Consider the following 72,089-nt stretch of genomic DNA (forward strand, 5'->3'; position numbering starts at 1 on the left):
ATTTAGGTGCTGTGCTGAAATGTGGCAACCCCTTGCAACTCTCTGTTATCACTTTTTTAATCGCATTATAGATAGCTGGACATTTTAGATTGTGTTACAGCTGTTGCAACTGATGTTAAACACTCACAATTAACACTACCGCTCACTTTTAACAACATAAAAACTAAATATGCAAATCCTAATAGACCTGTTTACTGAATACCTTTTCATGAGGTCATAAAAACTGATTTCTTTAGTAACCTGTCACTTTTACCTGTGGTACAAGGAAGTTTTTACATTTAATTTAAATAACAGTGACAATAAAACTACAGTTTTATTCAATTAAAGATTTCATGACCTTTGTTTGGATACATTTAATTTTGCTTCTTCGGGGACAGATCATTCCCATCTAAAACATCCAAACTAGCATGTGCTTCAGTCTTGTAACCACACTGTTCTAATTAAAATAATCATAGACTTTCTTTGAACTAATGGGCTGCATAACCATAAAATATTCATGTCTGTCTGGAATTCATTTGTTTGTCGTTTATAAAGCAGAAAGCTTGCAATATGAGTTAAATATTTGCCTTTTGAATGCATATCTAATGTTTCATTTAACAGCCGGTATATTTCTTTCATGATTAATTAAAATGTTTGGGTTTTTTTTTTGCTCTGTTATTTGATGCTAGGGACTCCTTGGGGCAGAGCTTCTATGCTGAAGATATCATTTTAAAGTAAATGCTATTTATCATATTCTGATTTTAATTGTTTTCCCCTAAAAATACAACAAACTTGTCTCCATGTTTTCAACCCTCCATCTTTCGCTGCTGCTTCTTTGGCATTGTAAGCTACAATAACGTCACAGCAGTGCAAGACCTGACTTTATTACATATTAAAAGTATAGTCCGTACTTTAATAAATAAGAAATGTGCATCTTGCATGGTCGTAAAAGACATTCCCCCCACACTGAGGAACCCCTATGCAGAGCCCCCAGATGTGAAATAGATCACACTCCCTTCACTTCCTCTCCTTCTGCCAGCCCCTCTTTCCACTGCAAAGAAAGAAATCATTCAGTTTTGGCCTTTTTTGAAAACATACCCCCCCCAGCCCCCCTACCCCTCTTCCCTTCCCCTACCAACCCCTCCCAACAGCAAGCAGGGGCACACAGACGACCACACTCTCTAGCCAAACCCTAATTGTGTGTGCGTGTGTCTGCATTTTTTCCCCTTGACATGAAGAAGGGGAGCAGAGCAAGTATTTATGCGCTCCACTTGGAAATCGTAGTCCTGGAGCTTTTGAGTTGATTTGCGTAACTGAAAGAGTGGAAGTGGCAGAATCTAGCATTTTTCTATCCGAATAAATTCCCGGACGCAGGTAAGTTTGGTGATTGGATTTATGAAAATCTGAGTTTAGTGTACAGTATTAATGGGAAAGCGCTGCTTTCTCACTGTGTACTCCCCCTGGCAGAAGTAGATAAATTTGAATTCATGGCACTTGTATAAAGTTTTGTGTGAAAGAGCTGCTGTTGGTGTGGACGGCTGCTTTTGAGTTGAACGGAAATTTAAAGAGATGTTTTTTGTTTGTTTTTTTCACTGTCAGGAAAAAAAGCATATGCATATAAAAAGGTCACATCATAGTATTCATATATTGCGTAGTTGTGTGCATGCAAAAATGTCTCCACTTTTTATGACTATACTAACAAAAACGTCTCTAACTTCCAGGCTTTAACACTACAGTCTCTGCTCTGCTACCTCACTGTTACGACTCCTTGTCCCACTAACACTGTAGCAAGTCTGTGTGTTGTGACATTTGTGAAGCCCACCTGTTCAGGCTTTAAGAAGAGGGGCGGGGGGGCAACAAGACTGAATTATAGGGACACCAAAAACACAGGTTTGCTTTAACCCACAGACATGGAAGAGAGCACGGCCACATTTAGAGATTTGATTGGAAATGCATTTCTGCAAGTTACATCATTTTCACTTTGATTCCAGCAATTCAAATTTCAATAATCTGTTTGTCCTTTTTTCCCTGCTATTTCATGTAGATTTGCTACATTTTATTCTATAAAAAGACAATTTAAAGATGCCGACATGCACTTCAGAAAAGAGTGATGACCAGTTGATTATGAGGGTAACTGAAAGGGTTTACTGAATTAAAATCAGTTTTTAAATCAGCAGAACAGCATAACAAAAACTCTGCTTAATGCATAGAACAAACAGCTAAAGTGTCCTAATGCTGGTGTTTGAGCTTATGGCTGCTTTCCCTCTGCAGACAAGCTTCTTCTATTTTAAGCCAAAAGAAAAGTCAGCCTATAAAAACAGAGCCTTCCACTGAAGCCAAAAAAAGGTCACTATGGGCCACAGAGAGTCGAACACAAACCCTGTTTCAAAACCGTAAGACGCCAGCGTGGAAACTGTTCAGACATTTTCCAAAGACAAAGGTAACTGCTGCCGCCACTCTGTGATGTAGACGGGAGCACATGTGCCTCTGGTCAGCGGGGTTTTTAATAGAATGAAATAATGCCTCTAAACGTCATTTCAGCACGTCCGTGACTGCTGCGGCGGGAACTGAACGCAGAGACAATAACATTTTTCAAGATTAATTGCATTTCCATTTGGCTGTATTATGTCATTAGGCTGAAAGTTGTCACTCTTGGCTATAAGGTTTGGATTTATTAACATCCAAACGAGTGCAGTGGAAGTTCACGGTGATAAAAAGTTTTGGATATGCTGCATCTCCACACTTGCAGGGCATTAAATGTCTTTGAACGAGTGCTCTCCGCTTATCACAGGTTTCACATTGAATTCACCCACTAGTTTCTCTGGCTTGTTAATCTAATCTGCTGGAGTGAGTCCGCTTACACAGAAGTTAAACACAAAGTGTAGACTTATGCAGGGCTTTTTCTAATATACAACCAATTAGTTTGAGGACAACATTGGAGGATATCTACATTATCGCACAGCTGTTTGCAAGGACTCAAATAGTCAAAATAATAAACCCCATTTGTACAGCATGAGATTTTTCCTGATCAAAATTCTGTTACAATGCGCTTGTCAGTCAAAAGAAAGCTTTCTCCTTACTCTAACATAATGACGTCAGGCTCTGTGTCTGTGCCTCAAGGTTTCTGTTGGCTACTTGTCTTACAGCAGCCACAGCAAGCAGTGTGTGAGGTCACCATTTAAACTAATCACAAACAGAAGGAGACAACAGTTGGTCGTTTGATGGGCTTTTGCCCTGCAACAGCTCATCTTTTAAAAAAAGAGAGAGAAAAAAAAGGAGACAGTGTTTACAGTGTGCAGCTGGCAGGAGTGGACATTTGTAACAGAGTAATAGGTGGAAGTCAAGCAACTCTGATTTCTAGTTCAGCTGTTGGGAGCTAAAATACTTTCAAGGCTGCTGTGAAAGTAAACCAAATGTGCTCTGACAGCAGAAAAAGGTCTGCAATGCCTCAACCTCAGACCAGACTCGGTTTGAAAAAAACAACAACCATATATATATATTTCCAGATGGAGAAGACAGAACCTTAAATGGGACATGATAAAGTGACAATGCAGCTGTTTCACTGAAAACTGCAACACATGGGAAGGAAGAGCTTCTCATGTGTTGAGCTTGGGATAACAAGCCTTTACTCTTGTGTTTACAAGGTGAATAGATGTCATGAAAGATCCCAAGACAACCGCTGGTTACCAGAAACCACACACACCCTGCTGCAAGGGTACTATTGTCAGCTCTTACAACCCTAGCGTGACAAAACTCCATGCCGTGGCTCAACCACAGAATGTAAAGCACGCTCTAGTAAATAACCACAACCCAAGCCACATAAAATGTTCCCCTATTTATACTTTTTTACAGCATTTACAGAGCATGGAAAGGGTTTGTTTGGTTTAACCCATCACATTTGAATTGAACATTTTCCCTTTAAAGGCACAGGCAAAGCTGAAATAATCAAAAAACATTTGAGGGACTAAAAGTATTTATTATTTATTTATTCATTACAAAAAAGTACACAAACAACAAAAAAATGTTGTGCAATCTGAGCATTAAAATTAAAAACTTGAACATCTGAGAGGATGCATCTAGTTTCCACCACTGAATTTGACAGACTTTGTCAGACTGAGCGTGACAGAAGGAATCACAACAAATGTCGGCCGCACATAACAACACGATGAATGAGGGCACACACGCCTTTGCTCAAAAAAAATGGACGTACAGTTAAAGGAGCATCCAAAGAAGCAGAGTCTTCCAGATGGAATGATGAGGATGGCTTTCCCATTCTGTGAAAAATCGTGTGGGCAAATAGATGATCAGTATCAGAAATGGTGGGATCATCTACAGCTAATCTCTGTATGTAAGAGACGAGGCTGTAAGCCAATAGCTGGAGACACTGCTGGAGTAGAATCACTGCATGAGCTCGGGAACACTTCCCCAAACCATCGTCATCACTGCATCCACAAGTCAAAACTATGCCATGCAAAGCACACTCATACATGGCCAAGATCCACAAACTCTCTGCTTGTTTAAGGACTGAGGTAACATGAAAAACTGTTCAAACTGTTTTTGGGGTCTGAAAGAAAAATTTTCAATTCTGTTTGGAAATCATCCTCTGGGCTACAGATAAAAGGGATTATCCAGTTTGATCAGCATCAGTAATCGGGGGACATGAGTGCACATGGCATGACGCAGCAAACATTTCGAACATTTTGAATAACATTTTGAATAACCACCTGGCTTTTCTTGCTGTTAACTCTTAGTTAGAAAAACAGTTCCAACTTGTTAAACTCGTTATCTGCTGGAGATAATTTTTCAGCATCACCTGGATGTCCTTGTTTGGCCTTCTCGCAAAGGAAGACATCATTTTTTATCGACTAGAACAAAATGAAAGAAAACATTCTCACTTCAGACGAGGGTGAGAACGCAGCGAACCTGAGCTGTTGACCTGTAGCTTAACTGAGTTAGCTGTTAACACGTCAAGTGTAAAACATTGTGGGGCAGAGGCGTTGCATCTGAGACCGCCCAGGCACGTTAAGTTCAACAGCAACAACAAATGAGACCAAATTTACATTTATAAAAAATACTTAGAAGTGCTGATTTATTTATTTCAAAAAAACAAAAAAACAGCCTCCAGTTATACTAGTCCACGTATGTGGCGTGTCTGCCTGTTCACAACGGTTGATTGACCAAATTAGTGCAGTCTTTCACACAATGAAAACATCTGGCACACTGTGAAATTAAAAATTCAACAGAGCAGGCGCAGCACGTTTAAAATGAAGTCTTCAGTTTCCAGATTCCTGCAGAGTGTTGCTTTAAACTCATTTTTGCTTATCGCAGCTGCATATTTAGAAATGTTTCCGCCAAACGTGAGACCATAAAAATATCTTAAATGTAAATAGGATGTAAATAAGCTCAACTTCAGCACTGAATACATGGTGTTTGTGCCATTTATACAAATTACATGCATGCATTGTATGTTATGAATTCTAATTTACAACATGAAGAGTACCCCAGCTTTTTTATTAATTAAGTATGTAAGTGAAGTAAACCAGCCCACTTGCATATTTATCTCACTCAGTTTTATTATCTTCACCAGCTGGCCAAGTTCACAGTCACACACTTCTACCTCTTTTCAGGTTACCATGCGATGTTGTTGGACAAACGTCATCTTGGCTTTGGTATCCATGGCAACCCTAGCACTGTGCCAAAGTGGAGATGGGGACTGGGGTTCAGGCTTTGACATCTACTCTGTGATAATGGCCACCAATAACACATTGCAGGCTGTTGGTGATGAGCCTGCGAAGGTCAAAAACAGCCACGACTGGACCACATCGGCAGCATCCTCACCGTCACCTACACATGTGCTCCACCACGAGCCCCAGCCGGACAGGTGCTCGGTCCACTTCAGCACCAACACTGCTTCAGCTCGAAGGCTGAAGGCCCAGAGAGAGGAGCTGGCCTACCTGCAGGCCATACAGCATGGGAACAAGGCAGTGATGGAAAACTTGGTGCAATTTGTAGGGAATGAGCTGGGAGATCAGCGCTATGAAGATGTGATCAAGGAAAATGTCATTGGCATTCAAGAGGACCAAAAGAGCTGGCACGAGGTGGTAGAAAAAGCAGAAGAGGATCTAAAAAAGCAGCTGGAGGGAGATGTACCGGACTCCTTCTCTGGGATCCACAAGTGAGTGCAGTAAATCAAATGTGTTTGTGCCAAACGTCATAAAGTTAACAGCTGAAATGTAAAGACGACAGTTAAAAAGAAAAAGAAAAAGAACCTGCTGTTTGTTTCTGTTGTTAAGCTTAATTAACTGTGGTAGCACATATACTGAAGATATTGTGGGGAAAGACGATGTAAAAAAGAAAAGATGTAGGTTGACTTAAGTCTATCACCAGGCAGTTGCTGGTTATTGAAATGTGAAATTCTGAATATTTTTCCTCTCTTAGATTTATGATTTATGTTAAATGGGCTTTGTTTGAGGTTTGGAATTTTTAATTGATAAATACAAGCGTTGGAAAAATTTGATAACCATTTTTCATCATTTCCATCAATCATAAATTAAAACACTACCCATGTAAACAAAAAGCAAAACTAGATTAAACTACATTAATCATTAATAATAAAATAGTAATTGTTTACCAAACTGAGACTCATTTTAGGTATCTGAAGCTGACGCACTGTGTAAAAAAACTATTTCTAATATAAAAGAGAAACAGAGTAACAGGTGGGTTTTTTTGGAAGTACTTAAACACCCCGCAATTAGAAGAAATACATCTCTGGATAATCAGCAGGTGACACAGGGAAAAATGCACTGAAATGAAAAAGATTGAGGACTAAATACACACAAGGGAACTATGGTAACAAGGCGAAGATGAACTCAATCAGACAATAACAAGGGCAGGAGAAGAACAAAGAACAAAAAGTATCACATAGAGACCCGATGGCATATAAGTGATAGTTTCTTGAGCACATGTGACCCCCCGTTATATTTTCATGCCCTCGCATTTTCTTTTTCTTACCCTCTGCTGTTGTTTCTTCTTGTGTCCGGTGCTTTCTCCTTGTCATCACTCACTCGGCCGGCCACCTGGACTGTTGGTCCTTCGGAGCAGAATCAGAGAGGAGTCCTTGGCCTTTGAAGACATGCTTCGTGCTGCAGCGGACATCGCCAGCAGGCTGGAGAGCTCAGCACAGGCCCTGCACGCTTCATTCACCAAGCAAATGAAAGACATTGTGAAAATCCATCGCTGAGAAAGCATTGAAAAGTGTTTTGAAAAGTGTTTGCGCATCATCCTTGAACTTGTGAATGATGTTTGGCATTCCGTGAGGTCCCAAATTCAAGAAATATACCCTCTCGCCATTTTATAATTGTATTTTTATGTACATGTGCTGAGCAGTTCTGGGATGCAACAGTGTGTTAAGGTTAAACTTCACATCAACTGAAGCAGTCAACGAAGATGGATTGTTGACACCTCCCTTTCACTGAATATCTCCACGACGGATGACATACGATTTTCCATCCACGCATTATTCGTGGAATTTTTGTGAGGTCAAATATGGGAACAGCATGCAGTGCAGCTTTGAGCTAAGCTCCGTGTTTATGGATCAAAATAGATGGGCCTTCGGAGAACAAAACATAATGACTCTGTTACTCTTCTCCAGGGGAAGCTATGGGTTGGCCATCTGGTTCCAGGGTAAGGGTGGAGTCTGGGATATACTTATAATGACTATGTGGTAACAGAGATTTTGTTTCTGCAACAATAAGTGAGGGAGGGGACTGGAACAACTAATAAAGGGTTTGTTTTCTTAAGAGAAATATCCAGGGGGATAAGTTTCTATATAAATATTAAGACAGATCCTATGATTAGAGGGGGGGGGGGGGGGGGGGGGGATAAACTGTCTATGCATGATATGTTTGCACAGTTTCCTGGCTTAAGCAACTTATTTAAACAAGGTTTCTCTTTAATCCCGGTAGGACTTCCTGGAGGGGGATGCCTTTTCATTTTTTAAAATAAAATATGTAGCATTATATTATTACGAGTTTAGAAAATAGATTTATGTTCAATCCTATAAACGGCAAAATTTTACATAAATAAAGCACCTTGTTGTTTGATGTTTTTTACACTTACATTTTTTTTTAACAAAAATATTCATTATGGTGTTTTCACAGCTCCTAGTTAGTTTGGGGTACAAACTTCACTCACCCGGTCTGCCCTCTAGCTGTTTTCCAAATATATTGTTGTGCCGTGTTCAGCTTCACGTCACTCGTCACTCATTCTTTGGATCTTTCAAAGAATAATTACTGTATTAAAGTCGAGGCTCATAACTTTTTTAAATGCATTTTTAACTTGGTTTCTTGAATAGCTGGTCAGCATTTAAACACACGGGTTCTGTGTATGTGTGTCTCTTAAACACACACACACACACACGGAGAGAGGGAGAGAGAGCGAGTCGCTTTAGGTGCCAAATAAAGAGGCAAATGCTCAGACGTGCCCTGCATCTCCTCCTGTTATTTCGGCAACCTTACATATTACACTTATTACACTGTCCAGCTGCCAGTCATGGAAAACTACTACTTTGAATTTTAAAACAGAACACACTCACAGGATTGGACGCATTGGACGCCAAATTCTTGGCACCCTGCGTAACAGGCGCATTTGTTTGGATTCTCTCTACGCAGAAGAAAATCCGACTACTTTCCGTGAATTGATTTCCTGAAAACAGATTTATAGAGCTACTTTTATGAGCTGGTATGAGCAATTACAGCAAAGCTGGGACACACAGTGTTATAGTGCCGCTCCCTGATTCAGCACCCAGTGATGGATAGCGCTCATTGCGCGGAAACTGATGGCACGGTACTCGCTCTCCTCCGGTCCAAACAGCGCTGACAGTGAGCAGAGACGGAGACTTATCTATGCTGAGATCTAAAGTAAGTCAGTCAGAGCGCTGTCACTGTCATTCCCCGCCTACAGACTTGAAAGCGGTTATCGTGACAGTAGCTGTGATGTGGTCCTGACGTGCTTCTCAGCTGCGAAGATGACAGATGTTGCTCACACTTTTCCACATAGCGTTTCGACAGTGGACGGAAGCTGCTCCGTGCTTTCTTGTGAAGTTTTCTTTGCTGTCAAGAGGACGAAATGGGATCCAACCACCTGTTCTCCGCCGGGACGGCTTTTATTTGGGCGCTACTCTTGAGTCCGGCCGGTAAGTACTTTTACAACTATGTTTTCTAGTGGGCTAATGTTAATGACAGCAATAATAGCAGGTGTGTTTGAACCATGGAGGTTCTGAGAGATGAGCAACTGAGCAAGTGCAAAGAAGTAAGTCACAGACTGGAAAAATATATTCTAACCTTACTGTTCAGTTATGCTCGGCACTTTTCAAAATTAAAGGTGATCGATGCATCCAAACAGGGATAGTATTGATGTCATTGCTAGTATCGGTATTGGATCGATACTAGCGCGATACGTTCGATAGTTTGTTTCCTTCCTTTAAGTTTAGTGTGTAGCCCACTGAATTGTGTTAAATAAATTATTTATCTGTTTTTTATGGAAAAATATACCTCAAACATGCATTATAAAAAAGGAGAAAAAAGGCAGTTTATAAATAAATACCTTTCTATGTTAAAAGTATTTGTATCAGTATCTGCAATATTAACCCAGTATTTGCTTGGTATCAGAAATTTGCAGTCTCACACATGACTACTTAAAAGGCTCACGGTCCTATTTTCACATTTAGCTGGATGTCTGTTTCATGCATTGGGAACTACCTCTTCATTTAACACATTCACCTCCAGAGAAGCAGCTATTTAGCTTATGAGAAAATAAGTTGTTGTTAGAAAGATAAATAGAAGAAATGTAAGAGATGAATGAAGGCATTTGCTTCTTTCTGTACAAAAGCAGTACAGCGGACAACATAACAGTGTGAAAAATGAGCCACACAAATTGGTGCAACAACTGATAGTCATGCTGCTACATTTTCAGAGGAAGTTAATCTTGTTTCAAAAAAGCTACAAAGGGACCAGAGAAGGAAACATCTTTAAAGGAAGAAACTGAGAGACGACTGGAGCAGTCGATGCCAGATCGTGCCTCAATTTGTTGCTTTTGTTGTGAAATGATTTAAGCTACAATTTCTTACGGTCTAGTGCATACTTCTGTGGAAACAGGGTTTGATTCATTCAAGATTGACACTGAAGCCCAGTTAGCTACTCTGGAAGTCCAGTTTTGACATGGATGTCAGAATTTGCAATCACAAATTATCAGTTGCAGTCACAACTTATGTGCAGACAAAAAGCATTCCCATACAGAGATCGAGGATAAAATGAGTTCTTGTTGAAAAGGGTTTCAAAGCACCAAATATACTCTGTCTCTGTATGCTTCAGTTATCAAATGTGTAGGTAGACTACATAATCATATGCTTATTGGTATGACATAGATAGATTTCAGCTTTCTGACTTAAACCCTGCAGTTTTTCATACACACACAAAGAAAAGATCTGCAGCATTCTTTTAGTAAAATTTTTACTGTAATTATTTGACAGCCCAATTTCATGAAAAGCACCTCTGGCCAGAGAAGCTGCTGACTCGATGATCCAAACTGGTCAGTGTTTTAAACACCTTGCCAAGTGACTTGGCTAAGGTCCAAATATACTGGGCCCACTGTGCCGGATGTTGAAGGTGTCGCCTCATTTCAACTCTCCCCTGGCACGAGGTTTGATATGTGGTACCCAAGAGGCTTTTTTCCAGCGCCACATCTGGTCTTTCCCAGATGCACGGACAGATGAATACGCACTGCCCCGACTGTCAAGATAGCAGATAGGAATTCTCTAGTGCCTGCTTGTTTGCCAGATTGAAATTAGTTCATGATAACAAGACATGAGCCCAGGTGTACCTTAGGCAAATTGAAAGTGAATTCACATATTGATTACCACCTCTAATGTATATTTTCTACAAACTACTGCATCAACGAGAAGAAGGACCTTGCCAAATTTTGCATCCTTTGCAGCCTTTTGTTGGTAAAGCCAAACCAAACCAAGCCATTCAGTTAGCACAGGCAATAAATCTCACTGAAGCAGTTTTGCATGCTTTGCTTGGATTAGCTCTGTGCAACATGTAAGTCCATCAAGTGGTCATCGTCTAGTGGCCTGTCCTACAGTTACAGGTTGTAAATACATGGTAATTCTGTCAACAGAGCCACAACTCACCCATAGACAGATAGTGATGTGTCCTTGGCTAAGCAATCATGACTGCTGCCAGATGAAGGTGGTCCAAGGTTTCATTTGAAGGTCCCTTGATGGTAGCACACTTGAGTGCACCCTATTATAACCTATGCTAACAAACAGAGCTCCAGAAACATTGGTGTATTAGTGACATGTAGATGTAATCACATCTTAATTGAGTTTTTTATTTTATTTTATTTTGATACAATTAATTTTTTTCTGCTTTGATTAATTGATCAATAAGGCAATATATCAGTAAACAAAAATGCCACATCATTAAATATTTTGACATTATTGAACACACACGCATTTTCTTTGTTACTGAATTCTAAATGAGAACCATACAAAAACCATCTAAAAGTTATAATCTGCCATTCTGTAAAGACTTTATAGTGGGTAGTTTAGCATGAACAAAACAATATATTTTTAAGCCGTTAGTTGGCATTATTGGACCGAATGAGTGCAGCTACATCGCAAACATTAAAGTGACAGTTTAAGAGGTGCATTGTGCCAGTACCTAGGCAGGTAGATGTACAGTAATAGCAAATATAAAACACACTCAATACAAGTTAGATGCAAGATGCATCAGAAAGCCAGTATTATTGACAAATATTAGCTATTTGCAGATTTTGCAGATTTATTAGTATTGACATTTACACAGGCTGATAAGTTTAATTTTAATAAGTAGAGGTGAGAGAAGCAACTTCGAACTATATTGTGAGTGTTGATGTTGAATACTTTGTCCACCAGAGGGCGCTCTACAACTTCCCTGTTAGCAACACGTTTGGCATGCCATAAACACAACAACCAGCTGATCCGAGCGCAGTCACACGAATCGTAAATGACTAAATAAACAACCACACATAATAAATATAAGGGAACTTTAACTGCACGGTGGTGCGGTGGTTAGCAAGGTTGCCTCAAAGCAGAAAGGGTCTGAGTTCAAATCAACCAACTGGCCCTGATTAAAGGGGTTGTGTCTGTGTGGGTTCTCTCCAGTTTTGTCGCACAGTCCAAAGACATGCAATTAGTGTAGATTGATGATTCTAAATTACCCATAGGTGTGAATGTAAGTGAGACTGGTTGTCTGTCTGTCTCTCTGTATTAGCCCTGCATTAGACTGGTGACCTGTCCAGGATGTACCGTGCCTCTCACACTATGACAGCTGGGATGGGCTCCAGCCACTGCTACCTTTCTAAAAGAAAGAAATTTGTGTTTTTCAAAAATAACCAAATATTGGTGTCGATATGAGTCTTAGGCTACGTTCACACTGCAGGCAAAAGCACATAAAATCCGACTTTTTTGACCCTATGCGACCCATATCCGATCATGGTATGACAGTGTGAAAAGCACAAATCCGATATTTTCAAATCCGACCTGGGTCACTTTCGCATGTGGTACTGAATCCGATACATATCTGATGTTTTAGAAAGCGACTGCTGTTTGAATGGTCATGTCGCATTAAATCCGCCTTTTACGTCACTGACACAAGACAGACGCCAATTATCAGCGCCGGAGAAGACAAACGAGAAAGCATGGCGGCCATCGTTAAAGCACGGGCTCTCTTTTTTCTCAGTGTCATTTTTTCTCTAATTAATTTATCAAAATTCTGTTGGTTACGACTGTGCAGAAATTGATAGACTGCTGCAACAACACCTACTAGCTCTGTAGCCGCTGTTTTTACTTCCGTAAACAGAGCACGTTGTGTGTGATGTCTTCTTTTGCGCATGCGGGCCGCTTTGAGGGCCGTGAACTGTTCACACTAACGCGTTTGCTGTCACATGTTATTTGTAGAGTGAACAACCAGACAAAAAAAAATCGGATTTGATGCCTAATCTATATATATGCCTAATCTCCCAGCATCAGTATGTGAAAAAAAAATTAGACAAATATACCCAACCGTTAGCCTCCACTCCAAATCAGAAGCATCAGTTAATTGTTTCATGCATCAGACGTAACACAGAGTGACAGACAGCTCAACAATAAACACCCTTCACTGGTGAGAAATTAGCTCACCTCCACTTAACAGTAGCGAGTAATGATGTGTGTAATTGACTCTGACTACACTGATGAAGGTGGAAGCAGTAATCCCCAAGGGACGGGATTCCTGTCTATTTCCATGCTTTTCATTCTGCAGAAACAATACGGTGACTCAGTCCCAGCTTGTACACAAATCTGACTAGAGTGCATATTCAGAATCAATTTAATCAAGCCGCCTCTCACTGCGAGGCCTTACATACATAATAATAAGACTTTAGAGATTGTATAGCTGAAATGGTATTACTGTCGAGGGGAGGAGAGACGCTTCCTTTGTCTCCACCTTCTCAGCTTGAGAGATTCTAGCAGGCAGCCCTCAAGGGGAGCCGAGATCAAGAGATCAAAAGATTTGCTAAGATGTGAAAAGTCGATAAGACTTTACAAAGAAAAGTCTTAGATGTTTAGAGTAGGCTTCTGTGATGAAGCACGACATGTTCGCAGTTCTCTCTTGCTCCCAAAAGCAACCCAGATGCCAGCCAGATTTACTAGTATTTGTTAAGTGAAGATTAGGAGAGACACAGATGACAGAACATGGATGTGATCCCAACATATACCATTCAGCTTCCGCTTCTTTCATCCCGTTTCAGTCTTAGAATGCCATACCATTAAATATTCACCAATAATATTAATGCATTAAAAAAGTGCAAATGCATTTAGTGTCAAGATACAGGCGAGTTCTTTATCACATACACCTGTAGTTTTAACAGCCCCATGTTAGCTTATTTAAATATTAACAAACTCTATGATGCAGATCCAAGAGAGATGAATAAATTTATTAACGAACAAGAGAATAGAAATATTACAAATTCCTAAATTACCCACTTCACTTATTGCATTTGTCTTTTATAAATGGCTAACTACACCAGTAATGTATCCACAGCCCTCTGTGACGAGAAGACCCACTCACATGCTGAAGATGACCTTTTCAAGACCCTGTTCGCTGGGTACAACAAGTGGTCGAGACCTGTGCCAAACATCTCCGACGTCGTCATTGTCAAGTTTGGACTCTCCATAGCCCAGCTTATTGATGTGGTGAGTGTTTGCCTTGCGTTTGCCACAAAGAGCTGGTGATGTGACATATGATGATGATCCAGGGCTCAAGTGCCAGTGTCCTGCAGGTTTTGGATCTCACCCTGATTAAACACATCTGAATCAAATGATTAGTTCATTACCAGGCCTCTGGAGAACTTCAAGACATGTTGAGGAGGTGGCCCTTTAAATCAGCTGTGTTGGATCAAGGACACATCTAAAACCAGCAGGACACCGGCACTCGAGGCCTGGAGTTGCCTACCCCTGCTCTAGTGTCATTCAGAAAAAATAAATGATTGTTCGATTCCATTCCATTCAATTAGATTTATACAGCACCAAATCGCAACAACAGTTGCCTCAAGGCGCTTTATATTGTAAGGTAGACCCTACAATAATACATACAGAGAAAAACCCAACAATCATGTGACCCCTATGAGCAAGCACTTTGGCGACAGTGGGAAGGAAAAACTCCCTTTTAACAGGAAGAAACCTCCAGCAGAACCAGGCTCAGGGAGGGGCGGCCAAAGACATGCTGTGGAAGAGAGAGTTAGAGATTAATAACAAGTATGCAGAGGGGTCCAGTGATTGAGAAAGGTGACTGAAGAAGTAACACTCAATGCATCATGGGAATCCCCCAGCAGCCTACGCCTATTGCAGCATAACTAAGGGAGGATTCAGGCTCAACTGATTCAGCCCCAAATATGCTTTAGCAAAAAGGAAAGTTTGAAGCCTTATCTTAAAAGTAGAGATAGTGTCTGTCTCTCAAATCCAAACTGGAAGCTGGTTCCACAGAAGAGGGGCCTGAAAACTGAAGGCTCTCCCTCCCATCCTACTTTTAAATACTCAAGGAACAACAACAACAATGTTCAGATGTCTTCATCACCAAAACCCTCATGATCGGTGATGATAGGGTTATGATATTTCTGTGCATTGACTAAATACAGTGATGCCTGTACAGCATATACTCAAACTTTGGTTTCAAGGTCAGTATAGGCCTGTTCATGGGTACACTACATCCCACAGCTATGAAGGAAGCTGTGTATATGATTTCCATAAAGTCATTAAAGTAGCAGAAAGTTATATTTGAGTTTTCCTTTGACAAAACACCAAGAAACACAGACATATTTCTCTGGTCTGAACCCCCGGTTGACAACTTTAACAATATTTCCATCATTCTCGCTCTCTATCTGTCTGTCTTTCAGGATGAAAAGAACCAAATGATGACAACCAACGTGTGGCTTAAACAGGTTAGGAAATCTAGTGTCAGTGTTGATTTATTATTTAGATTTTATTTTATTTTTTTTATATTCAGGAGGGGATATGCTGACATGAAATGTTAGGAATGCAAAAAAGCATTTGCATTGTTGAAGTGAACGACTCATATGATGAATACAAATGGGGCCACGGCCCTCCAGACTGATTCGTGTTGTTTGTGTCTCGCAGGAGTGGAATGACTACAAGCTTCGCTGGAGACCGTCTGACTATGACAACGTGACATCCATAAGAGTGCCGTCAGAGCTCATATGGGTACCAGATATCGTCCTCTATAACAAGTGAGTCTGAGATAAAATGTAATGGTTACTGCATTTCTTTTCTTGATTATCTAATTAACTCTTTATTAAACACTCAGGCCTACAGTAAAGCTCAGTTGTGCAAATGAGCGTATGAGAGTAAAATAACTATAATTGTTCAAGAAACGAATATCTGACATTCAGTTAAACAGCTTTACTCTGATATTTGTTGCATTTTTTTTTAGCAAACTCACTAAACGCATTAATCTTTTATTCGGATTAATATACTGTCAAACAATTGATTCTGAGTCTATTCAGTTCTGAACTACATAACCAATCACAGTTATTTCTCTCTACCGTACTGAGACGCTGCTGAACACTTCAAGGTTTGCCAAAATGCTTCAGAGGATTGTAATGGCAGATTTAGGGCTGTCTAACAGCTATGCTCTTATTGTAGCATGACAAAGGAGTCCAAACTCACGCCTCTTGCCTTAACAGTATGTGTAAGAAGATGGCACCATCTAGTGGTCTGTGAAAACAATGGTTTGCTCCGCTTTCTCATGTTTCTTCCAGTCCTGATTGGGTGGCTGGTTTTATTTGTACCTTCTGAGATATGTGCGGTATAGTTTACACGCTGATGTAAACACAGCTCTTTATTATCTGTTTCATTTAGCAAAATGAAAAAGATACTCCATTTTAAATTTTGCACGTCTGTTAGTAAAAATTGGTGGAGTGCATTTCGTTTCATCGAACTGAAGGCAGCCTTTACATGTCTATCGCTCCAGTGGGAAACTGATTGCAAAAACCACTTTTGAGAAACCTCTCCCGTCACCTAAATTCACCTCCTGGAGATTAAACCGAGCACGCTGATGATAGGTTTCTGCTCCAGCGCGCTCGTGTAATCACAGTCCGTATGTGAAATTAAAAGAGGTGAGACTGATTAAATGATAAGGACGTATGATTACGTCTTCTGCTGAAGCTAGTGTTGCCATTAAAGTGGTGAATGGAGGGGAGATAGCAGACAGTTTTTCACTACATAGTTTCCAAAATGAAAAAAAAAAAAAGGAAATAAAATCTCAGGAAAGAAGAAGGGGAATAGAACTGATCACAGTGAAGGTTATGATTTCTTATCTGATGTAGCCTTCACTCTAAGATGAGGTCTTTTGTGTGTTTCCATGACTTATATGACAAACTTCTCCTTCTGCAGTGCTGATGGCGAATTTGCTGTGACCCACATGACAAAAGCTCACCTATTCTACACGGGCAAAATTCGCTGGGTGCCTCCTGCTATTTACAAGAGCTCTTGCAGCATTGATGTCACCTTCTTCCCCTTCGATCAACAAAACTGTAAAATGAAATTTGGCTCCTGGACTTACGACAAAGCCAAAATTGACTTGGAGCAGATTGAAAATACTGTGGATCTCAGCAACTACTGGGAGAGCGGCGAATGGGCCATCATCAATGCCGTGGGAACGTATAATACAAAGAAATATGACTGCTGCCATGAGATTTACCCAGACATCACCTACTTCTTCATCATCCGACGTCTTCCCTTATTTTACACAATCAACCTCATCATCCCCTGTCTGCTTATCTCATGCCTCACGGTTTTGGTTTTCTATCTACCGTCAGACTGCGGTGAGAAGATCACCCTGTGTATCTCCGTGTTGTTATCCCTCACTGTCTTCCTGCTACTCATCACAGAGATCATACCGTCCACATCCCTCGTTATCCCTCTCATCGGCGAGTATCTCCTCTTCACCATGATTTTTGTCACCCTGTCCATCGTTATCACTGTCTTTGTCCTCAACGTCCACCACCGCTCTCCCAGCACTCACAAGATGCCCCACTGGGTTCACTCTGTGTTCCTGGACTTGATTCCACGTTGGTTGTTCATGAGACGGCCCGCACCGGATGGCCGCCGTCGCAGGCTGCTGCTCCTTCAACAGGAAGCGGTGGCAGAGCGGCGCCAGCTCCGAATAGCCGGGTATAAATCGGGCAACTGTATTAGCACCTCAGCTAACTGGTTAAGAGATGGGACCACATTGGAAGACCCCGAGAGAAGCTGTTATGAGGACTTGGAGCTGGGAACACTGACATCCTATTTCTCCTTCCGTCCTCCTTCTCCCAGACCTCCAGGGTCAACTCCTCCACCACAACAAAAAACCCCACAGAACAGCCAGAGCCGACAAGAGGTGGTGGCAGGGGGGAACAGGCACTTAACTGGAACCAGAGGTAATTCCACTCCTCGGCCGGCTAAAGTTGACAATAAAGTGTCACAGTCAGCTTTCCTGCTTTCACCAAGTGTCATGCGTGCATTAGAAGGGGTGCACTACATTGCAGACCACCTGAGGGCTGAGGATGCTGACTTCAGTGTGAGTATCAAGGAAATAATGCATCTAATATAAAAGCAGAATGGCATTTTGTTCATTTGTATTACTGATGGTATTCCAATTTACATTTATCTCAGTTTTGATACAAAATCATACTCTGGGCATGTTGATTAGATAATACCTGTGCAAGGCGCAATCACAATTCCTACTATTCTATATAAATTAAAAATCATACGTGAGTTAAATTTGGCTGCCATACACTTGTTTGAAATGCACCCTGGAAATTTTGTCCTGACCGCCTGCTGTTCAGTGAGTGCTGAATATTGTTCGTGTGTAAAAAATAGGCTCCATCTTGAATTTCATTTTAGGAAAGAGAAAGAAGTTGCATGGAACTGAGTTTAGTAAGCAGGGTGGTTAGTGAGCAGTGTTAGGGCATGGCCTGTCGATGGTACATGCAACAATTCACAATCCTGTGAATGTTGAAAAATGGCAAACCAGGATTTAGAGTGCACCCGTGACCTTATGGACTTTATGGCCATCCTTCAGGATTCTTTCACTGAACAATGCTGCTTAGTTTCCGGGCCATAGCTGGAGACCCAGCTCTTAATATCAGCGATAGTCCTTTGCATGTTTGTTAAATTGGTTTGATACAGATGTTTCCATTTGCTCTGTACAGAAGTTCACTTTTTACATAAATAAATGCATTTATATAAATACGTAACTGTACATAGTTCTATTTCAAACGCAATTTCTTTTAATACTAAGGCCTGCAATACCTTCACAGCCCACAGGGGGACCCATCCTACACTTTTGGAGTCACTGCAGTAGAGCCTGTAGCTGAAGATAAAACTGAATGACTCACAAACAAGCAGCTACTGAAGGTGGCTGCAGTATTTATTTTATTTATTAACCTTTATTTAACCAGGAAGATCCCATTGAGATTAAAAACCTCTCTTTCAAGGGAGACCTGGCCAAGATAGGCAGCAGCAGATGTCTCACAGTTACAGAAATTACTCAAACACAGGCAGCAACAACACACATGCAACAATAAGTGAAAGAATACAAATAAAAGAAAATAAAATTCAATAAAATTCAAATAAAAATAAAAAAGTCAGTTAAAATGACAATCAGTCTAATTGAAACAGTTGCATGTTATGGACTTGGCCTCAAGGATTCGTAGTTTAGATTTAAAAGCACTTAATGAAATGAATTCAGTCATTTTCCATTCCTTCTGCAGTTTGTTCCAAGCCGAGGGTGCTAAATGGACAAAAGCTCTTTTACAAAGTTCAGTTCGGGCAAATGGAACAGAAAGCAACAAGTAGCCATGCGGACGAAGAGAATACCGACCAGCATGTTTCATTAGAAGCAGGGAACATATATAAGAAGGCAGCAACCCAAGTATCGCCTTATATATAAAACTGTATAAATGAGAGTTCCTCCGACTTACCAAAGCAGGCCATCCTACCTGAGAGTTTAACTCACAGTGGTGAGTCAGAAATTTACGGTTAGTGATGAACCTCAGAGAAGCATGATACACAGAATCAACCATTCGAAGACATTGAGCAGAAGCATTCATATATAGAATATCACCATAATCCAGCACAGGCAAGAATATTGCAGCAACGAGCCGCTTCTTTGTATTAAAAGAGAAACACAACTTATTTTGAAAATAAAATCTCAGTTTTAACTTCAGGTTTTTCACAAGATTCAGTAGAGGCCTAACAGAGAGTCTCCAGATGAGAATCATCCAAGAATGAAAATAATCTTTATATTTTTAATTATGAGTTTGTCCATTTATTTTTGAGCCACTGCAACTGGGGTACTGTGAATAAAAATGTAGATAATTCCTAAAAGGTTAGGGCAATACTTTTGTAAAACCCCATAAGTTAAAGTGTGCACCTTGATCTCATCTTGATTCTTTGATTTAAAATCCACTGAGATGGTTTGCAAAAGCAAAGCTGCATTTGTGTCGTCCGACCTAACTGTATACTGATACCCAGAACATGTAAAAAAAAAAAAAATTCTTAAGCTCTCAGTTTACCATGACACCTGACAATAAGAACCAAAATAAGCAGTATATACTGAAGTTTGATAACTCAGTCTTTTAGTGTCTCAGTCCATAGTCTCTCAGTAAGACTTTGTCCTGCCAAAACAACTTGAACATCTTCCCTTTGGTTGTTAAAAAATATTATTCAGATTTTTATCAATATTGCGCCTCTTACTGCATTTGAAAAACCAGACAGGAGGGCAGAAAGCCTGCAGAGTATTCATGGACAAAATAGCAAGCATAAGAAATTTAGCATACTCTTTCTTATCCTTCAAACCTATCCCAGCTAGTATAGTGCAAGAGGCGGGGCACACCTTGGATATGTCACCATCTGACACAGGGATAAGATCGCACTTCTGGGCAAATTTGAATAATAGAGTGAACATAATCCCACTTACTGCATATCTTTGGACTGTGGGAGGCAACTGGAGTACCCGGAGAGAACCCACACAAACACAGCAGAGCATGCAAACTCCACACAGAAGGCCCTCAGCCTCAATCAGAATCAGAATACTTTATTGATCCCTAGGGGAAATTATTATTTCAAACTCAGGATCTTCTTGCTGTGAGGCACCATTCTGCCCTAGAAAAGTAACTTTTAAATAAAAAAAAATACAACTTTTCTTTTTATTGTCATATATAGGAAGTTACTGAAGAGGTATAAAAACTGGCTTTGGCAGCTGAGTGACTGAAGAGAGCTTTTCTGGAGACAGATATTAAACTTCAAGGGCAGATACATGGAGCAGTAATGCATGGAGCTAAATCCCATTATATGCCTAACATCACACTGAAATTACTGTTGGGAGCAGCTAAGAAAGAACTGTTTAAAAGTTTGATTGGTTACAGACAGGTTGTAGCAAATCGCATTGACTGAAGAAAATAGAAGGAACAGGTCAGCAAAAGTGTGCAGAAATGTGCATGAATATATGACATAGCTTGTGTGATGAGTAGTTTTTCTTATGAACCATATTTTTCATAGCAAACAATACCACCCATGATGTGAATTATTATTTAAATTCATGATATTATTTCTGTTCTTGTTCTCCCCACCTTCTCTGTTACTTCTTTCTGCACAGGTGAAAGAGGACTGGAAGTATGTTGCTATGGTGATTGACCGTATCTTCCTGTGGATGTTCATTATTGTCTGCCTGCTTGGGACAATTGGTCTGTTCTTGCCACCATGGCTAGCCGGCATGATTTAAGGCTTCCGGGAAAGGGTTGAATTCACAGTCACCTCCTCTTGAAAGATACTTTAAAGTGTAGCTGAACTCTTCTTCAAGTCGGGTAATCTGACTCAACTTTGTGTAACTCGGTGCAACCCAGGTGTCCTCAAAAGGCCGTTGTGCTCTTTACATGTCACCAAATATAACTTATGAATAGTGGAGACAACTCTGCTATTTTCAGATTCTTATTCCCAGTTGGATAAAAATCAACTACAATCTACATTTTTAAGGGAAGATCAGACTCAGTAACCTACTGTTAGCTATAAAGTCTTGGCTCAAGTTTCATCTCAGATGCACTTTGTCAGCCTCAGGTTTACTCCTTCAGCATCATCTGTAACATTTCTCAGGTTGTTTTTGACCTGAATGCAAACATTTGCATGTTAACATTCACTAAAGTTAACATGGCTGTTGAAAACTGTGCTAATGTTGGTATTTTAATGTGCAAATGTTAATCACTTTTTAGCATGTTAGCATAACATGCTAGTTAAATATATAGTGCCAAAGGCTGTCTTAGTAGGGTGTCACAGTGATCATATTTTTCTTTCCTATAGTTTCAGGGATTGCAGCTTAAAACTCAACAACTTAATAACATTGCATTCACTGATAGCAGGGGGATCAGTGAAAGCTGTTTGTCATCTTACTGTCTTAGCAGAAGTCAAACTCTGAATCAAACTCAGTTTATCATCCCAATGTTAGCTTGTTGTAAAAGGCTCAAGGATGGAGATTAAAACATTAAGAAAACAAGCTTGTTTTAAATTCGTCTTATTTTCATGCTCTTTACTTCATGGTTATCTGTCTGTCTTTTTGTCTGACCATTGATATGTCCAGAAAATGCATCAGCAAACATTAGCAATACAAGAGTGTGGACTGCTAAACCACATGTACAAATTCACCTTCCTGACCTTAACGCCACTGAAGGCTGTCACCTGTAAACTAAGTACTAGAGCCTATTCTACATTTGAGTTGTATTTTAACAATATTTGTCATGAATCTGTTCTCTTTGATTCTAAGCAAAGTTTTCTTTCACCACATATTCTGGATGGTGGTGAATAATCCTTCAAGAAATGGGCATTCAAATGTGATATACTCCTCAGTGCATCCCTAGTCTGATTTTAGCAGGGGTAACTGGACTGGCTGCTCCAAAGGGGATCTTGGACAAATGACTAAATATAATCATTTTCCATTTAATTTGCCACCATTGGTCAGTAGTGATGCTCAAAACTGCTTCATGAAGTTTTGAATTCATTTGCTACTTTTTAAGGTTTCCAGTCATGAACTGAAAAATGAAGAACTTAGTCTGCGTTGCAAGATTTATTATCATCCACTGGAGCCAACAAATGCATGTAAATTTATCACAATCCGTTCAAGGTGCCATGATACTGGTAAACCAGTGAACGTTTAAAAAAATAGGGAGAATTAAATATGTAAACAATGCCATCTGGGTTGCTTTTTATCAGATTAGAAGTTGTTGATGACACTGTTCTCTTTGTGTATGGTGGGATGAACACCCATTATTATAGACTATGTTGGATACACGTTGGGGTGATTTGGTTTAGACAAAAAATGCATCAGCACAGGTTTTTTCCTTCTGGCGATGCTGCAACAATTGTAGTATTTTTGATTGAGCGTACTATACAATAAAAACCCATGAAACAAATTTGAAAATTTGTCTGCATGCTGTTTACTGACCTTTGAAAAAAAAAACAATTTCTTATACAGTATTTTTTGTATTCTTTTATAAAAGAACTGACTCTGAAACTACACTTAATGATCATCAGTAAACACTTGAAATATATGTAAATGTTCCTATCTCCTTGTGCTTTAAGATGACCTCATTATGTAGATAATTATACAGTGGTATTTAGAAGTTTACATACAGTCATCATGGGCATGAATTTCAAGGTAATGCTGGCTTCTAATGATTTTTTTTTTTTTAATTGTTCTTCTTCCGGGATGGGTGGGGGGGTTATACAGCATACATCTTTCATGACTTTAAAAAACAAGAATTGGGTGCAGATCTTTGAATTTATTTCATGTTTTCTCTAATCCACAGTCAAAAATATACATACAGGTTTAAATATATATGCACTTCCACTAATAATTGGTGAAATGTCCCTTAGAGAGTTGCACCTCAGACACTTTTGATAGCCATCAACAAGTTTCTGGCGTAATTGTGACTGAATACTTGAACACTCTTCCTTGCAGAACCGACAGAAGCCATTTGAATTGGTTGGTTTCCTTGCATAGACGTGGCTTCTAAGCATAATCCACAAATTTTCAGTTGATGAGGTTGGGGCTTTGGGAAAGCTATTCCAGAAGCTCAGTGTTAGCCTGCATTACCTATTCCACAACCAGTCTTGCTGAAACACTCAACTGTGTCCAAGTTTAACCGTCTAGCGCAGTGGTTCTTAACCTTGTTGGAGGTACCGAACCCCACCAGTTTCATATGCGCATTCACTGAACCCCTCTTTAGTGAAAAATAAAATATGATATTTTTTTTGAAATTCAAGACATAGATATGTTTTTTACTGGTGCACAAAATGAGCCATGCATGTCACGGCGGAGGCTCTGCCGAACCCCTGAGACTGACTCACCGAACCCCTAGGGTTCAATCGAACCCAGGTTAAGAACCACTGGTCTAGCGGATTAATGAATTTTGAGGTAATCCCCCTTCATTTGGCTATCCATTTTGTGCAACACACCAGTACCACTGGCAACAAAACAGCTACAGAGCATGATACTACCACCACCATGCTTGACAGTTGATGCAGTGTCGTTAGGTTTGAAAAGCCTCACCTTGATGCCTCCAAAAATACCTCTTGCTTTTGTGGCCAAATAGTTTAATCTTTGTCTTGAAATATATCTGTTGATTCTTCTTTGGTTGGCAACCTCAGTCTGTGGCGATGTAAAACTGGACAGTGACGCTTCTCGAATGCTGGTAGGTGCTTTGAACTTTCACCTTTCTGCTTTAATACCTGGCCCTCCTACACTTCATCCCCAGACAGCTATGCGCCTGAGACCCTGTCTACAATTCTGGGTAAAATTCTCTTCGTCTCACTTATAAATGGAAGTTGGTAAGTCCTACTGTCCACTACAAAGGACTGGGAATGAAAGTTCTGTTTTGAAAGTGTTAAAATTATGAAATCCAACTAAATCAAAGAATTATATGTGTGTGTATATATCGTATCATTTAATCTCCCTTAAATAAATCTGGAGCTGCAATGCCCATCATTTTGAAAAGAAAGTCCATGCGCTCTGTTAACCCAACCCCGACTTATGTGCCACCAATAGAAATCCCAGTATGTCCTCTTGACACTACAGTATGACTCAGATGCATAAATTGTGGTTGATGCAGAGGTCTCAGACTCATGTCCCTAACAGAGGACAACAATGAATTGCTGGGTCTTTGTGAGGATAATACTGTGCTCTTTAGTTCATTGGTTTAGTGTGAGTCATGCCACTTAAATGGCCAACTAACCTTTTAATATGGTCATTTTTATCTCATCCAGCCAAGGCACACATCCACTCCTCCCTCTACAGTTCACTAGAATCACTCATCCTTCTAGAGTATGGCTCAGAATTTGCAGTAATTTGATCACCTAATGACTCTTCAGCCAAACTGTGCTTAAGCTCCACGTCGTGTTTGTCATTTTAAAGGCAGTTTTCAGCGTTCACAAAATTCGCTACTTATCCTACAATCTTGGTTGGATTTAAGTGAAACCAGGTCGATCTGTCGTGGATATGATTTTTGGGAGCTTCCTTCACTGGTCGGTGGATTTTAATTCCCATGACTTTGTGCGATACAGCCAACCAAAGACGACAACAAAACGCCATTGATGCTATATTTACATTTCACTACTGACAAAAGTAAACTGTTCACATGTGTTTTCTTTTTTGCATGAAACATTTCCCATGCAACACATTTTATATTTACAAATACAACTTTCAAAGCAAATATCTGAGTCAACACTTCACCAATCACACACAGGTACAGTTATCATTTAAAATTTAGCATAACTGACATCCTAAACATGATGCAAGGGGACCGCAAAAGGAAAATGACACATTTCTGTATTATTGCATTACCTAAAAATACACATGCATCCATATGTAGCATCACATTTAAACTAAACTCTCATTAACGTGACAGTGGCTATCCAAAGTACCGGTGATGCTGCAGGATTCATTTCACTGATTGATCGATGTGATCCAACTAAAAATGCATGCTTTACAATGCACAAATGTTATTTTTGACTTTCACATATTAAGAAAAAAAAAAGAAGTCCCTATTTAGTTTGATGTGAAACTGAAAAAAAAAAATCTAATGTCTTTTAGGGGGGAGCCGGCTTTGCTAAATTGGCCCTGACTCTTGCTTGATCCACAGCATCCAACATGTTCTTGCTGTCCATAGCCAGAGTGTGTGCGGCAGCCAGCATCTGTTTCTTACACTCCTCCTTTAGAGAGGTTATGGCATTCTGCTGAGCCAACCGCATTTTGCTGATCAGCTCCCCCATGTCATGGTTCAGCAGCTTCTGGGTGCCTTCGATCTGCGATATTACAGAAGACCAATGGATCAGTCGTTTAGATTGGCGCTTTGATGACTGAGTTTTACGTTTTGCCAGCTCTTCGGCTGAGGAAATCTGGCGTTGCGTCAGTACTTTTGTGATGCAAAAATATGGATTCTGGGTGTCCCCTTCCAAAAATGTAAACTTTAAAGGCAAGTGTATCATATTTGATGAGTTTTTGTGACTTCTACATCAGTGCGATTTTTTTAAAGTAAAAAGTTTCAAGAAATAAACTGAAAAAAATGTTTTGTAGCAAATATTATATAAATCAAAATGCATATATTTAAAATCATATTTAATGTTCTTTGTTATGTCAGGAGGTTCACCGAACACTATTTTTAAAAAGAAAATTTAATTTTCTGGCAATTTTTTCATGGTTCGGGATTTAAAGGGATAGTTGTATAGTTTTTGCTTTGTTTGTGTTTAAAGGGATAAAAATGCACAGAAAGGAAATGAAATAATAAAATAATGCTGTCATACTGTACCTCAGTCCTCACAGACCCGTGTAACGTGGGCAGTATCTCATCCACACTGCTAATTAAATCTCTTAATGCCATCCCAACAGACTGTGGGCAGAAATCAATACAGAAATGACTCAGGAGCTTTGTCTTTGCATTTCAAAATGTGGCATTAAAGCAGCAACAAACTGTAACACTGAAGTGCAAAGCAGTTCATTTGTCTCAGTGTACCTTGATATGGGTAATGCATTGCTCTGGCTGCAGCCCAGCGATGTCATTCTTGAGCTGGACGACTACTTTGACCAAGTCCATTACGCAGTGATATACTTTGTCATCTGTGCGGTCAAGCTCAGCTGTGGGCGCAGGCTGAAAAAGGAGTAAATAGGTTTTAAGAACTGAAATACTAAATAACATCACAAGACACTTACTTAGATAAAACAGTGGCATCGATGCCCGTTCAAAAAAAAGGACAAATTATGAATAATTTTTCATCCAAAAATCAAAGCTATTAAATTAAATGATGTTTTTCTATGGCCTAAAAATAATTTTAAGAAAACTAAATCTGCTTACCTTTGCTGTGAGTCGTGGCGGCTTCTCAGGCACTGCTGTATGGCAGAAAGATGAAAAAGATGACAGATGAGGAGAAATAGCAGATCAAATACATAAGGAGCGAAGGAACATCTTTAGATCATTTTAGATGTGAATCTGTGAATTGCTTTGAGTGCTTACCAATCTCGATGTTAGCCGGCTAAAAGAACAAAAGAAGGATCTCATGAGGACGAGATGAGGAATTTTTACAATTCTACACTTTCTAATCAACAGCTCGCATTATGTATTGACAACAACGCACAAAAGTAATCATAATAATTGATGCTGCTGATAGTTATATGAGACCAATCAGCTGGTTAGTTTAAGCAGAGAAAAGCGCTTAAAAACCCAGTATTAGGTTTATGCCCCTGCTGCCCTAAATTAACGGTATTGGTAATTACCAAAATCATTTTTTGTGTTTCTGTATTGATTATTACACCAGTGTGAACAAGGTGTTTAATCAAATTGATATTTTTAATGCTAAAATTAAATGATTCTCGTTATCCATTAATTTTTAAATGTACTGTTTCATAAAAAGCAGGGAGGTGCTCGTTTCTAAAGGGACATTATTATTCTTTGATTAAGATGTCAGTTATTCATGAACAGGAAAATTCATTTTAGTGGTTGAATGTTATGCCTGATTAATTTGACTCCTCAGGGAAGTCCAGTATGCTGCCTCAAACTTGCACATAGAATGTCACTTTCAGCTTTAACAATTTTTTGACAGATTTCTAAAATATTTGCATGTTTTCTTTATGACAGGTCATCTAATTAATTTGTTAAACACTGCACATCATCTAGACTTGATAAATTAGCCTTTTAATACTGTTAAACTTTAAATGCTTAATTAAAGTGACAATACTCTTAAATAACACACTTCCTGTCATAAATGTATATTTCAAATTAAGAAAAAGGGGAAAGGCTTTGCAGGATATATCATGTGGATGCCTCATCAAAGAAAATAACAGTCAAATGACACAAACATACATTATTTTCTAGGGTTATAATAACACTTTATATATAAATATTTTATTAATATTAAATATATAATAATTAAAAATGTAATAACGTATATCATGTGTTTATTTTATGCGGCTCTGGACCTTTATAGTAGTTTTGGTGATACAAATATGTAGTAAAGCTTTAGTTGTAGTATAGTAGTTTAGTACAGTGGCCCTGTGAGGCCAAATGTGTTATCCGTCTCATCTCCTCGGTGTTTATCTCCTGGCACATTTTTATCCATCACTGTATATAGCCCCTTCCCTTGTAAATATTCCCCCCACTCGTGTATATAAAGCTTGCATCACAAACTTTTTTGCGTCCGTGTATGTTTCTGCCACGTAATCCATCTGTGTAATCCAGCATACCTAACAAAATGGACTGCAAAACACCAGCAATAAGAAAAACGCTGCAAAAGCACACAAAACACAACGGAAATAGAAAAAGCAGAAATAGGAAAAAGAAAACAGAAATAGAAAACACGAAAACATAAATAGGCAAAAACTGATTTCCAAACGCACAAGGGAAGGTTTTCTGGGGAGACAATAACCCGACCGACCAGTTGCAGGAACCAAACTATGCTAAGATTTGTGCTGGGAGACTCTTAAAAGAAGTGGAGGATCTATCGCAAAGAAAAGGTGAGTGGTAAGTGTGTTAGCCTAATTATTAGCCTAAAAATCCATACATTAATCATGAGATTAAAACACACTAGCATATTTTGGTTTCTGCAACTGGTCTGTCGGGTTATTGTCTCCCCAGAAAACCTTCCCTTGTGCTTTTGGAAATCTGTTTTTTCGTTTCCGTTTTTCCTATTTCCGTGGGTGTTTTGTGTGGTTTTGCAGCACTTTTCTTATTGCTGGTGTTTTCTTACAGTCCGTTTGGCCTCACAGGGCCACCGTACATCAGACAATGGCATGATAGATAGAAACTTATGCACCTGAAGTCTATTTAATAAAATATCTAATAAAAGATTTAAACTAAGTTGACTAATAGTGGTTTATACTGATCCCTGCAGGAAGTGTGACCTATGACGAAGCTCATTTTTCAGTGATCACAAACAGTCACAACTGGACTGACAACAATGTAAAAAAAAAACCCCAAACATTTACTTTACTTTACATTTAATTTACTTTGTTTGTATTTTAGGTATCTGAAAAAAATTATGTCTCCATTGTAACTAAATTGATTCACTAAACTGCCTGTAATTAAAATTACACTCTGTACAGGAGCACACCTACCTCTGGATTGGCAGTATCTTCTAGTCCCATGGGGTCCTGAAAAGAAACAGGCAGGTTCATTTCATACAACAGAGATATAGACCCTCTCTTTGGAACTGTTATCAAGGGCACATTCAATTTAAGACTAGTGGGGCTTTTTGGATGGACAAGTAGGTTGGTATTATTTAATGGTGCCTCATTCCATGTAGCCTTCACAGCTACACTGCATTCGGACCCAGAGGAGGACAGAGACACAGAGAGGGGTTTGACAAAAGTAAAGGATGCTCTGTTCCCCACCAGCAGTCTCTCCTCCTTTTTCAGCCACTTTTTATCCTCCATCATCTGCTCTTTCTGCTTGCGGAGCGTTTCATGTATCTGGTGTTTCTCCCTCTGCCACAGGAGCTGGGCGTCTTCCTCGGTGTTGCGTTCCACTCTGAAAAACTCGTTCTCCTACAAGTACAACGATGGAGAAGTGTAATTACAATGTTACTAAAACAATCGCATGAGTATCCTCGTTCGACACAGTATAATACAGTGCTTTAGTAGGTTGTGCAGCTAAACCTTTAAAGGAAGTGCTTAGTGTCTCTTACCCCCATGCTGCGGCGCCGGGGCGACTTGGCAGGTAGTGCGAGAGTGTTGCTGGAGTCGACAGGAGACTGATAGTCACATGGGCTGGCTAGGTCAGGTGAGCTGGCACACAGAGCCTCATTGAGCTGCACAGATACAAACAGACACACACTTATATATGGAAAAAAATTAAAGCTACCTCAAAGGATGTGTCTAGAGGTTGCTTAAAAGTACCTGAATGTGCAGACCAATACTGAGTGTGTTCCCAAACCGGGCTGGTTTCATTCTTGAAGGCTTCAGGAAATGTAAAAGATTATAAAAATGTCATTTGTTACAACCAAATTTTAAGACTGAGCAGTAGGTAAACTTAAAAATAATTTATACCTTAGGCGGGGGGTCAATGTTGAACTTGGACTCGAAAAATTTGGTGGAACGCACTCTGTCTCTCTCTCTCTCCGCTTCCTGCTCCTTCTCCATCTTGTGGACATCACTGTTAAATTTGAGACACATTTTACATCATGCCTTTGTAATGCGTTTACAAAAACTTAACGTGTAGTTTCAGTTAGTCACTAAATAATGTAGCAACTTTATTTGTGTCAAGCCAGCTCTGAAAACCCAGTGAATTATTAGAACTAAGTCCATAATTTGCGAGACAAAGATACATTTTTTGTCATTTTCCTTTTATGCACCACCCCAGTTATTGTTTTACATCAAACCATCAAGTTGGCATTTAAGTCTAGACTTTCAGCTTTTAACTCAAAGAGTTTTACACAGATTTTACATGACCCTTTTGAGAATTACGGCCAATTTCATCCGGTGTCCTCTATTTTCAGAGACTCAAAAATAATCGGACTGTTTTATCTAAGTTAAAGATAATGTTTTTAAGGGCTGTGTAAAAATCCTTTGCAGTCAGTGCCTGAAGTTTAGAACCCATGGACATCAAAAAATGCTATTTAACCTACTTTGAGATGCTATGTATTCACTTTTATCTCCAGTAACTGAAAATATGCTCTTTTGACTGACTTGGCCACAGACAAAATATATCCAATCTTTTTGTTTTGAGAAATACTTGGGTTGTTTTTGTAGTATGCTGTTAAGTCAAATTGTTGAATGTTGTCACTGTGTTTCTTAAATTTGTAAAGTCTTAGTTCAAGCAGTAGGATCAAAGAGATTCCTCTGATCCTGACCACCTCTCCAGCCACTCTGAGGTTTTATTGTAGATACATTCTATCTGGAAGATCTGTTTCTTGTGTTGTAAGCTTCCTGCTTTTATGATCCTTCTGGTGAGCAGGAGGTCACACACACACACACACACACACACACACACACACACACACACACACACACACAGTGCCTTATCTTAGAACCATTGGGGGGTTTTACGGTGGGAGGTGCTTGTGTTGTGTTGTATTGTGTAAACTGTAACTATCATGGGAATAAATAGCTGCGAGGGAAGCTACTCTTTGAAGGACTTGGGCTAGAGATAGGTGAGGAGCATTAAGCTCCATAGCCTGGTTCTGACCAAAGCCTTTCCTCGTTAGCGAGTTAAAGACTGGTTGAAGATGTTCTGTTTTGTCTTGTGTTCTTCATGAGGAATAAGTCTCTAAACTAGTGGGGCCTGTGGAAACACAGACCCAACATATGCTTTCCTAGTTAAATTTACCCTTTTTAATTTTTCATATTTATTTCCTTTCTTATTCATAGCCTTTTCCTTTTTTGTTTTCTTTAGGTCACGAGCAGTTGTCCAAGCATTTCACTACATATCGTACTGTGTATGACTGTGTACGTGACAAATAAATTTGAATTTGAATTTGAATTTGCTTTGGGTCATAATCCATTTGCCTACTGATTAGTTTTGCAGAATTTGGCTGAATCTGAGGTCTGTACACTTCACAGTTCATCCTGCTTCTTCTATCAACAGTCATATCATTAATAAACACTAGTGACTGAGCTCCACTGGCCACCACAGATGCCCATGCCAGAACATTGTCTCCACCATGTTTGACAGCTGTTGTGAGGCTTTGGATTATGATGTGGTTCTAGTCATGGAAACAGATGTGTGTAACCAGTGGTTTGCACCTTGTCTATTTCCACTGAGGTCTACGTCTCTTGACTGGGACAGTGATACACCCACGTCCCTAACAGTGTTCTTGACTTGGTTAGATGATGTAAAGTTGTTTTTTTACCCATGGAAATAATTATGTCTGATTTAAAATCCAACAACTTTGGATTTTAACAGTTTTACTGTTGTTGAAAATTCAGAAGTATGATGGTGTCTTTGTCTAACAGATTATGAACCTAACTACACAGTAAAGGGTTGATGGTTTTCCTTATTTTCCATCACATGTATATAGACAGGATATATTCTCATATTAATCATGATGTCATCATCATGTAATCCCTATGAGCCAATTGCTCAAGATTCAGACTACTACAAACTTGTAGCCAATCAGAAGCCAATGATTGCTTCAGTTAATGGCTAAAGTGATGGGCTACAAGAATATAAAATTTAAAAAAAAAAAAAACTTCTCTAGTGGAGTCAAGAATAGAAATATGAAACTAGAAATGAGTAAAATAAACCTTTTTTTAACATAGCACTATGAGGCCAATATCTGCTTATGCAGATAATCACAAACTTCAACTGAGAAAGATTGGGCCCACTGACCAAGCCTTAATTAAAGGATCTCAATCCATTTGTATTCTTCATAATCACTTCTTTTAATAATGCATAAAGAATTACCTGATCTTCATAACCAACTCAGTGAAACTGGGTCTTTCACTGGGGTCGTAGGACCAGCAGCGGGTCATGAGTGAGTAGAGGGCAGGAGGGCAGTTATCTGGTTTGGGCAGTCTGATGCCTTGCTCCAGCTGGTTGATCACAGCTCTGTTCTCAAGCCAGAAAAACGGCTGCTGTCCACCACTCATTATCTCCCACATACACACAGCTAGAAAACAACACAGAAACAAAAATAAGCTTGGGAATGTTCACCCTCCAGTTCATTATTCATTTTCAGATTGTGTAATAGACTACAAATAGAAAATATCAGGCAATAAGGATGAAATTAAACGCATTGACAATAGCAAACAAAGACAAACAAATGCCACCTGAAGCAGTCATTGTGGTGCTTGGTAATGGAGTTAGTAATAATTATAACTATTCATTATTCATGTTTTTGATTATTTTCATTAATTGCAGTTTTCAAAAAAGTTATTTTTCCACCAGATGAAGCTCAAAAAGCTTTATTTTGCTTTATTTTACAATAAGCCGTGTAAAATAGAATATTTCATTCTTGTACTTAAAAACAATCCATGGCTCTCCGACAGGAAGCAGCTGTTGGGTCAGAATCTACCTAATATAGTGCTATAATAAAGTGATATATAAATAAATTATGGTATGGTAATATATCTCATGTTTTTAATGCATATCCTATAGCTTTATTTTAGCTATATCAGCCTTCAGTCCACTTTATGTCCACAGTTGTATCAGTCACTGTTGCAAAAAGAAATACATGAACTAAATAAGATGTATTTTGTGAGAAAATATTACAGATCTGGGTCAATAATAGTGTTTAGTTCATGCTTAAAAATTCATAATGGAAATCATAAGTATGGTTGAATTCAGTGCATGAAAACACACAGTGCAGAACAAATTCATTTTACATTGTTGGCCACATACAGCCCAGTTTGATCTTAAGTGGGCCGGATGAGAGAAACTCCCTTTTCTGTCATTGTAAAGATATTTAACTACACATTTAATCTCTAATATATTTAATCATGAAAAAGAAGTGCAATTTCAACAGCACCTATCAGTTTTTAGTCATTATATGGCTGCTTTGGGCTTAAATTGTAAGAGATAAATGTGAAAATTACAGAAAACTGCACAGACTGACCTGGAATTGGAAAACGTAACTTTTTTAAAATCAATTAACAGGATATATCTTTTTTTTTCCGGGGACGAGCTGTAAAAATCATAAATTTTATAGCATATAATGAAAAAGCAGGAACTCTATTACTTATTTGCATTGGTTTAGTGTGAATGGCCATGGTCTTTATCAGTAGGAAGGAAAAGGCTAAAATTTATGCCCTGCTTCACATTTTCCAAAGTCGTCCAGTGGGCCAGATTGGAGTCTTTGTCAAGCTTATTCAGGGTCACAAGGCCTGGGCCTTGTGTTTGTTTATGTTTTAGAAAAACTGATTTACCTTAGGGGAGGATATCAAATAGTCAGGCATCATAAAGGTAATTCCTCACTCTCTTAGGCCTCAAAGGTCAGAGGATGCCAGTGTTTCAGTACTTTTGTAAAAGCACTAGGAGTAAATACACATGAAAGGCTGTTAGGTTGGGATATTGAGCCTTCTGAGGCTTAAAATTCCCCCATGTAAACCATCAGTGTTTGAGCTAAAAAAGCAAAACAAAGAAAGGAAGAATAACAGTCCACTGTTATGTGTGTTTGTGTGCACGTTATCTGTAATGTAGAGCCATATCATCTTAAATAATCCCTGCCTCGTCATAAAACTGTGTAGCCCTTGTTTCGGTTGATTATTAACCAGTAACCTGACCTTTTTCTATGTGTGAGTGTTTCTTAGTCTCTTGTGCACCAAACCCTCAAAATGTCACCGTGCTGTTGAAGGTAAATGCGTAACAAGCTCACCAAACATCCACACATCACTAGCTGAGGTAAAACGCCTGAAATTAATGGATTCTGGGGCCATCCACTTGATTGGTAATCGGGTCACAGATGCTGCAAAGAAATTAGCACACTGCATTATAGTCAAGATAGTCAAAGCCATGGTTTTTAAAGATTTTTCCAAATAAGTTGATTAATTTGTGTATTTGTTTTAAATATTCTTTTATTTTTCTATTGACAAGGAGACATAACAGACTGTGGTTTAACTGTGTAGATCCTTTAATCTAAAATTGTGGTCAAAATTATTACGTACATGACTTAAAACAATAATGTGAACAAGATCAAAATGTAGGAAAAACATAACAGAAGCGTTTACAGTTAAAGTATTTTATAAATCTAGCTGATATTTTATGTTTATTGCATGAAACATTTGTGTTAGTTCATGAGTGTCTCTTTTACCTTTGTAGTATTCTTCATCCTCTATGTACCTCGATAGACCAAAGTCTCCAAGCTTCACACAGTCCGGACTGGCGACTAATATATTCCGAACTGCTATGTCTCTGTGAGCGGACAGGATTGGAGGAAAGGTTGATATTTATGTTGGTACAGGTGGATAATGTAGGCAAGATTCAGGGGAAATGTAAATAATGCATGTTAAAACCTGAAATTGTGCACTTAAACAGTCTGCAGACACAACTCAATGGAACATGGTGTTCTGCTGTTTCAGTACAACTTTCCTCATTTCAATGTTTTAAGATTAAATAAAAAGTTTTTCCAAAATGTGACGACTTCATCACTCAGTCACACTAGAGTTAAAATACGACGGTAGGCTCCTCTCCTTGCAACTAGGAAAAAAGGCTGCATTCAATTTTTTAGCTGGTGGACCGATTGCAAATAGTTGCAGACCAACTGTGTTGCCTGCGTGGCACCCACTTTCAATCAAAAGGCGACTGAGTAGGATGCCTTGAGGGAGAAAACCCAACAATACAAATCCAACTCTTTGAATCAACTTGAGATATTATGTCCGCTTTGTTTGCCATGAATTAACAAAGAAGCATGCCTCACCTGGCCATCAAACTGCTTGTCACTACTTGAACCTCTGGAAATGGAGGACTATGTGTAAAAATGGCTGTAATTCTTAAGCTGAAAGTGTGGATTACATTTTAGAAGCAGACCCTCAAGTAGACCCAGAAGCCACAGGAGGGATTATATATCTCGACTGTCGAGAGTCGAGATATATAATCCCTCCTGGACTGGAAACTCCTCGGGATTCCCCAGGAGGAACTGGAAAGTGATGCTGGGGACAAGGATATCTGAAATACCCGCCTAAGCTGGTGCTACTTTTATGTCAGACCATGATCATTTATGCTCAAAGGAGGCAGAGCTTATAACACTGTAACCTTTCTGTTGAATAAAAGCATTCATTTTTTAATTAAGAAGAGAAAAAAATGTACCTGTGTACCATGTTAACCCCTCCGAGGTAGACGAGAGCTTTGCAGATCTGCAGGCTGAACAGCACTAAGGTTGTATTTGTCAGCTTTTCTTTGTTTTGAACCAGGTAGTGTCCCAGCTGCAAGAAAGTCAATAATGCGTTTAATCAGTCAGGAATTCACATGTGCGACATCTGCTGTGGCATCCAGAAGCTACACTAGTTTAAAAAGAAAAAAGAACATATATTAAATGCATATTTTCTATAACCAATCAGGAAATGAGGACTAACCTCCCCATACTGATAAAGCTCCATGACAATCCACACGGGATTCTCCTCTATGATTCCAATCAGTCTGACGATGTGGGGATGGTCGAGGTTCTTCATGATTACTGACAAACACAAACATCACAACTTATCAGGACAACTCTGTCAGTTACTGCTGGCACAGTTGTGGTGAACGTAGCAGCTGTTTTAGAAATCTTTTTCTCTGCGTACCTGCTTCACTCATGAATTTTTCCATCACGTCAGGTGAACAGTCTTTGCAGGTTTTCACTGCCACATTAACTCTTTCACCATTCTGTCCAATTAAACACATGTTACTGCACATTCACTTTGCGTGCTGCCATTTATTTCTAATGCAATCATGTATTTTATAGATGCTCTGTAACACACCGCGCTTAAACCCTTTAAACTTACAGCTTTTTTGTATACTCCGTCGTAGACTTCCCCAAAAAAACCCTCGCCGAGGATTCGGCCGAGAACAATGTCATTTCGGTCGATGCCGTATTTCACAACTGCAGAGCAACAGTAACAGTGAACATTAAAAAGTGAGTTTTCACAGGTATGATCCTGTAACAGAATTGAATATAGACTTTTCCGAACCTGATTTTGGCCTTTCATCAATCTCACAGTAGATATCTGAACCTAAAAATGCAAAAGATCTCATTTTTATTGTCTTCATAATAACGTCACTATTAAAAGGAATTTGGTTTTTAACTATTAAAAAGTGTACAGCATAGGTTGTTAAAATTCTGAGCTCACCCATACTGTGTCTGAGCGAGCTCGTCTCTCTGCTGCTCCAAGGAAAAGACAAAATGGGGGAAAGCCAAAGTCAGAAATGTTCAAATTAGAGCACTGACTGCATAAGTCAGTAAAACAGCCACTTACCCAGTAGGAATTTCAGGTAGGGAGGTTCTTGCATTGGCATCTAGGATAGGAAGTAGTAATGAGAATCCAGATTGACTTTTAAGAATATATTTCAAACAGCTTTTAAGACAATGGTCAATCTTTAAAAACAATATGTTGCCCTTTATTTAATAGATAAATCTTACACACCTCTATTTGGTCGGTGGATAACACTTTCATCTGTGTTGTTTTCCAAGCGGCAGTACCCGTCAATAAGATCAATCATGTTCTCAGCCGTAGCGACCGTGGCCACATTGATGGTCAGACGCTATCAATGAGGACACAATGGCATGTCACAAAAATACATAGACTGAATGGCCAGTTTAGAAAATACCAATAACTCATCAGCCAACCAACATGGCTGTTGGTGCTCAGCGTGCTGGTCTGAGTATTTTACACACTGAACTTTACAGAGAGTGGTCCAAACAGAGAAAATATCCAATGAGCAGCAGTTCTCTGGACGAAAATGCCTGGTTGACGCTAGAAGTCAGAAGGAAATCACCAGAGTTCGAGTTGATAGAACGGCACAAGTAGGTGTTGAATGCACAAGACATCGAACCTTAAAGCAGATGGGCTACAACAGCAGGAGACCACACTATGTGCTGAGGCTACAATTCACACAAGCTCACCAAAACTGGACAACATAAGATAGGAAAAAATACTTGTTTAATGAATCTTTAATGTTGCTGCAACATTTGCTTAGTGGGGGTCAGAATTCGGTCTAAAACACATAAAAGCATAAATGTATCCTGCCTTGTTCATGCTGCTGGTGATGCTGTAATTGTGTGGGGGAAACTTTTCTTGGTACATGTTGATCTAGCACCAGCTGAACATAGTTTCAACACCCAACACATTTGCTAACCATGCCCATGCCTTTCTGACCACAGTGTACCCATCTTCTGATGAAACACAACATGTCACAAAGCTCACTGCTTTCTTAAACATAGCAATGAGTTCACTGTACTAAATGGCCTCAGATCTTAATCCACTAGAGCAGTGAAATGCGAGATTCACATCATGAATGTGCACCCGACAAATCTGCATTAACTTTGTGATGTTAATATGGATCAAAATCTCTGAGCAATGTTTCCAGCACCTTCCCAAATCTGTGCCACAAAGACTCGAGGGAGTGCTGAAGAGAAAAGACAGTCCAATCAAATACCAACGAGGTGTACCTAACAAAGGAAGCTATTGAGTGACATTCCCTAATATTTCAAACTATAGGGAGGAATATTACACTTACTTGCTTCGCGCCCTCTATGTCAAGATTTAGGAGAGCCTTGCCATCGTTCTGCGATATGCATTGTACTTTCTTAATTTGTTTGAAGTCAGCTAAAAACACAGCCTGCCACACAAAAGGAATGAATGCAATGATTAAATTATGAAGTTAAACCTGTGTGCAAGATTAACAAAATCTTAATCACGCTTACAGCTGAATCCTTCTGTGTGCGTTGGCGAATTCCTCTCCCACCGACGACCAGCTCCACAGACAGACTCCAGCCTTGCTATTCACAAATAAAAACATTTGAAACATTAATACCTCAAACAGTAAATCTACAGATCTTGGAGTTCTGGACAAGCTTAACGAGGTCTATTTTGTTATTTATGAATAAGACACGATTCATTGCTCCAGATGAACATCATGTTCCTGCTCACCACTAGTTCACAAGGGAAGGCCTCTTCATCGTAGCTGACGAAATCTTTAAGCGTCTCAAAAAACTTGATCATGCAGTCATCCTCCTTGAGTGTTGCAAATTGCTGAAATGTTTGCTGAATCATCTTCCGCAGGGGCCTAGGCTGGATCACAGCCACAGAGATTTGAAAATGGTAAAACTTGCACTTTTGCACAATAGTGACTCAATATTAATTTGCAAAGGAAGTCTCATAAATTGTGGGTGCCTGTTTAGGTAGGACACACTAAGTCACGTTTAGAGAAATTTACCTTCATGCTGTTAATCAGTTGCTGTGGAAAGAAAAGGTCCAGGCCAACTTCTTTTCTAAATTGGTAAAACAAACAAAAAACCTTAGAAGAATATTCAGAATTAAAAACATACTCTAGAGCTTGAAAGGCAATCTATTGCTGATGTTAGCTGTTTGTCAAACTGTTGGTACTGGCATTTATAATGGCCAATAAATATAAATAAAAATTTCGGTTAAAGCTTTTTGGTAAGGAACAATAAATAGCTACACATATTTAGGGTGTCTCAAAGAAATAAATAAATGTAATATATAATAATGTATCGGCTTTTTAAATCATCATCATGTCATTTAAATTTTATATTGAGCTTGCATCAACCGGTATGCAGCCTGTTTGAATTGGTCCTGATTTTCCTTCATGCTGTGACGTTTTTTCTTTGTCTTTTGCTTAGTATTACATAATTTCCCTAGGGATTAATGAGGTATTCTGATTCTGATTTAATATTTAAAAAATGGTCTTTTAGTTTAATTCAAGGCATTTTTAATCATATTTTGAAGCTGAGGGTTCACAACCCATGAAGGGTCACTTTTAGGGTAACGTAATTAAACAACACCAGTTAAACTGGATCTAAAAGCCCTTAATGTAATATTAGAGCGATAACTCTTTGTAGTGTACAGAAAGTAAAAACTTACTCTAGCAGCTCAAAGTTAGATTTCTTTTCAAGACCTTTTGCATTCATGTCTTTGTAGAACCGCCTGTGAAAACAGAGTGAGAATAAAGATACAAAATGATTAATAAAAATAGCAGTTTAAGTATTCTATAGCTTTTGATCATTCTATTAAATACAAAGCACAGCAACACGGGTTAAGTTATGAAAGAGCCTGCAAGAGGGAGACAATTGGAAAGTGTACAGTAAATACACCCAGTTCAGTCACCTCACACTCACAGCGAGGTAAGGAATGCAGTGACTCACCTGATCTCCAAACAACCAAGCTGCAATGCCATCCCGTCACTGACTTTACTGGCATGATACTGCATGTAATCACTACGCACCTATAATAACATGTCAAAAATTTGAGTTTTATGCGAATACCAACAATAAAATTCTAAATAGAACTTCAAACAAAGTCAGTCAGGACTCTTTAAATCAAAAGAAAACCATTTCCACCTAGAGTGATTTTTACTTGACTTTGCAGCACCAACCCAATCTGTCATCAATGACAACAGGCTTCTTTAGTAGAGTTAGGTTGCAAAGTGACTTGCAAAGGCAGCAGCAAATTTGGCTAGGCTTAAGCAACTAAAGTAACACACTCTACACAAGATTTGCTAAAATGATGCACAGGATATCAGTTAAACAACAACAAGTACAATAGAGGCAGGAAGCTTTTATGACAGGATAACAAATACAGTTACCTGTTGGTAAAAATACACAAAGGTCGATCTGTCATCTTTGAATTTTTCCACAAAATTCACAGGAATGTATCTGATACGAAGGTCATATCTGTGCTCGAAAGGAAAATATAGATATCAGCTTACAAATAAAACTCAATACAATAAAGCTTACAAAAAGTACATATGTTAATTACAAGATTAATATCCTAATAGTCCATCAGTACCTCCACTCGGCTTCCAGATGATTGCTCTCATAGCGCTTCTCCACCTCTCCGACAGTCAGGTCTGGATGGAGCCAGTGAAGTTCTTCTGACTTCAGGTGCTTTAGCATGAGGCCATAGCATCCTGCGTGTTGAACGTTTGGCCCTAAACGCCCGCTGACCAGAATTGAACGAATGATAGCCTGAAGGAGAAAAAAAGAAGTTTAAAAAATACTTTTTGAAAAGATTTTTGGTCATCCTTCAGTTTATTGAAATTTCTGGTTTAAACTCGTTTAAATATGTAATAGCGATAAAATTATAACATTAAGTGGCGGAAACACGATTTGGCACTTCCCTTTTCGTCTTTTTTGACAATGAAATTCTCTTCCCCATATTTTCTGGGCTACATTCTCACCCTAATTTGCCAGGAGTTGTCACATTTCACCAGCTTGAAATTCTTGCCCAGGTTGTTGTTGGTGCTGAAGCACACTTTAAGGATTTTGACAGGTCCACCATCCCCAGAGAATTGTTCTTCAGGGCCAGCCTCCGTTTCATTTTGTCGTGGACTGGGCACCTTCCAGGACAGGGTGTCACCGGACATCACCTCATACATTGTCAAAGCTGGGTTGGCATCATCACATCAAAATCATCCTTTAAACAGAGAAAAGAAAAACGATACTTTATATGCATGGTGCTTTTTTATTTTAGATGGGACATCTGGGTAAACAAAAGGTTTAACTGGAAGAACTGAGTGATAATAATTTCTTCAAAAGAAAAGGACACACTGTTCTGTGAGTTGCTTCATTATACTACTACAGTCGTGCGATGCTTCACTTTGAAGCTGTGATCTTTTGCCATGTGGCTGCTATGATTCATATCATTTTTTCTGAGATATCCAGATTACATTCTTTCTCAACCAGATTTCAAGTGAGGACCTGCAAGGTTTTGGAGTAAAACTAATCGCTGCTCTCAAACCGTTTTGAGAGCAGCCATTCACAAACATGCAACAAAAATGTACAATGAAATATTGAATTCTTTGCATTTTCATCTCCATAATATTTTGCTACTAAACGCTGTTTCTCTATTAACAGCATTCCTTTTGCCACCTGTTAACTACCAGTTCATCCAAGTGACTGGATTTCTTCGACTTTGTGGAGACATTTGACCTTTCATCCAAGAGGCTGCCTCAGTTCAATTCAATTGAATTCAATTCCATTTATACAGCACCAAATCACAACAACAGTCGCCTCAATGCGCTTTATATTCTAAAGTAGACACATACAGAGAAAAATCCAACAATCATATGACCCCCTATGAGCAAGCACTTTGGCGACAGTGGGAAGGAAAAACTCCCTTTTAACAGGAAGAAACCTCCAGAAGAACCAGGCTCAGGGAGGAGTGGCCATCTGGCGCGACCGGTTGGGGTGAGAGAAGGAAGACAGGATAAAAGACATGCTGTGGAAGTTCTAAAACCAAAATAGTGGAGAGTCCCTTAAGAGGACATTTTTAGAAGTATAAAGTTAGTTAGCAGTATAAACTCAACCACCTACAACATTTCCAAGCTCCTTGCCAACATCCTAGCTCCCCTTGTGGGGAACACACCACAACCCACCATGAACGACCATGACTGAAAAGAGGAGGTTGCTTACAACACCTCTCAGCCACCTACAATGCAGTTTTAAAATGACTTCCCAGAAGCTTAAAACCCCAACTCACATCTTGTGTCAGGTGACCTCAATAGGTCGCGTGATAGAGTAAGGCGAGGTCTCAGAGCGATTTCATGTGAAACCTCTGGTGGTAATAACCCACATGTTTTTTCATACATTGCCTCATGTGATGACGCACATGATTCATAGTGGGTCAACAACCCTCTTATGGAGCTTGGACCCTCTTAAGGGTTTAAATACCTGGAGCTCCTGACCATTTGGTTTCAGAGCTGAATGAGCCGTCTTTTGGATAAGAGTTCAAAGAGTATATCAAAGTAAGACAGGTGAAACACTGTCACGAAAGTTAGAGGTCCAGTTGCTTTCTTTCCAAGGTCCTTAGGCTAACCATGACCTGGATCACTGAGAACCTACACAGAAAATCTGTCAGGCAAAAGAATAACATAATTCATGTTGCTTTGTTCAAACATACATTTTTAATCTCGTGTTTATGGTCATTATAAACTTTGTAGTTAAACTTTCTATTAATTTGGTGTTAAATGCCATTTGCGGTCCAACTGCAGAGACTACTAGCTCACCGGGGGAATGTAGCAATGTTTTTAACACAACTGTTGGTATGAATACCAAGGTTATGCATAAGCTTGGTATGCATACATTGGTATACTCTTTAGACAAAAAAATAATATATGTAGCTGCTGTGTGATGCTATTCTGTCAACATGGACCAAAATCTCTGAAGAACATTTCCAGAATTTTGCTGAATCTATACCATGAAGAATTAAGGCAATTCTGAAGGCAAAAGGAGGTCTGACATAGTACTTCAGTAATGGAGCGACTGTTGAGTCGTTTTTAAGTATAAGAAACTGGCTTCTTTGAGTTTTATTAAAGGATAACTTAGTCATTTGAAATTCTAGGAATTCTGTTTCTTCTCATTTATGTCCAGTATGCTATAGCTAGCAGGCAGTTAGCTTACCTTTAGAGCTATATATTGGCCTGTCACAAAACTATCAGTTTTGCCGTATAAGTTGTCTTTTGATTTCAGATGTAAAAACCTTTTACATCACAAATACTTGTAGTAATTTGGAAATATTGCAGTTGTCTGACACAGCAGGCCAGACTCTATAATGTGCATTTTCTGCAGCACATTTAGCATAGCACACATCTCAGCTGAATAGATGGTGGCACAGACTCAAAGGTGTCAGATTCAGACCCAAAAACCCAGCACCAGTGATGCTCTGTTTGGTACAATGACTCAAAATCTGCCTACCACCAAAACTGATAAGATATGCTAACTGCCTCCTGGTTCAGCATTACGTTGAGCATGCAGACCTGTCATTCTAAATCCAAAATACTAAAAATCAATAAAGACCCCTCCTTCATAATAATTGTTAATGTTTTAAATATGTTTGTTTAAATCTAGTAAGGGCTTTAAGTCTCATACTATGATTTGCTCACGAGATTGGCATAGACTATATACATAACATTTAACTAAATCTTAATTCATTTTTTAGTGTTTTTTTCTTAAACCAATTTTAATGGTTTTGAAGCCACTGCAGCTTTTTTCAGCTGTCACATGACTAACACACCAAGACAGACAACCAGTCATGCTCATATTCCCCCCTAATCTAGGATCGCCAATTGACCTAACAAGCATTTTGGGACTGGAAGAAATCCACAGTGTACCTTGAGAGAGCAAGAGGAACAGGTAAACTGCACACAGAAAAGTACCAGCCGGTCGGCGGATTCAAATCTGAGACCTTTTTGGTGTGAAGCATCAGTCCCAAACACTGCACCGCTGTGCTGTCCTGAATTAAAATTATGGTTTGTTAAAACCACATGCAATGATAAAAATAAAATAAAATCCTTTCTTTTTCATGTAGGAATATTTATCTATCCTCCAAGAGCAGATAGGAATATTTTTAAATGCATTCGAGCAACAGGAGATTCTGCACTGACCATTTGGGGATCTGAGATTTTAACAGTTCTTATGGCTGTGATAAAATAACAGCTATAAAAACACTTTTGGAATTAGACGATAATTTGCTCACTGTTCTGAAAAGCAAGGGTGCTGTACACCCTGTGACCAAACAGGTTACGTGACACAGATAAAGGCAGGAATTACCGTGTGAACAAAAACTAAATAAATAAATGCACAGAAGCTCTTACCGTCTTATTCTGCCTGACCAATCAGAAACTGAAGGCTCAGCAAACAGAGCAAAAGAAACTAGCTGCAACATGCGTACCTCACAATACTGTCGATCGGAAAAGTGTCTTCTGTCTGTCATGAGGTGTTTCCGTACAAATGAAACTCCACGCTGTTAGTCCGTGAGGGAGCCGAGCAGCGTTAATTCTTTCAGGGCTTTCTGCTGCTTTTCGACTGTGTTTGTTAGCCTGAGGCCATGAATTCCCCAGCAGGGCTGAGTGGGTGTGTTTGTGTGTAAGAGTGTATGTGTGTGTGTGCGTGTGTATGTGTAGAAAAGAAAAAGAGAAGAGGAGTGTGAAGCAAAGGCAGCATGTTACACCATCACCTGGGTGTGGGCAGCCTGAAAGAGGGGTTCCAGGAGACAGAGTGAAGTTTAAAATTACTTCCAAGAAAAAGCATCCATGGACTGAACATGTGGATTCCACTGATTGCTGTCAGTAAACCTAAACCTTACATACTGCTACAAATGGCCAAACACCATTGCAAAATCCTTTGTGACAAAATATTTGCATAAGGCTTATTACACAGTATACCATGAAGGGTTTGACGTCATAGGGTCAACAACAACCACAACAACAGCAACAACAAGACAGAAAAAAAAATCATCGAAACAAGACCACTGGTTGTCGTAAGGTCTTAAACACGCTGTTGGGCAAGCGTGTGAGACTAGATTTAGTTTTTAACACTTCAACACACAAATCAGGAACAACGAGGCACAGACATGGACAGGTCCCTGTTTAAACTGGGCTTCTTACCAAGTATAAAGACTGGCTTTAAAAGCCAAGCAAACTATTTCTGGAAAGAGGCGAGCGTTAACAAAAACCTTTTGTTTGTTGGCGGTGAGTCACAATTAATAAAAAGAAACAAAAACCTGACAACACACAAATATAGTCAACTGAGCACTTGTGTCACTCAGATAGACCAATTTATCGCTTTTTAATGATTTCAGTTCCTCTTACGTAACTGCAGATTACTTCCTTCTGACTTTCAGACTGATGGTAAAAAAACTATGCTTTTTTTAGGTTTTTGAATTATTGTGATGAAAGTAATGAAGAAAACAAGTCTCAATTCAATCATTAACAAAAATAATTTCCCACAAAATGGCAGGTTAGATTTGTTGCCTTTCTTTGCTCATTTTACAATCAGATAGATTAGATTAATATATCAGTGATGAATTAATACATTTAGAAATAACGTTCAGATACCTCAAAGTAAGGTCCTGTGTTTTAATGGCAGTGAGCTCTCTTGATTATAGGAAAAGAGCCATCCAATTCTAGAGAAGGACAGTAATGTCAGGCAGAATGAGCTCTCAAAAAAAGTCAACACACACACACACAAACACACACTTTTTAAAAATCCCCAAGTAAAATCACAAAATCACAGACAACCATGAAGTCTTTTCTTCTGATTGTCTGTAAAAACACTGGTTTTTTTTAGTTTTTTGGTTCATAAGTGAACAAAAGTGACACTTGCCAGGCACACGCGTTGTTGCCACTCACACACTGTCATGCTGGCACTTGAGTTGTTATGGTAACGACTGTTCTCTCCAGGGAGTTTTTTTTTTTTAACACAAACTGAGAGCGAGCTGGAGTGAACTAACTCTTTCAACACTCATCCACAACAGAGGCCTCAGCGGGACAATAAGTGGAAATATTCATTACCGCAGACAATTATCTAGAGGAGTTACTGCTGTATGTCTCCGCTATTATTCTGCTGGGATCTAATGAAAACAGCATCAACTGAGGAGGGCGTATGGACGCTGATAAATGAGAAGGAAATTCCACAAGAAAATGAGTGGCAAGGCAGAAACTTTAAACAAGGCTGCACTTAGAGGACAGGGGAGGGTGTACAGAAACGCTAAACTGATTCTGCAATGCAGTAGGTCTCAGAGAAATAATGGCCACCAACACGCAGCTGGGGAATGTCTAACACACTGTAAGGTTCTTTTGATTATTTTTTATCCTTTATTTATTATGTGAAAACTTACTTTTTTCCATGACCTGGCTTTTTGCTAAGTTTAAGCTTGCATATAAAACTTTACTCTATTTGGAAAGCTCCCATCAGAGTGAGACCAGTTACACTTAAGCTGCAACTCCAAGTTCATTAATCAGTTAGTTGCTTGAAATAAAAACAGTCTCTCTTCATTGTTTTAAGGATTAAACATCTTTGTTCAAGCTTGTGAAGTGATCTGTTTTATATAATTGTGAAAAAATAATGGTAGGTTTTTAGTCCTTAATTAATTGTTCATTAGTAAGTATTATATCAGTAGTTGCTGTTCGGTTCAGTGTTATTTATTTTGCACCAATCACAGGGACAGTTAACTCAAGGCACGTTATACTGCAAAGTAAAGACCCTGAAAAAAACAGGGGGGGGAAACAGCAATCAAAAAAGCCTGTCTGAGCGAGCAGTTAGTGACAGTGGGGAGGAAAAACTCCCTTTTAACAGGAAGAACCGTTCAGCAGAACCAGGCTCAGGGAGCAGCACCCAGATACCAATCCTCATGTGAAATATTTGATGCTTTTATTTCACGATCTTGAGTTTAGTCACTGCCTTTCTTGAACAAAGTTCAAGTTTTCAAGTGTATAATTTGCAGTAATTTAAAGTTTGTTCACTACATTCAACCTCTCCTTTTAGCTGTAAACTTTCCTATTCAGCATCCATCTAAATGACTCCTGCATTAAAGCAAACATGTATTTAAAGATATGACCATATGTTTTAAATTACTGCTGAGAGATGCTTGTCATCTTTTCTTTTAATAAATGAAAAGCATGCTCGGTTGACTGACTTGCCCGTTGCAGAATATCCCATTTCACTGCCTTGAATAACTTGTCGGTTTGCACCTTGTTGCAAACTCTCTATATTTACATTCATGCAGACGCCTCCATGGTAGATACTGACAATGATACACCTATCTCCCTGAGTGTGTTCTTGTCTTCTTTAGATGTTGTGAAGTTGTTTGTCTTAACCATGGAAATAATCCTGTCATCACACACATTAGTCATCTTCTGTGGACTTGCAGGCCTTTTGGTGTTGCTGAGGTGGCCAGTGCATTCATTGTTTTTTAAGAATGTACCAGGCTGTTGATTTGCCCGCTCCTGAAATTTCTGCAACTTTTTGATAGGGTTATTTTGTTTTTCAGTCAAATGACTGAATCCTTCACTTTTACTGACATTTATTTGGGCCTAAGTGAAAAGTTATAAAATAAAAAAATCTAGTATTGATATTAGTTAGGCTTTCTATTTTGCACGTCCTCTGACAGCCTCTCGGGTTTCTTTCTAAAGCAGCAGCAGCAGCCAGACAGCTGTGTATATGGAAGACACTGTGTTTCCCAAAATCTGTCATGACATGCACACTTGACAGTAACATCCATTCCTTGGACAAGTCTCATCACATGGTGTTTCTGGGAATTGGTATCGGAAAACTCTCACCGGTCATTATGTTACCTATCTTACCTACCTTTTTTACTATGTGTGTGTATATATATTAGAAACAAATCTTACTCTTGATATCTGACAGTAAAAAAAAAAAGTTAATTGCTCTCCTGTAGAGATGATAAAACTACAGCAGTTATTGTGTAACCTCTGTTCCTGGTGGAAACACAGCGCAGGCAGGCACTCAGGCAGGCTTACTCGCTAAACACATTTGTGCTGAGGGTCTGCATATTGCAACGTCATGACCCCAGGCACTGGAATGCGGCGGGCTGCCTCCTCACCTGCACAGACATGCTTTGATAATGAACAAAGTTTTCTTTCTATGTGAAAAAACAGCAGCTAGGACTCCACAATCAGCTGCTTATCCTGAAAACACACTTGCACAAGCCTCACATTTTTTTCTCTTTCCTATCAGTCAAAGAAAATATTGTAAAACTCACGTTTGTGGATAGTTTAAAGAATGAAAATGAATAAAACAAATTCTGGATTTGCATGCTTGTGAGATCGTATAAATGTTGGTCAATCAGTCTTTTATTAACTTGTACAGTACATTTGGGCCTATGGCAAACACTCGGATTAATCATAATGGTTTGTTCAGCAGTATCTGGAAACCCCTGTGCTCACAGAAACATAAACACGAGTTAATCTTTGAGTCTTACCTGATTCTGATTGAACTTCCCTGAGAATAAAAGCTTTATGGAGAGTACAATTCCTCCCGGAGAGCCCTGGGCACGTCAGTTCGCCTCTCGCACTGTAGTCGAGCAGAAGGGGCAGGTAGCCACTCCCTCACCTCTGGCGTGCTGATCTAAGGTGAGTCCACTTCCTTATTTCAGGAGTCTTTCATGATCCGGGATAAATAAACACCAACCCCAACAGTTTTGAACTGTTTACGACCCAGGAATGGTTTTTGGAATATAATACAAAAAAGAGAAACCGAGTTCTTTAAAATCAAATCCGCACAAACCCTGTCCTGAAATATTCTTATATTTATTCTCTCCCGTCTAACAAACTTTTTCCTCTACGTTAAGTCACCTTCACTGGTGTTATGTTGTAGCTAAATCTTCTGAACACCAGAGGGCGCTGTACGTTCAAAAATATCGGGCTGACGTTAAGCGCCAACCTGCAACCTCCAACTATTTGTATAAGCAGATATAACTCAAGTCCTGAATGCAGTTGTCTCATGCGACCTTAGATCAGCTATTATTTTTTCCTTATATAGCTCATGTTATAAAAAAGTGGACTCATCTACACTGAACTTTCCTGTTGAGGTTTTAGATTTCGTTGATTATAAGCAGAAGGCCAGTCTTTAGGATAATGCAGGTTTGAAGGATGTTTATCTCCTTTAAACCCTTTATTTAGTTAATGCATACATACAGTCCAAAGCATCACTTTTCTTAGCAGGATAGCGGTGGGTTTGGAGCCTATCCCGGCCCCTATCCAGGGTACACAGGGCTAATTTAGAATCACCATTTAACTAATTTCCTCCCAGTTGGACTGCTGGAGGAAACCAGAGCACGTGCAAGCTCCACATAGAGGTCCCAGCCAACCAGCCGCAATGAGGCAAATGAGCCAACAGTGTTTACCACTTACCTATAATTTTCTTTGGAAAGGTAATTCAATCTAGGGACGGGCGTTATAAGGTTGCTCGATCTATAAATGGTTACATTGTTCCATCCTTGTACAAATTAGTGCAAATACAATTTATATTTAAACAAATATACTCACCGGCCATTTTACTTTTGCACTTGGGTACACTGTGGTCATAAAGGGGTGGACATGGTTGGCAATTATATTGAGGTAGGGTGTGGTTAAATATGCCCCACACTATTACACAAGCAGCACACTGTACCGTAGAAAAAAAGGCAGTTTTTAAATCTGTGCTTTCATCTTTTTTATGCTACTTTCTGACCCTTCTATCTGAGTGTTAACACAGAAATAAAAACTCTTCAGACCAGGCAATGTTTTTCCGTCTTTGTCCAGATATGATGTAGCCTCAGTTTGCTGTTCTTAGCTGACAGGAGTCCCACCTGATGTGATCTTTTGCTGCTGTAGCGTATCTCCTTCAAAGTTCAATGCTTTGTGTGTCTTCTGCATGGCTTGGCTAGTGATCACACCATTGTTGTAGCTAAAGGCAATTGCACTAAACTTCTGTAGAAGCAGTCTGGCCATTCTCCTCTGGCCTTTTGACATCAGCAAGGCATTTTCTCTCAGGGAACTTCCTCTCACTGGATATTTTCCCTTGTTCAGACCATCCTCTGTAAACTCTAGAGATGGTTGTGTGGAAAATCCCAGCAGATCAGCAGTTTCTGAAATACTCAGACCAGCCCACCTGGCACCAACAACCACTCCACCTTCAAAATCACTTAAATCTCCTTTCTTCCTCATTGTGATGCTCCATTTGAACTTCAGCAAGTTGCCTCAATCGTTTCTACATGCCTAAATACATTGATTTGCTTTAAATATAATTGGCTGAGTGGATATTTGAGTTAATGAACAGTTGATCAGTTATGTCTAATGAAATGGCCAGTTAACTTAGATACATGAGTGATGTGTTTTTGAAAGTAACTTCCTGCTTGTTGACACTGCATAAAAAATATGTACGCATACATGTCATACATATATAATGAAGGTTAACTTCCTATTCAGTTGTCATTACAGTATAACAAAATACAGCTTTTTAATACATAATAAAAAAGATAGCACAAGGTTTGTAATTCTAATATCACATTACATGTTTACAGAGAAACACTGACTAGGACAGGGAATCATATTATTAGCTCCTTTGCTGCGCACTGTCAAAACATATACGATACTCTCCCCCTCACACCTCTGACTCCCAAGGGAGTTGTGCAAAAGCTATTCTGCATGTCAGAAAGCCAGCTGTGTGCTCTCTGTTTCCAAATACTGGCACAGTTCCATGCAGAGAGGTGGCAACCCAGCAAGGGCACAAATAAAGGAAGCGGGAGCTTTGATGGTAATGATTTCATGGCAGGAGTCGGGGAATCTTAAAAAGTCAGAGTTAATGATCGCAAACCATTGTAACTGCTGACTCTTACCACTGCCTGTCTGCCCACCGGTGGCTGCTACTGTCTGAATACATACAAATCTGAGCTTAATGGGCACCTGTTGGAGATTCTTGCCCTTGACTCTGTTCCAGTCTGCTGGATAGTGGGTGTGGTTTGGTCCCGTTCTGCCCCAGACTTGAACTCCCTTACAGCTGTCACTGTTCCACATAGCTATTCCAAACCCTCAGGCACAGAAAAACAGGACTGGATGCTACAGCAAAGAAGAAAAAAGGGGGAGGGCTTGGTGAATAAAAGATGTCACTGGCAAGTGATAAAATGTATATGTTTGATAAATATGCAGCAGTGAGGATGAGCGTTGTGTCAAATATAATGAAACCTAAAGAAAGTTCATTCAGCGTTCACGCTGGTGACAATGTTGATATTTAAAAATGTGTTTGAGAAGCAACTTTTTGAGCCAGTTTTACTCACAGCCAGCTTTCAAAATGCTGTATAGGGAGCAAAAGCATTGCCATAAGAGGGGACATCAGCAATGCTCGCTGAAATGTCTTATAGAGTTTTTGGACAACACTGGAGGTCTACACAAGGGAAGCACAGCAGTCTCGGTTGTGTTATTTTTTACTTACAGTTACTTTTCCATCCACACGGGGTTTCATAACACACATTACAGGATTCCTGAAGTACAGGCAGTTATATTTAAAAGCGTTCACACTTTTGCCCAGAACATCTGACTGCCCGGAGAGCAAATATTTCTCCACAGGCTGAACTTGTTTGACTTGCCCCTATTTTTAGAGCCTGCTCTTTTATGAAAGATGAACTGTTATAAATGCTCTAATGACTCCCACTCCTGTTCAAGCATCCCATTCTAATGACCACAGACCCCACCCTGAATGCTTGCTGTGCATATATATGGTTAAGAAAGAATGCTTTCATGTTACAGGTCTCCCCCTTTCTGGCCCTTTGCAGAAACACTAAATCTACCTTCTGTCTGTTTAATAACGTCTGAGATATTTATCTTTCCCTTGATGGTCATCAAGCCCATATTCCACCACTTGTGACCCCTGATGTCACCGCTCTGAGTAATGGTCAGCTTTGGCTTCTCCCTATTTCTCTATTTGCTCACCTTTTGACTCATGGAGTGAACATCTGCAAGACAAAGAGAACAGCAGAGGAGAAAAAGAAAAAGGGGGTGTTGTTTGATTTGGGTAGCAGGTGTGTAGGTCCTGGGTGTTTATGTGTGTGTGGGAGTATGTGTGCCCTGTACAGAACTGGTCATTGAATCCCATCCAAACTCAGCATGGGGTCACAGTTCTCACTGAGGTGTGAAGTGGCCTGGGCCAGGATTGGATTATAAAGCTGGCCCCGCATTACAATAAAGGTGAGAAGCAGTGGGGGGCCCCTCCATAACAGCTTTAGCAAACAAGTTAAACTGCACAAGAACACTCCCATGCATGTCCTTAAAGTAGTGTGCTGAATGGAGACCTGTTGTTTAAAAATGATATACAATTAAGAGCCTACAGGGGAGGAGAGTAAGGGTCATAGTGGTGATTAAATAGGTTAAATAGCTATAGGTTCCCCATAATAAAAACATCCAAAAACAGCAGGGTGTTAAAGATAGGCTAGGCTAGGAAGAAATATGGCTTAGAATGGGCTGATAACACACAAAAAAGACTATTTTTATTTTCACACAGACTCATAAATAAGGATTAGTTGGATTTTATGTGGCTTGTTCTACAAAAAAAAAAAAAAAAAAAAAGTATTTCAAGCGAACAAGCCACAAACATAAGTGTTTTTGGTAAGTCTGGCAGTGTGACCAAGACGTCGTGCTTAAATGCAAAAGTGTTGCACTTTACTCTGAAAAAAAAAACATTGACACATTAATGCCGTTAACACATCCAGCAGATAGGGAGCAACACTAGCATTCATTTGGAAGTCATGTTTCAGTCCATCTGATGAATGCAATTAGCCGCTCTCTTTTTTATTCAGTTTTTAACCCCTGACCAACTGGCTTAGCTGCCCTACTGCAGAGCGTTTAAGGAGTCATTGGTTCCATTACTAATGTAAATCCGTGCATTAGCACAAAGTTTCCAACACGTGTATATTAATCACTGCTTTCATTGAGCTATAAAACCCGAACTGCTCCGAGTCCAGCCAGAATGAATGGGGCACTGATTTTGTGACTCATAATATGTTAGTGAGATGACTCACTGCTATAATTCCTGGTCACACACACGTGTTAGAAGGGATTAAATATTAAATTATTCTGGGTGTAAAAAAACCTTTGGTTGCATGTAAAATCACCACCCTCCTCCACCTTTCTTCGGTGCCAAATAACAGAGCTGTAAAGAGCAATGAAAAAGTCGGATTCAACTGCACACGAGAACCGACTTGACATATTTACCTGTCACCTCGCTGCAGCTTTGACGAGGTCTAAAGGCATTTGTGGGATGTCATCCAGAGGGGGCATATTCAGGGAGTGTTGGGACATGTATAAAGGGGAGTGATGGCATGACTGGCATGCTTTGGTGTGTTTTAGTAGCGGCAGCTGCCGAGGGCATCGAATGGTGTAATACCATGACAGAGGTCAATCCTTGCACTGGTAAACCAAGAGATATGACCAAGGCAGGTCCCGCATCCTAATGGGTGAGAGTAATATAGTTATGAAGTTAAATATATACATTTAATTCAATTTCGATTCAATTGTATTTAAGGGCCTCAAGGCCCTTTATATGGGAAGGAGGTGGGAAAGAAAAACTCCCTTTTAACAGAAGAAAAACCTCCAGGTGAACCAGCCTCAAATTGGGGTGAGGGGAGGGAGACAGATTCAAATGAATCTCAATAGTCTTTAGGAGTCTTGTCAGTGAACACTCAGCTAATCTTTTCTCAACTTAAAAGTGAATATACTCTCTCGGCCAAGTCGGTGTATTTAGGCATGTAGACAGACTTTCTTGTCAAGAGAACTCTTTAGTTCAAACTGAACATGACAATGGAGAGAAAAGGTAGTTCTGCATGTTTCTGGTTGTTGGTGCCACATGGACTGGTCTGACTATTTTAGAAACTGATCATCTGCTGGGATTTTCCCACGCAACCATCTCTAGGGTTTACAGAGAATGGTCTCTGAGTGAGCTTGGTACCAACTGATGCCACAGCCTACCTGAGTATCATTGGTGTTCATACCTATCTCTTTATGTGTAATCATCTTCTGATGGCTGCTTCCAGTAGGATAACACACCATGTCATAAAGCTCAGATCATCAGTGTTTGCCACTGTACTCAAATGGCCTCCACAGTCGCCAGATTTCACTGAGTGCCTATGAGATGTGGTGGAAGAGGAGATTCACATCATGGACGTGCAGCTGACAAATCTGCAGTAACTGTATGATGCTATTGTGCCAATGTGGACCAAAATCTCTGGGGAATGTTTCCAGTACCTTGTTGAATCTGTGCCATGAAGAACTGTGGCAGTTCTGAAGGAAAAAGGGTTCCAACCCACTTTCAGCAAGGTGTACCCAATAAAGTGTCTGGTGAGTGCAATGTCTAGTTTTCTTAAAGTCAAGGTGATGCAATTTCAAAAATATAAAAACAGATTTTTCAGACCACCTTTGCACTTAAATTCTTTCAACTTGATAACCTTCTGACTGCTTGAACTCAACATGCAAAATTAAATTTCTTAAAATCATCCTTCCCTGCAGAACTACCAGAGGTAGTTTGAAGAAAATACTCATTAACTTCCTGGAATATGCACGGGTAAGGTTGTTTCTTCTCTTAGCAATGAAATCAAAGCAAACCACAATGATGGCTAAGTCACTGTCCTTGTGCATTTGATGCTAAATTCAGTCACTCCCCTTGTTCTTGTACACTCGCATTGTATGTACAATAAAAGCAACATATCTCCTGAAACTGAACTCTTTTTTTTCAAGCATAAGTAAGTGTGATATCATCAACAGCAGACGAGGAAAAGAGTCATTAAATTGTCAGCGATGAGCGTTTTTACTTTTTTTGTCGGTATGAAGCGTGAAAGAAGGAGCGCAGACAAACATCCTCTCATGTTTTCCTCTCTCTCTTTCTCTCTCTCGACAATGCTTCTTGGACATGCACGCAAATGAACACACTCCCTCCCCACACAGCTATGGAGAGAACAGAGGGGGGAGGGGCACCAATAGGATGATGTCACCTCTGTAGACAGCTAAAGCTGAGGCTTGAGATAATGGTGACATTTCAGGAAAGGTGATGTCATTCTTCCACTGCCGCCTCCTCCTCCTACTGCTTTCCTTCCACTCCTGGCCTCCTCCCTCCCCTCCCCTCCCCTCCCCATCCTCGGTGCAGGTGGCTGGCCAGGCTCTTTGAATCCCAGTGCAGGAGAATTAGCTTTTGAATAGGCACAGAGCAAAAGAGGCAATGTGAACCCACCCCCCATGCTGTGCTTGTAGCTGTGATGTGTGAGACTCTTAATGTGTGTGGGTGTCATGTGTTTGAACGTGGGTGTCATGTGTTTTAATATGTGGGAGTGTGTGTGTCTGGATTTTGATATGGACATGCCTGTCTTTTTTTTCTTTCCCCACTCTTTGGGATTTTTTTTTAAGATGCCAGATTGTATATGAGTGGTGGTTTATGTTGTTAAAACCTACACATCACTTTTAATGTGTGCATCTGCCAGCATGGGTACAGACTCGCATGTCTATGCCGACTGTGTGCATGCACGTGCATGAAGATGAAGATTTCTGCCCTCGCTCTATCCCGGTTTCCCACCGAGACCAATCAAGCACAGAGCTGCCAGGCTGCAGGGCTGGTTGGCAATGGGTCCTTCACTGAGCTCCTCACCCTTAGGATCTGCTCATTTAAGGTTTCCCTGGCTTCACACAACCCTCATTTTTCTCCAGAAATGTAATATGTGGTGTATTATAGTGAGCAGCTATGGCTTAAGTGGTTTTATCCTCTCCAAAGCCCTGTGCTGGTTGCAAAAAAAAGAAAGAAAAAAAGAAGAAGAAAAATAAAGTGCACTGCGGGAGAGTTTTATTCTAAAACAAGATGCCCGTGAAAAACAAAACATCAATATCTATCATCCGGTGTAACACGTGATCGCTGTATTCAGTGCTATAAAAAAGCAAAGCAAAACAAAAAAAACCCTCAACTTTACTTCCAGAAAGTTTAATCTGAAGACTTACAGGCAATTTGCATTTTTATGGAGATTTGGTGAACCTGCCTGAGCACACTGGGCCGATTGCCATAGATAAGTGATGCTTCAAAGCCCAGAGGCTGCTGCTCCTCTAGTCTTACCGCTGAGCTCGAGGCTGCTCACCAGCAGTATTTTTATCCCTGAAAACTCACCGCTAGTGCACTGCACTTTCACTCTGCCAAGTTCTGCTACGCCGTCTTTCTTCCCCTGTCGAGAGGACTCTAAGCAGCGTGTGTGAGCTGTAAACAAGTTCCCACCCCCCACCTACACTGCCACACACACACACACACACACACATACACACACTCAGGCTGTATCTGGGCAAAAAGAGCTTTCTGAAACCATAAGCGTCTGTCTTATCATATGATTGCTTTTTGTATGTCACACACTTGAATCACGGGGCACAGAAGGCTTCCCTTAACACCTAGAGGAAGTCGACCAGAAACAGGAGCACATGTTACAAACTGCAGAAAGACAAAAACTGTCCACGGTTGAGAGTGGAATATGAACATGAGCGATAACAAGGCAGCATGGCAGCTAAACACTGCTGAAGTCTAACACACGCCACTTTGTTTCTCACACTGTATAGCTGTGGAAATTCATGATGTGTTTCTCAATTCTGAAGCTTTTAGTCCCACTTCCTTTTTAGATGTTCACATTTAAATGCCATGTGAGCAAGTTTTTGTGTGTAAATAACAACACAATAAGGAAGACTTACCTTATAGCTGCTTGACCATTTCAGCTGTGACTTTTTATGTAACATTTATTATAAAATTTGTTACATCATCAACACTGACATCATCATATGACATGATAATGACATGGTAATTAATGTGTAATAGCAGGTTTGCAGGCTTCACTTCCTATGCAGCAAAAAGTTGACGATTATGTTTTCAAAGAGCTTAAGTGTGCTACGTTAAATCCAGTTCGCCAAATCAAACACAGCCACCCACTCTTGCACATACTCTTTCTCACCTCTTTTGACCTCGTTTTGCTTTTTTTCACCTCACCAGGAGAAGTGCACCTGTACGTGGTGGGAGATAAAAGTAAATTACTGAACGGCGATGTGCAAAGCGTTCTTTATGTGGCTGCCGTTGTCTCAGCTTTCCAGAAAAGCTTTCCCTCTTCAGACTTGGGGGGGAGGATTCATAGCAAAGGAGACACTGTGAAAATATTTACCGTATTCAGAGCGAAAGGAAATTGCTTTTTTCGAGTGTTGACGGAATCTAAAGTGCTAAAACCTTTCAGCATTAAGTGAAATGAAGAGGTTTTTGATGTGTGGTGTGCAACAGCCTTTTATATTATATGAGTGGTTCCACATCACCGTGTCTCCCCAGGGATCCTGTTTCAATTCTGACATATACATCATTTTCAGCATGATTGCCTCGTGCTATGTGTGAAAATTGTGCTGATGACTAACAGCATGCAGATACTTTTTTTTTTTCAAACTAATGTACAGCATGTGCTCCTGAGGTAAAACTGGTTAATCATTCATAGTCTGGTGGCTTGTGACATTTATGCACTCCTTTGGGTCTATAAAATTACAGGATTTGACTTTTGGAGAATATAGAGGAAATGAGAGTGGTGCGACATGTGACGAGAGGTTGTTTTAATTTGCCAAAACAACAAACAGGTGCACTTGCACATGAATTACCTCGCGCCCCTGTTTGGTAAACATAGTCAGATGTAATGACAGATGGCATTTTCAATCTAGGAACATTGGTATGTGACACAGTGGTAATCATGAACGGAGGGTCCCCCGGGATGTAGCACTGTCAGGCTGATGGACTCATTAGACACGCATCAATGTCTGTAAGGAGTGGGCTTGTTTCTATCACCCCTGAGCTGTTTTCAGCAGAGTTTCCCCACGCTGGATGGATAGCAGGAGCGCTGATTAAGATGCATAGATATTCTGGAGCACCTGAGGAGTCACATAAGCACTCTCAGGTTTCCTGTACTTTATGCTAATAAGTCACAGCACAGGTACAACGCTTCTGGGGGAACTTTCTAGGTAATCAGTTCAAGTAAGTGAAGACAGAAAATTTGTGCCACTGTCTAATAAGGCTACTGGCTTTAGTTAATCAGTTACTGATGTGCACAGCTTCAAACAGTGTAGCTTTTAAATTCTCTTCCTCTTTTGTTGTTCTTTTTTTTTTTTTTTTTGGCTTTTTGATTCCCCTTGATGACCCTTTAGAAACTAAGCAAGCTATTACTTTTTTATTATCTCAGAACATTGCTGACTGGACACATGACGTAATCATATCATCAGTTGGAAATACATATACTTCTAATAAATAAATATAGAGTTAACTTGAAGACATGTGAAAACAGACATCAAAGATGTCAGAAATATGGATGGTACTGGAGGAAGTACACATGCCTATTGATTTTCCAATAAATTCTTCCCAGTCAGTTTTGGTTGTACTTCCAGGTATTTTTTTTTTAATTTGTAACTCTAACAATATGACAGGATTCAGGCAAAACTGAGGAACATGGAGCAAAGGCTTCAGGGACGTTTTGAATACATAACCAGTCTCTTGCATATCCCTAGCAGCTATGGTTTTGTAAAGTGTTTGTTACTCATCTAAAAACTAATATATGGTTAAAAAGCAAAGAATTAAGACATATATGGCTATTATGATAAAAAAAAAAAAAAAAACCCACACAGATCACCTTTAAAGTGACGCGGCAGTGTTCAGGGCTAAAAAATACACCCAGCTCCCAAGTACCAAAAACAGCTTTTCCGAATGTCATCTTAGCTAATTTACATGAACTGGATCCCTTTTCTATGGATCCATAACTTATTTCCACCACAGATTTATTTATTTTTTACTCAAGATTATGGGTTACTGTCCTAAAACTTTAAATTATGACTTAGTCAGATGTTTCTGCAAAACAGTTAACATTTTGAGATAATAATTCTAAATTTGGCCTTTGTTCTGATGGTGTTTTTTTTTTTTTTTTTCTTGTTTGTTTTTTTAAATCTCCGGTGGCAGAAACAAGCTTCCATACCTTGTGGTGTTATAGCTCATGTTCCTACAGCCTGTCCATGAAGTCTGTGCCTCGGTTTTGGTAAGTTCTACTAAATTTTAGCATTTTATTTGTATTAACTTAGCATTAATTAGCAAGTATCTGTCATTATACTGAGTTGCAATATGCTAACTAGCTAGTTTGACTTAGCACTTTACCTACTTGTCCCTAAATACCACTTTCTGGTTTCATAAAGGTATAATAAAAACTTTAAAAGTTGCAAACCAGTGGGTGATGTCCATCTCTTACCCCTGTGAAATAAAAAGCCAAGCTGTCATGTTGTGCTGTCTAAAACTTATAGCTACTCAATTAGCAACTTTAGCATGTGCTAAAGGAGAAATTATAAATGCTTTAAATGTTTTCCTACCTAATAAAAATTTTTAAGAAAGTGCTAAAAAAGGAACTTTGAGTGATGTAAGTGTACACTGATAAGAATAAGAGGAAAACAAACAGAACGAAAAAAGGAACCAGAATAAAAAAATAGGAAATACTTTATTTATCCTCAAAGTTGATTTTAAAAGTTACACTAAAGAAGAAACTCAGTGAAATAGCAAACATATAAAGGTGGGGGAAAAAAGAATGTATAAATCTGAATCTAAAATGAATGTAGGTATTGTAACACGAGGTGGTGAAAAACAGTCATAACAGAGATTTGAAAAAGACTTTAGTCATGTAAACTGTAGATAGCTCTAAAATGGACTAAAACATGGGCATCTGAAGTTCAACCTTTATTGAAAACAGCAAAGCAAAATGATTTTAAAAACAAGCAATTATCTACACACAAGGAAGCAATGCAGAGAGAAAATGATGAGGCTTAAATAGGAATACAAGAAAGTAAAAGACCAAAACAACCAAAGCGAATATGCAGGCAGCTACAAAGGATTTGTTCTTCGGGGTTTTGGAGGTTTTCATCAGTAGTGCTGTGAGCTGTAGTCTGCCAGAGGAAGCCTGTGTCTAAGCTTAGTGTGCCTTTGTATAAAAAGAGCACATAAATGGGTGCTTTCAACCCCATAGCCTGAAGTCATACATCTCCTTTCCAGCTCTGTTGTTATCATGCAACCTATGACACAGCAGAAACTCGGGTCTAATCACAATGTCCTCAGACTTATTGTAGTGTTTCTGCCGGCAAAGTAAAAACAGCCCCAAATGTCCCATGGGGTTATCAGAGGGAACCAGTCTTTCCATGAAACTCCTGGCAAGAAAGCAAAGAAGTGAGTTTCCTAACATGCCCTTTGTGTGTTTGTATGTATAAGTACAGATTTTGGTCCTTATTTTCTAAGTTATGAAATATTAGGTTATTAATAGCAGTTCAAAACAGTATCAGTTTGAGCAAAAACAATTGTAAGGCTGTCATCATGTTAAAAGGTCTCAAACTCATTGACAAAGTTTTTTTTAGCCACTAAGGTCACTGACATTCCTGAAGTGGAGTTCCCCTGAAAACTCTGACTTAATGTAAAAGGAATGCTGTGATGCACTGGTCTGGGCCCTTTCCATTCATGATGCCACCCAACATTAACATCTGAGTTGTGGCCTTTTCTGTGAAACTTCCCCTTGATATGTGTGTGGGTGTTTATGAACCACAGGTGCAGATGCTCCTGGAGAGTCCCAGAGGGGTCCCAGAGGGACACAACGAAAGAGCGGCTTAGGGGGTGACATCATTTTAGGTGGCCATGTCCCATTCATCACAGAAGCCGTGGCTGACCAGTGCGAAGTGTGTGGGTGGTGGTGGTGATGGTGGGGTGGGGGGGGGGTGGGGTCTGATGTCATTGTTTTTCTTTGCGGTGACCCTAAAGTCTCATCCACCCACCTAAAAATGGGTGAAAGTGTTTGAAGCTATTTCTGCCAACCCACATGCCTCTCCCTTCACTTAATCCCGAGCAAACATGAACTTCCTCGTCTAAATCAGGTGAGAACTTCAAAGCGATGGCTCTAAAAACATCCATGACCTGTAGGGTTTCTCAGGAAAATGAAGTCAGCATGTGAATGTTATGGCAGTAATTTAGTCTGGAAAGAAAACAAGGTACACTTTTGGAAAAAGAAACCCTAAAATCTCAAGGACTGAAAACATTCAAGCATTAATGAAAAAAAGTGCTATGAATGAAAAACAGCAGAAATAATGTCAAAGGTCATGCATTACATGGGACCTACTGCTCCCATCCAGATTTTTTCCATATATTTTTTTGGGCATATTTGTAGCACTTACATGTTTCAAATCTTCAAACAAATATTAGACAAAAAATAAACTGATTAAATACAGAATGCAGTATATATATATATATATTTTATCATATTATAACAAAAAAAAAAAAATCAAAATCAGGAAGGAGGCAAATACTTTATAGGTTCACAATTTTTAAGTTAAATGGCTTATGAGTAGCGAGGGACACTAGCTGGATGTGAGAACTGTCGCAGCAGATGGCCGCTCCTCCCTGAGCCTGGTTCTGCTGGAGGTTTCTTCCTGTTAAAAGTGAGTTTTTCCTTCCCACTGTCGCCAAAGTGCTTGCTCATAGGGGGTCATTTGATTGTTGGTTTTATTTCTCTGTGTTTTATTGTAGGGTTTACCTTACAATATAAAGCGCCTGGAGGCGACTATTGTTGTGATTTGGCGCTATATAAATAAAATTGAATTGAATTGAATTACAGTGGGGCAAAAAAGTATTTAGTCAGCCACCGATTGTGCAAGTTCCCCCACTTAAAATGATGACAGAGGTCAGTAATTTGCACCAGAGGTACACTTCAACTGTGAGAGACAGAATGTGAAAAAAAATCCATGAATTCACATGGTAGGATTTGTAAAGAATTTATTCGTAAATCAGGGTGGAAAATAAGTATTTGGTCACCTCAAACATGGAAAATCTCTGGCTCTCACAGACCTGTAACGTCTCCTGTAAGACGCTTTTCTGTCCCCCACTCGTTACCTGTATGAATGGCACCTGTTTGAACTCATCATCTGTATAAAAGACACCTGTCCACAGCCTCAAACAGTCAGACTCCAAACCCCGCCATGGCCAAGACCAAAGAGCTTTCGAAGGACACCAGGAAAAGTATTGTAGACCTGCACCAGACTGGGAAGAGTGAATCTACAATAGGCAAGCAGCTTGGTGTGAAAAAAATCAACTGTGGGAGCAATCATCAGAAAATGGAAGACATACAAGACCACTGATAATCTCCCACGATCTGGGGCTCCACGCAAGATCTCATCCCGTGGGGTCAAAATGATCATGAGAACGGTGAGCAAAGATCCCAGAACCACACGGGGGGACCTGGTGAATGACCTGCAGAGAGCTGGGACCAAAGTAACAAAGGTCACCATCAGTAACACACTACAACGGCAGGGAATCAAATCCCGCAGTGCCAGACGTGTTCCGCTGCTGAAGCCAGTGCATGTCCAGGCCCGTCTGAAGTTTGCCAGAGAGCACATGGATGATACAGCAGAGGATTGGGAGAATGTCATGTGGTCAGAGGAAACCAAAGTAGAACTTTTTGGTATAAACTCAACTCGTCGTGTTTGGAGGAAGAAGAATACTGAGTTGCATCCCAAGAACACCATACCTACTGTGAAGCATGGGGGTGGAAACATCATGCTATGGGGCTGTTTTTCTGCCAAGGGGACAGGACGACTGATCCGTGTTAAGGACAGAATGAATGGGGCCATGTATCGTGAGATTTTGAGCCAAAACCTCCTTCCATCAGTGAGAACTTTGAAGATGAAACGAGGCTGGGTCTTCCAACATGACAATGATCCAAAACACACCGCCCGGGCAACAAAGGAGTGGCTCCGTAAGAAGCATTTGAAAGTCCTGGAGTGGCCTAGCCAGTCTCCAGACCTCAACCCCATAGAAAATCTGTGGCGGGAGTTGAAAGTCCGTGTTGCTCGGCGACAGCCCCAAAACATCACTGCTCTCGAGAAGATCTGCATGGAGGAATGGGCCAAAATACCAGCTACTGTGTGTGCAAACCTGGTAAAGACCTATAGTAAACGTTTGACCTCTGTTATTGCCAACAAAGGTTATGTTACAAAGTATTGAGTTGTATTTTTGTTATTGACCAAATACTTATTTTCCACCCTGATTTACGAATAAATTCTTTACAAATCCTACCATGTGGATTCATGGATTTTTTTTTTCACATTCTGTCTCTCACAGTTGAAGTGTACCTCTGGTGCAAATTACTGACCTCTGTCATCATTTTAGGTGGGGGAACTTGCACAATCGGTGGCTGACTAAATACTTTTTTGCCCCACTGTATATTGAGGCAGAGTAATACATTTACAAAAATACAAACAGCAGCTTACTACATGGGTAAAACTGCTTTTTTTCAACAGTGTTATTGGGTTCACTATTAAATAAACTGGATCCCAGTAAAAGCAGGAATCATCTGGAGCCATGGCTGTATATCGAAGGAAGTTACAAGCAAGATCTGCTTTGTGTAAAAGACACTGTAATTAAGTGATGGTGTCATCCGTAACATAACCCTTTTCATGGGTTGTTTACATGAGTCTTTTGATCCTGCACCAGTTGTGCTACCAGGGTGGGGCACGCGCTTATTCATAGACAATAACAAGAATCATTCAAGGAAGATTTCAGTGTGAATGCTTCTGTGGAAAATTGCTGTGAACTGTGCAACTAAGTGTTTGAGTGTGCGCTTATCGAACAAAAAGGCTTTTAGGCAAATGTATTTGTAACATGTATCGATGTCACAGCTTTGACATTTTTTTCAGACCTTTTATATGCTGAAACCGAGTCTGCTTTAAAGAAACATTCAATCTCATAGAAAACAAACATAAATCTTGCTGTTTTGGGATCTAATTTTAATCTTAATAACAACTTTAAGGCAGAAAGGAAAAAGTCCCTTTTTACTGCAGCCACACAGGAAATGAGGTCTTCTCCTCTGCGGAGTCATTTTAGCAATGGCCGAGCACATGAGATCACTGAAGGTTTCTTCACGCTTGGTTCCCCCCCTCGTGTGTGTTATTATCACTAAAGTCAAAGATGAACTTATACTTCACTACTTATACAGCTACTGTACTCAAATATTAGTATTTATAATGTGACTCCTTAAAATATTTTAAATATATTCCTGCTAATTGCATCTACTCTGATAGTTCAGTGTAAAACATCAGCAGTCACAGTCGCAATTTTGTTTTTCTTGTTATGTTTCTGGGGGGAAAAAACTGCACATTCCTTAACAGTTTTTTGCCTTAGTGACAGCCCGACCTATCCCTTCTTTTACATTCTGCATAGAGATGTATTTCCACAGCTGTACACTCTGTCCTCATCCCACCCAGATCTGCACTTCCTTTCTGCACTGCTACAAAGCAGAAGCAATTGTGCTGACAGTTGCCTCTCTTCAAAGTCTCTTTAACGGCACGTCAGTTCCTGCTTCCCTTGGGACGGTTACTGGGGGAAGATGAGGAGACTGACTGTGACTGCCGGCTATGTATGGACCAGCGAGCTGCAGCTCATATTCACTATGCCAAAATCTGCACATCCTCTCTCAAGTCAGCAGAGACACATTCGCCTTTGTGAACTCCTCAGTTTAATGCATGACTGTCACAGCTCTGGATGGTGGCTGTATGATCCGTATGAAAATGCTCTAAGCAGAAAGACATTATCTCCAGCCGTCGCTGCTATTCACATGCCTACCTAGTAACTCTATTATTAACTAGACAGAACAGAATTCTCTCACAATTAAAAACCCCTGCCATGGAAACATCTTTAAATATTTCATATGGCTTGCTGCTCTGCTCATTAAGTTGTCATATTTTATGCTCCCAGCATTACATCTTCTCTTAATTTTTAGGCACTGATCTTAAACTTTTATAAGTGTGTACCAATGGTGGATTGCTGTGAAATGTCTCAGGGGAGAAATCCCGTTGGATAACCGTATATTTTCTCTGGCGCCACTATTTGAGGCACGATTTCTTGAAAGCAACACATACCCTGAATCCATCCATCTTCTTCAGCTCAGGGAGGAACGTGCTGCAACTCACCCAAGGTGTCATAGAGTGAGAAGGTCACTAATCTGTTCACACATAGTGACAGATAAGTGTTCACACCTTTACACAGTTTTGAATGTGCAGCTAACCTAACACTGTTCATTTTTTTTACTAAGCTAACTACTTTTACACTCAAGAGGTGACATCCCCAGGCTTATGACGCTGACATCAGTGACAGAGGCGATTCTTATAACAGTTTAAAATGTTAAGTTCACCATGCAACAAATGACACTGAATTTAGGTGTCGATAAACCTAAATGGCTCTAAAGTGATTTCAAAGTGCTTTAATAAGGGCGATCGTGGCTCAAGAGTTGGGAGGTTGCCTTGTAATCGGAAGGTTGCCGGTTTGAGCCCCGGCTTGGACAGTCTCGGTCGTTGAGTCCTTGGGCAAGACACTTCACCCGTTGCCTACTGGTGGTGGTGGCGCCAGTGTCCGGCAGCCTCGCCTCTGTCAGTGCGCACCAAGGTGGCTGTGGCTACAATGTAGCTTGCCATCACCAGTGTGTGAATGTGTGGGTAGATGACTGGATGTGTAAAGCGCTTTGGGGTCCTTAGGGTCTAGTAAAGCGCTATACAAATACAGGCCAGGCCAGGCCATTTAATTCATCTGCCATTCACCGGTAATGATTGGATTGCGTACTGTTAGAAAGAGGGAATTAAAGAGTTCTACATGGTTGCTGATAGGTAGCATAACAACTGCAGTGGCTGCAGTAACTCCACACATGCTCACAAAAGTATTGGACGAGTCTAACTATCGTATAGAGATATGATGTGCATTTTTTTTTTTGGTACAACCTGTACCATTATATGCATGTGGAGAGGAGAACTGTGGTCTAATTAGATCTTTATTCCAAGTAGAAACATCAACAAAACTCCATCACATTGTGCGGTTCTATTGCATCCAGTTTTGACCAGGGAGATGACGTCAGGTCAACCATGTTTGCTGGGTAGTCTTGCGAATTATTGCCTTTATCCCATCCCGCCCCCATTCCCCGACACATGTGGATGCACTCAGTGAATTAACAACAGCCCCATTATTCTTCACTGGTTGCGAGCAACAGGAATGTGGTGGTCGTCGAATGCATATGGTCCTTGGCCACAGGTGCGTTCCCAAAACTGTCTGTCTGAAATAGAGCCTCGTGTGCTGGCATGACGCAAGTGCTATAATGATATCAATACAAACCTGGTACAAATGTAACATCTGCTGCCCATGTGCTGTGTGTAGCAGGTTCAGTCACCCAAAGCCTTTGGGAAATGAGGAAGGAAGCCAGTGCAAAGACAGTAAAATTAATTCGCAGCTCAGTCATGCAGCCTTCTCCTAAATTGACCAGAAAATAGAATTTTGCGAGCATAAAATTCCTGCGTGGTAACTGGATCATTTCTTAACACTGACTGACAAATTTCAGCAAAGCTGCTGCTGAGGGGTACAAAATGGCATTCAGTGTATTCTAACATTTGAGGTGTGAAGCATGGTGGGTGTTAGTTAAAATGTTTTGCGCTGAGGCTCTACTGTGCACCGACTGAGCCATTGGATAATGAATGTCTAATTAAGACAAGCTTAAAATTATTCAAAACATGCTTGGGACTGCCTCATTTCCTTTGGAGGTATTCCCTAGCTCTTTATTTTCAGGAAGATGGTGGAAATCGCTGGCATGCTGTGTGTCTGTGTGGCTTGTTTAAGTGCTGCAACTTAATGTGAGGGGCGCAAAGACTGTCGTTAGATCTTCAGAGGCGCTGACAGATCAGAGGGCGGCTGTCACACCTCCAGGCAGTCTTTAGCAGCACAGTGGAGATCCTTCAGTGCTGCTGACCCCCCTGAGATACACCACGGCTGCCCAGGACGCTGCACAAGTGTGATAGATTTCAAAGTAAGGAGCGGCTGCTTCATTGATTTCACTTGCTGTAACTCTGAAAGTCTAGCGGGTCTTTTATGTCTCCTGATCCAAGACGTGATAATTGATTTGGTTGATAAATGATCTTTGGGAAAGTTTCTATGTAGGTCAGAGCTGAATAAATAAATGGGAACCAATTAAAGTTACAAAGTTCCCAACATTTGTATAATTAAAAATTCTCTTCCAGCATGCTCAGCTTTTAATTATACCATAATAATAACCGTGCAGTTAGAGTCTCAAGATGATAGGATGAAGTACTAACAGTGTTTGAAAGAATTATATGGCCAAACATCACAGAATTATTTTAATATGAATAGACATATTTATCCCTTACTTTGCATTTCCTCCTAAAGTAATTATTTGCATGAAAATACTACATCCTGTGGAATCCAGTGCATTTGTGTGGCTGTGTTTGGAAGAAAAAAGACCGAATTTCACTGTCTATTCACAGACCTGTCCGACATCTTTCATTTTTTCCGGCTCTCTCTGCCAGTCCTTTCCGGAGACAGTGATGTGCTTAAAATGCTGAATGCACACTGCTTTCAAGGAGACAATACCTTTATGTTTTATTTCCTGGACTGATTCCCCCTGGCTGTGAAACATGGCTTGGTGCTCTGCTGTATCCAATTAGCTTCACAGAGACAGCAGAGAAGATCCTCTGCAGGCCAAACAAAAAAGTTGAATAGGTCATTTCACGGATGAGCATGGCGTACCGCTGATCCCTGGCAGAAACTGAAGCATATGTAAATCCCTGTAGCTTTGAGGGGTGACGTAATGCCAAACATAAAATCTAAAAATTATGACACCTATTTGCCTATAAGGAGTGCCTGAGTTGAAGATGGAGTTTATTATTGACAGGGAGGATTTATGGTTCTTTAAAATGAAAGCTTTTAAACTGGGTGAGTCATCAATGAGCAAGACCATTTGGAAAGACCCTTAAGCATTATTTGTTTTGAAGTCATTCCCTCTGACATTAACAAGGCCTTCGCAAAAACTGAGAAAACTAAGATTGCCAACTTTTAGCAACTTAAAAATTACAATTCTCGGCAGGAAGTAAAGACTTTAACAACTGGTTTGCTTTGCTAGTTTTCCTTTAATCTCAATCTTTACACCAGAGGTGGGACCAAGTCATTGTTTTGCAAGTCTCAAGTAAGTCTCAAGTCTTTATCCTCAAGTCTCAAGTCAAGTCTCAAGTAATGTCAGGCAAGTCAGAGTCGAGTCTCAAGTCACTGGTGTAAAAGTCCGAGTCAAGTCACAAGTCTGAAACTTTGAATTTCAAGTCCTTTCGAGTCTTTAAAAAAAAAAAATGAAAAAATAATGTTGCAGTTATATGCTAAATGTAAATATTAGACCATGTAATTTTTAAATCTGTGTTTTTCTCAACACATGACAAAATAGTGAACTTAGAAAATATACACAAATTGTGAAATTGCACCTCTTTAAAATGCAGCTCAATTAAACCTAGCTCCAAGAATAATTTTCACCGACAGTTCTGAGATAAGCTGCATGTTATTCTTGGATGCGGTTGTAGGACCGGCTTTAAAATCGCATGACAAAAATATCATACACATTAAAAAAAACTGTATCACCAACGTAGCCTGGACAACATTTGCTAGTTAGATGAAGTCAGCTATCTCATATTTATATGCATATTTATAATCATACGGTTCTTGGAGTGAGTGCACACACTCATGAAGTTTAGTAACTTCAGGTCACTGCAACAAGCCCAGGTACAGTTTACCGACGGATGGGTGCAGGACCTTGAAATGCACCGTGTAGAAAGTAAAGACCATCGTAAGTATCATAAGTTTACCAGTCTCACAAATCGTCGTCATAAATACACATTCGTTAACCGTTTATTAATAGGACCTTTGAGCTCAATGGTAATTAATTAGCAGTGGAAATCATTTCTGGTAGCATCACAGAAATGTAGCAGTGACAATAATACTGTATGCTGTAATCGTACTGGACAATTAGTGATACAAAACAACTGTTTTATCCTGTGAATAAAAGTATATGTTTTTGTCAATGTACCATAATAACAGAAGCGAAACGCAATATTGTGTCAGGACAATTCACTATTTATGCACAATAAATAAAGGAGCATAGCGCGACCATTTCTGTTCAGCGCCAGACTTGCTTGTAACCTATATCACCAATTATGTTATGAAAAATGACGTATTAACTACTAAAAAACACTGACCTTCGTGTAAATGCTTGGAGCAGACTAACCTGTGAGCTGGAGTGTTCTGGGACGTTATAATTGGTCTTTGAATGGCTGCAATCCAGACCATCCGTCGCCTCTTTGTTACTTCGGAAACATGGCTCGGACAATTTCTCTTCAACGACGTAATCCGATAACAACCGATCTCTTTACCCGTCGGCTTCCCGTGGCTGTCATGCGACCGGCTATTGCAGTTAATAATACAACAGCTTCTTGACATTTTTGTGTTTCTTTTTATCGCTGTATAACTGATTTTAATTGAAAGCCTGCGTGCGCTAGTACCTCTTGACCGCTTGCCACGAGTTCCCAGAATCCTTTGCGGTTCTACCCGTGAATGACATCACATTTTCAATCTCTATATAATATGCATGTTAAATTTTATATTTGGGGTAAAATATCAAGTCTTTTCAAGTAAACCGGTTCAAGTCCAATTCAAGTCCCAAGTCATTGGTGTAAAAGTCCAAGTCAAGTCACAAGTCTTAGAACATTTTTTCAAGTCAAGTCTAAAGTCATAAAATTAATGACTCGAGTCTGACTCGAGTCCAAGTCATGTGACTCGAGTCCACACCTCTGCTTTACACTTCTTAAAGACTCAGCTAAGCTTTCAGGTACGTGCATGACCTCACATTTAAGATTTCACAAAGGAATATTCCCCTATGAAAAACTCTCTGATTGCTAAGCACCATAAGATCTTATATTTCCTCGGGATAGCAAGATCTCTGGGGGCTCAGTCAGCTTATATCATACAGGACAGAAAGTATGCTAGCTTAAATGAATTTGTAAAAACAATGCAAAGAGCAGGAGAGGTGGTGCAACATAATCCTAGTTTATCAGGAAACTCTTCAAACTTTTCCTTGACTAAATATCATGCAGAATTGAAAATTTAATTCCGTTCAATTATTTATATAGCACAGTAACAATCACAATAGTGGCCACATCAAGGTGCTTTATATTGGAAGTGAAGCCCAACAATCACATAAGGCCCTGTGAGAAAGCACTTGGCAATATTGGGACAGAAAAATTCCCTTTTAATAGGAAGAAACCTTTAGCAGAACCAGGCTCGGGGAGGGATAGCCCTCTGCTGTGACTGGTTGGGGGTGAGGGCAGTGAGAGAAGGGCAGAGAGAGACAGGACAAAAGACACGCTCTTGGAGAGCGCCAGAATCAGTCAAATCTGTCTTTGCAATCCAAACAAATTGCACAAATGCTAGACTGCAATCCTATACATTTGTTCAATATTCACACTGAAGGACATATCCTGATCAAAAATGACTCCAAAGTTACTCATGGTGTTACTGGAGATTAGAGTAATGTCATCTAATGTAAATATCTGGTTAGACACTGTTTCAATTACAATGATCTATTTTTTTCTGAATTTAGAAGTGTCTTTAGAAATTCCTGTAATTTAACTAATTAGTGTGTGTCATCTGGTTAGATAATACTGGCTTCATCTGTATCGCATTGAATATATATGCAATGTTTTTAATAGTATTGCCTGAGGGAAGCATGTATAATGTAAAAAATTATTGGTCCCTGAACATAACCCTGTGGAACTCAGAGACTTACTTTTGTGTGTAGGAAGGATCCATATTTATATACATAGACTGGAATCTATCTAACAGTGCCAGTTCATTTAATACCAACAGTGTGTTCTACTATCTGTAGTAAAATACTGTGGTCAGCAATATCAAATGCTGTGCTAAGATCTGACAGGTACAGGACACAAGTACAGAGATGTTGTTTTGTGCTATGATACACTGTATCCTGATTGAAACTCTTCTAATAAAACATTCATTTGCAAATTATCATTTAACTGTTTGAAACTACTCTTTAAAGAATTTTTGAAATAAATGGAAGGTTTAGATATCGGTCTATCTACATCTTTCCACCTCTGCAAAATTGGTAGGTTGGTGGTAGGCTTGTAACAGTCTACAGTGGAAACAACAATAAAATAAGAAGCTGATTTGATTCCAATAGAGGTAGAGATACAATAGTGATGAAACTGCGCAGAGGGAACCTGGATTATGTTCTGTTTCAACTTTTCATTAAGCCGAAAGACACAGTTGTTTCATAGTGAAAACTACTGATAACTAAATAAAAGAGAAATGGAAAGGATTCAGAATGTCATATTCTACCGGAGTCTCACCAAAAACACTAGAAATACTCCTGCATGTTGTCAACAACATGCCTGATTGTGTACATCAGAATTTCCCACAGTGGCAAGTTCTGCAACTCATCTCTTCTTGCTGAAAAGTAGTTGCACTGGGACTGTCCCGACCCCCAGTCCCAGCCTTTGTTTTTATCACAAATCACACCCTAGTTATATCTATTGGTTTTATCTGTACAAAAGCTGGAGTGGAAAAAACAGTGACTTCCCCAGTTGTTTCCGAAATCACTTCCTATTTTCTACACAGCGCATTACATTTCTGCCACCATTTCATTTAGCGCTAGAATTTTCAGCGTGTAATTTTATTCACTATACATGACCTTCAAACCCCCCCCCCCCCAAAAAAAAAATAAATTAATAAATAAATAAATGAATGAACACATAACACACATAGCAGCAAGAGTTGCTATTAGACAAACAACAAACAAGATGAAACATCTTTTTTAATCTCCTTTATGGCAGTTTCAAACAGCACAAAACTTGTGTCCAAATAAAATGTAACCATGTTAGATTACATGATTGTAGAGGTACATAAACTTACTAATATGTATATTTAGGTGCAACTTGCTATGGGTTAGAACCCATTTTGCCTTTAGAGCTTAATGGCATTAATTCAACAAGGTGCTCAAAACATCCTCACAGATTTTTGTTCATATTGACATCATAGCATCACACAGCTGCTGCACATGTGTCAGCTGCACATCCATGATGTGAGTCCACTCTTCCACTACATCCCAAAGATGTTCTTGGACTAAGATCTGGTGACTATGGAG

General features: G+C 39.7%; 3 protein-coding genes across 5 annotated transcripts; 2 read left to right on the plus strand and 1 right to left on the minus strand.

Moving 5' to 3' along the window:
• Positions 1–1,176: 1,176 nt before the first annotated feature.
• On the plus strand, positions 1,177–7,816 carry LOC113037363 (uncharacterized). Its single transcript, XM_026194356.1, has 3 exons — positions 1,177–1,353; positions 5,607–6,154; positions 7,081–7,816. The coding sequence occupies exons 2-3, from the start codon at positions 5,613–5,615 to the stop codon at positions 7,217–7,219; spliced, it is 681 nt and encodes a 226-aa protein (XP_026050141.1). The 5' UTR covers positions 1,177–1,353; positions 5,607–5,612; the 3' UTR covers positions 7,220–7,816.
• Positions 7,817–8,414: 598 nt separating this feature from the next.
• On the plus strand, positions 8,415–23,302 carry chrna2b (cholinergic receptor, nicotinic, alpha 2b (neuronal)). Its single transcript, XM_026194355.1, has 6 exons — positions 8,415–9,172; positions 14,103–14,254; positions 15,454–15,498; positions 15,695–15,804; positions 16,970–18,137; positions 21,219–23,302. The coding sequence occupies exons 1-6, from the start codon at positions 9,106–9,108 to the stop codon at positions 21,342–21,344; spliced, it is 1,668 nt and encodes a 555-aa protein (XP_026050140.1). The 5' UTR covers positions 8,415–9,105; the 3' UTR covers positions 21,345–23,302.
• Positions 23,303–23,952: 650 nt separating this feature from the next.
• On the minus strand, positions 23,953–48,641 carry ptk2bb (protein tyrosine kinase 2 beta, b). 3 transcript variants are annotated; one of them, XM_026194351.1, is made up of 31 exons: positions 48,468–48,641; positions 40,927–41,162; positions 40,536–40,714; positions 40,333–40,420; positions 39,893–39,972; positions 39,612–39,674; positions 38,944–38,998; positions 38,658–38,798; positions 38,432–38,506; positions 38,245–38,346; positions 37,152–37,269; positions 36,984–37,023; positions 36,858–36,889; positions 36,699–36,740; positions 36,513–36,610; positions 36,312–36,393; positions 36,105–36,205; positions 35,839–35,954; positions 34,844–34,944; positions 34,409–34,498; positions 32,500–32,704; positions 30,144–30,249; positions 29,994–30,053; positions 29,783–29,905; positions 29,490–29,642; positions 29,214–29,249; positions 27,118–27,136; positions 26,959–26,993; positions 26,620–26,754; positions 26,416–26,496; positions 23,953–25,912 (listed from the first exon to the last, which is right to left on the minus strand). In XM_026194351.1, the coding sequence occupies exons 2-31, from the start codon at positions 41,122–41,124 to the stop codon at positions 25,697–25,699; spliced, it is 2,970 nt and encodes a 989-aa protein (XP_026050136.1). In that variant the 5' UTR covers positions 41,125–41,162; positions 48,468–48,641; the 3' UTR covers positions 23,953–25,696. The 3 variants fall into 3 exon arrangements, with proteins under 3 accessions (XP_026050136.1, XP_026050137.1, XP_026050138.1); XM_026194352.1 differs by lacking the exon at positions 48,468–48,641 and adding an exon at positions 44,418–44,801; XM_026194353.1 differs by lacking the exon at positions 48,468–48,641 and adding an exon at positions 44,341–44,410.
• Positions 48,642–72,089: the final 23,448 nt, after the last annotated feature.

Source organism: Astatotilapia calliptera, chromosome 15, assembly GCF_900246225.1.
Source record: "Astatotilapia calliptera chromosome 15, fAstCal1.2, whole genome shotgun sequence".
Lineage (NCBI taxonomy): Eukaryota > Metazoa > Chordata > Actinopteri > Cichliformes > Cichlidae > Astatotilapia > Astatotilapia calliptera.

Excerpts from the sequence above, each read along its gene's own strand:
- LOC113037363 (XM_026194356.1), top strand. The coding sequence starts at position 5,613 with ATGCGATGTTGTTGGACAAACGTCATCTTGGCTTTGGTATCCATGGCA. Across the intron at positions 6,155-7,080 it reads TCCTTCTCTGGGATCCACAA|AATCAGAGAGGAGTCCTTGG; the intron begins GTGAGTGCAGTA and ends CCTTCGGAGCAG.
- chrna2b (XM_026194355.1), top strand. The coding sequence starts at position 9,106 with ATGGGATCCAACCACCTGTTCTCCGCCGGGACGGCTTTTATTTGGGCG. Across the intron at positions 15,499-15,694 it reads CCAACGTGTGGCTTAAACAG|GAGTGGAATGACTACAAGCT; the intron begins GTTAGGAAATCT and ends TGTGTCTCGCAG. Across the intron at positions 18,138-21,218 it reads CTGAGGATGCTGACTTCAGT|GTGAAAGAGGACTGGAAGTA; the intron begins GTGAGTATCAAG and ends CTTTCTGCACAG.
- ptk2bb (XM_026194351.1), bottom strand. The coding sequence starts at position 41,124 with ATGTATGAGGTGATGTCCGGTGACACCCTGTCCTGGAAGGTGCCCAGT. Across the intron at positions 35,955-36,104 it reads AGCTTTATCAGTATGGGGAG|CTGGGACACTACCTGGTTCA; the intron begins GTTAGTCCTCAT and ends ACTTTCTTGCAG. Across the intron at positions 29,250-29,489 it reads AAAAGGAGGAGAGACTGCTG|GACCCCATGGGACTAGAAGA; the intron begins GTGGGGAACAGA and ends GTTTCTTTTCAG.